At 43.2% G+C, this 60,948-nt stretch overlaps 2 protein-coding genes across 2 annotated transcripts; one reads left to right on the top strand and one right to left on the bottom strand.

Moving 5' to 3' along the window:
* The first annotated feature begins 575 nt into the window (after positions 1-575).
* Ly96 (lymphocyte antigen 96) lies at positions 576-29,408 on the top strand. The gene is given in 7 exon segments (XM_040741408.1): positions 576-677; positions 6,087-6,244; positions 8,801-8,890; positions 14,393-14,403; positions 14,405-14,522; positions 26,867-26,919; positions 29,272-29,408. Coding segments are annotated over 6 exon segments (483 nt in total). The 5' UTR covers positions 576-677; positions 6,087-6,132; the 3' UTR covers positions 29,371-29,408.
* Positions 29,409-32,366: 2,958 nt separating this feature from the next.
* Positions 32,367-33,049, bottom strand: LOC101835653 (28S ribosomal protein S27, mitochondrial-like). The gene is given in 2 exon segments (XM_040741999.1): positions 32,367-32,668; positions 32,671-33,049. Coding segments are annotated over 2 exon segments (681 nt in total).
* Between the last annotated feature and the right edge of the window lie 27,899 nt (positions 33,050-60,948).

Below are 60,948 nucleotides of genomic sequence, written 5' to 3'. Positions count from 1 at the left end.
CCACAGAGAACCCCTGTCTCGAAAAACCACCAAAAACAAACAAACAACAACAACAACAACAAAAAAACCAGACAAGATACTAAACTGAACTGGAGAGCTGCTGGAGGTAGCAGTTCCAGCCCAGTAAAGTCCAGCCGAGATGCAGAACTTCAGGGGAGGGCCACATAGATATGTGGCAGATGGACAGATGGATGCAAATTTGGGCCATGTCAAGTAGGGGACTGAGGTGGTCTGAGTAAGGCACTGGGGACAATTGGCTGTTCTCTTACTGTAGGCCTTTGAGGCCCACACCAGGCGGTCAGATGACAGGTTGGTGTGGGTGTCACCATCGATGTGTTAGGTGTCTTCATTATGGTGTCCAGGTCAGGACACTGCTGTGGTAGAATATTATTTTAAGGTGTGTGACTTTTGTTTATGCTTCATTTCTTTAACTCCATGAAGCTGTGATTCTTTGCGTGTCTAAAACACCTGAGGGTCTAATAAAGAGCTGAATGGCCAATAGTGAGGCAGGAGCAAGAATAGGCGGGGCTGACAGGCAGAGAGTAAATAGAAGGAGGAAGGAGGAAGAAGATCAGGAGAACAGGAAGAGGAGGACATCAGGGGCCAGCCAGGCAGCCATGGAATAAGAGTGAAGGAAAGATAGACAAGAGAAGAGGAAAAAGCCCTCTGGACAAAAGGTAATCAGGTTCATTTAAGATAAGAAAAGCTGGTTAGAAACTAGCCAAGCTAAGACCTGCATTCGTGATTAAGAATAAGCCTCCGTGTGTGAATTATTTGGGAGCTGGGTGGTAGCCACCCCAAAAGCCAAAAGAACAAAGCCAACACACAGCGAACAGCTTTTGTCAGTCTTATATGTTCTCTGACTTAGTTTTTAAATTTTTTTAACATTTTTTATTTTTATTTTTGTTTTTTCAAGACAGGGTTTCTCTGTATTGTTTTGGAGGCTGTCCTGGAACTCCCTCTGTAGACCAGGCTGGCCTCGAACTCACAGAGATCCGCCTCCCTCTGCCTCCTGCGTGCTGGGATTAAAGGTGTGTGCCACCAGCGCTCGGCGATTTTTTTACATTTATTTTTTTTTACATTCCAATCCCAGTTCCCCTCCTCTCCTCCTGCTCCCCCCCCCCAATTCCTCTCCACCCCACATCCCATCTGCTCCTCTGAGACGGTAAGGCCTCCCCTAGGAAGTCTACTAAGTCTATCTCATTATAAGGTTGAGGCAGGACCAAGGCATCTCCCCACCCCTCACCCTCAAACCCCTGTTTCTAGACTGGACAAAGTATCCATATAGAATGGGCTCTACTAAGTCAGTTTGTTCATTAGAGTTAAATCTTGAATCCATTGCCAGTGGCCTCATACATTGTCCCAGCCGCACCACTGTCACCTATATTAAGGGAGTCTAGTTTGGTCTTATGAAGATTCCCCATTTGTCAGACCTGAGTCAGTGATCTCTCACTAGCTCGGGTCAGCTGATTCTGTGAGTTTTCCCATCATGGTCTTGACTCCTTTGTTCATATTATCACTTCTCCCTGACTTTGATTGTACTCCACAAGCTTGTGGATTTCTGCATCTGCTTCCATCTGTTTCTGGAAGAGGGTTCAAGCTTCTCTGGGGTTGTGGATTGGAGGCTGGGTATCTTTTGTTTCATGTCTGGTATCCACTTATGAGTGAGTACATGCTATATTTGTCTTTCTGGGTCTGGGTTACCTTACTCAGGATGTTTTTTTTTCTAGTTCTCTCCATTTGTCGGCAAATTTTAGGATGTAATAGTTTCTTACTGATGAGTAGTATTCTATTATGTAAGTGTACCACATTTTCTTTATCATTTCTTTGGTTGAGGGGCATCTAGGTTGTCTACAAGTTCTGAATATTATGAATAACATTGCTATGAACCTAGTTGAGCAAATGTCCTTGTGGTGTGAATGTGCCTCCTTTGGGTATGTGCCCAAAAGTGGTATTGTGGGTTCTTGAGGTAGGCTGATTCCTAATTTTCTGAGAAATCACTATGCTGGTTTCCACAGCAGCTGTCCAAGTTTGGCCACATCCTCTCCAGCATAAGCTGTCATCTGTGTTTTTTATTTTAGCCATTCTGATCAGTGTAAGATGGTATCTCAGTGTTGTTTTGGTTTGCATTTCCCTCGTTATTAAGGATTTTGAGCAATTCCTTAAGTGTATTTCGGCCATTTGAGATTCTTCTTTGAGAATTCTGTTTATATCTGTATCCCATTTTTTAAAATTGGATTATTGGGTAGTTGGATTTCTAGTTTTTTGAGTTTTTTGTATATTTTGGAAATCAGCCCTCTGTCAGATGTGGGATTAGTGGATATTTTTTTCCCATTCTGTAGGGAGCCGTTTTGTCTTGTTGACCATGGTCTTTGCTTTATAGAAACTTCTCAGTTTCATGAGGTCTCATTTATTAACTGTTGCTCTCAGTATCTGTGCTACTGGTGTTCTATGGTCTCCTGTGCCTATGCGTTCAAATGTATTTCCCACTTTCTCTTCTATGAGGTTCAGTGCAGATGAGTTTATATTGAGGTTTTTGATATTTTGACTTGAATTTTGTGCAAGGCAATAGATATGGATCGATTTGCATTCTTCTACTTGTTGACAGCCAGTTATACCAGCACCATTTGGTGAATATACTTTCTTTCTCTTTTCCATTTATATTTTTAGCTTCTTTGTCAAAAATTAGGTGTTCATAGGTGTGTGGGTTGATATCAGGGTCTTTGATTTTATTCCATTGGTCCACCTGTCTGTTTTTATGCTAATACCAAACAGTTTAATTACTATAGCTTTATAGGAGAGTTTCAAGTCAGGGATGGTGATGGCCCAGATGATCCTTTCGATTGTACAGGTTGTTTTAACTATCCTGTGTTTTTGTTTTTCCATATGAAGTTGAGTATTGTTCTTTTGAGGTCTGTGAAGAATTATGCTGGGAAGTTCTTGTCATAAAAGTCTTTCACTTGTTTGGTTAGAGTTACCCCAAAATATTTTATGTTATTTGTGGCTATTGTAAAGGGTGATATTTCTCTGATTTCTTTCTTGGCCCATTTGTCATCTGTATATAGGAGTGCTACTGATTTTTTTGAGTTAATTTTGTATCCTGCTACATTATTGAATGTGTTTATCAGTTGTAGGAGTTTACTGGTAGAATTTTTGGGGTCACTTATGTATGCTATCATATAGTCAGCAAATAGCAAGAGTTTGACACTTCTTGTCCAATTTGTATCCCCTTGATCTCCTTTTGTTGTCTTATTGCTCTAGCTAGAACTTTGAGTACTATGTTGAATGGATATGGGGAGAGTGGACAACCTTGTCTTGTTCCTGATTTCAGTGGGATTGCTTTTGAGTTTCTCTCCATTAATTTTGATGTTGGCTGTTGGGTTACTGTATATTGCCTTTATTATGTTGAGGTATGTTCCTTGTATCTCTATTCTCTCCAAAAGACCTTTATAATGAAGGGGTGTTGAATTTTGTTGAAGGCGTCTAGTGAGATGATCATGTGGTTTTTTTCTTTCAGTTTGTTTATATGGATTATGTTGGCCGGGTTTTATATGTTGAGCCATGCCTACATTTCAGTGAAACTGACTTCATTATTTGATCTCTGGGACCACAGGGAAATGCATCTACATTGTTTCCAGCTCTTTAAATTTTTAAAAAATATTTACTTTGTGTATTAATGTTTTGCTTGCATGTATGTATATGTACCGTATGAGTGTCTGGTGCCCTCAGAGTTCAGAAGAGGGAGTCAGATCCACTAGAACTGAGTTAGAGTTTTTTAAAAAAAGATTTATCTATTATGTGTACAGTATTCTGCCTGCATTCATATCTGCATGCCAGAAGAGGGTGCCATATCTCACTACAGATGGTTGTGAGCCACCATGTGGTTGCTGGGAATTGAACTCAGGTCCTCTGGAAGAGCAGTCAGTGCGCTTAACGTCTGAGCCATCTCACCAGCCCTAGAGATGGTTTTAAGCTACCCTGTCGACGATGAGATCCAAACCTGAGACCTCTGTAAGAGCAACAAATGCTCTTAACCACTGAGCCACCTTTCCAGCCCTTTATAGTTCTTTACAGCTGCACCAGGGAACTGATGGACCTATCTTTGGTTCTGGAAACCCTGTGCAAGTTGGCACTGCTCCTGGGTGATTTTGTACATGTTCCAAGAATGTCTGCTTCCTTGTTAATGGTATTTTGAGACCTTGAAGGGACATTCAGGTTGTTTGCCTGTCTACCTTTCTTTCTTTTGCTCTCTCGCTTGTCTTTTGCTTGTTTGGTTTGCTTATTTATTTATTTAGTCGCTTATGTCTTAGTTAAGGTTTCTATTTCTGTGAAAAGACACCATGACTTGGCAACTCTTTTTTTTTTCTCTTCCTTTTTTTTTTTTTAAATTTAAGTTAGAAACAAGCTTGTTTCTTGGCAACTCTTATAAAGGAAACATTTAATTGGGGCTTGCTTATAGTTTCAGAGGTTTAGTCCATTATATTATCATCATGGCATGAAGTATGATGGTGTACAGGCAGACAAGGTGTTGGAGAGGTACCTTAGAGTTCTACCAGAAGGCAGCAGGAAGAGACTGAGCCACTTGGCCTGGCTTGAGTTTTGAAATCTTAAAGCACACCCCCAGTGACACACTTCCTCCAACAAGGCCACACCTCCGATAATTCCACTCCCTATGAGTCTGTGGAGCCATTTGCATTCAGACCACCACAAATTTATTTATTTATTTATAGTAGGGTTTGATCCTAGGGTCTTGTTGAGCTCTATCTTCCGCACTTTAAGAAAGCTTTGTAATATATTTTAAAATGTGTGTTTATTTTATGTGTATGGGTATTTTGTGTGCATGTATGACTGTATGCCTGGTGTGTATCTGCTACCCATGGAGGCCAGCAGAAGACATTCGATACCCTGCCCTGGAAGTGACATTACAGATGGTTGTGAGCCTCTATGTCGTTGCTGGAAATTGAGCCCAGGCCTTCAGCAAGAGGCAATATTCTTTATAGCTGAGACATGTCTCCAGCACCCATTATCTATCTATCTATCTATCTATCTATCTATCTATCTATCTATCTATCTATCTATCTATCTATCTTCAGGACAGATTCTCTGTGTAGCCTTTGCTGTCCTGGAACTCACTCTGTAGACCAGAATGACCTTAATTTCACAGAGATCTGCCTACCTCTGCCTCTCAAGTGTGAGATTAAATGTGTGCACCACCACTGCCCAGACAATTTCCTAAAAAGTATGTGTATATGTGTGTCTGTGTGTGTGGGCAACTGCACACATGAGTGCAATTCCCACAGTGATCAGAGGAGGACATTGGATTCTCTTAGAGCACTTATTAGCATACACAGCACCAATTCCAAAACCAACCCACCCCAACTCAACACTACGGCCTCAAGCTCATCTTTCTTCTGAGTGTCTTCTCAAGACTGGTGTGGTTCCAGCTGGGAATTGCAGCTGACATCCTTGTGGTGGGGGTATCATCCCTTTTTATTTTGAGGTTGAACCTGTTTGTTTTTGGGTAGAAATAGTTTTCAAGAGACCAATCAGCTCACATAGCTAGATGCATCTTTCCAGGCCAGGAGAAACCATTGTATGAACTTGCAGGAGAGAAGGTTTGTACATAGAGAAGTAATGAGACCCATTGTTATTTCTTTCCCGAGACAGGGTCTCACTATGTAGCCCTGGCTGTCCTGGAACTCACTCTGTAGACCAGGCTGGCCCCGAACTCACAAGATCCACCTGCCTCTGCCTCCCAAGTTCTGGGTTTAAAGGTGTGTGCTAATATGCCCCGCTGAGTTTTCTTTAAGAAAGGAATCCTGTAGGGCATTTGGTCTCACTGAAAACTTCCTGTGTTTTAAAGTGTAGTGATTAAATAAATAAATAGATAGATAAATAGATAAACAAAGTGCCAATTACTTTAATTTACATTAAATGTTCAGAAACAGCATATTCTAGGTCATTCTTGCCTTGCAGCAGAAGGTGCTCATATAAACTAATACACTGTCACACGTGCAAATAAAAAGAGGAAACTTTGTAATCACATGACTGGTGACTAAGTTTGTTCTTTCTTCCTCACTGTCGAGTCCGATGATCTTCCTTGAGTGTGAAAAGTGTTGGAGATATTAAATTATGCTGCCATTTATTCTTTTTTCTACACTGCTTCCTCACATATTTACTGAATCTGAGCAGCAACTGTGGCTCTGCAACTCCTCCGATGCAACTGTTTCCTACAGTTACTGTGGTAAGTGACACCGCAGCAAATAACTGCGGCGCCAACTACTTTCAGAGAAAGTTTTCATAGAACCCGAAGCTGAGGGCAGGCGAAAGTGTCTCTTCGGTTCCCGCTGTGGGGTCTGCTGAGGTCTGGGGTGGGGGTGGGGATGGGATGGGACGGAGATGGGGTAGGGGCGGAGCAATGCGGACCACTTCCGGGTACGGGTCTTTCTTTCACTCCCGTCTTACAGATCTCCAAACTTTTTGTTTACCTCCGGGTGTTTCTGTTGCTTCCGTGGTCAGCTCCCTCCACTCCGAGCACAGTTTCAAGCTCTGAATTCCAGCAGAACTGTTTACTTTTGAGTTCCAGCCCCGACACAAACTGGTTCCTCCTGAGAAGGCAGAACGGTAGCTGCTTCCTGGTGGGGGTTTCCGCTCCAGCCTGTGGTCCTCCGGGGCACATTTGAATTCCCCATGGCTTGCTGAAGAGGTGCTATGGCTTTTGAATGCGTATGTTCTGCCAAACTCACGTCAAATCTATTTGTCATGACAGCATTAGGAAATGGAACATTATGTTGTTTGTTGTTTTTGAAGCAGGGTTTCACTGCCACCCAAGATGACCTAGAACTCACTCTGTAGTGTGGGCTAGCCTAGACTAGCCTTAAAATTCATGGAGATTCTTCCAGCTCGGGCTCTGGAGTGCTAAGATTAAAGTACATGTCACCGCATCTGGCTTATATGGCAACCTTTTAAGGCCTACAAAAAATTCTACTTGGACTGGGCATAGTGTTGTATGCTTCTAATTCTAGCATTCGTGAGGTCAAGGAAGATTGTTGCAATTTTGAGGCCAGCCTGATCTACCAAGTGAGTTCTAAGCTAGCCTGCGATAGAGAGTAAGATCCTGTCACAAATGACAATGAATAAATAAATAAATGAATAGATTGTCCCCAAGAGTCTGGCTGACTCATTTGAATGTATTTATTTTTCATGGATTTATTTGTTTAATGTGTTGGGGCCTGAACTGTGCATGGCTTGGCATGCATTTTCACATTGAGTTACATCCCTTACCCGACTTGAATGTATTTTGGACAGGCATCCACTAATTCTAGCAACATCTACCCTAGTTAGATAGATTACATCGTTACACCCAGTCCGCCGTGTGCCACAAGGAGAGAGACAGCACTTATGGTCCCAAAGATTTTAATAACTCACCACATAAGTGGGTCACTGATTGATCAGGGCTGCAGGACAAGGACTCAGGAGCCTTGCTTCTGGCTACTCTGAGCAGGGGCAGAAAAGGGGTTTTTAAGCACAAAAATCACAAGCATTTGTTGCCAAGTTACAGTTATAATTTTCACCAATCAGAAGTCAGAATTAGGGACTTTCCTTGTGTGTTCCATCTTTGTCAACCCACACAAAATGGGAACTCTTCAGTTCGTCCAATCAGGTCCATTTGTTCTCTCTGTTGTTGGGAGCAGGCACAGTAAGAGCTAAGGGGCATAACAGACTGTTTCTATGGTTTAGAAAGGAGGTTGGTCAGTCAATGGAAAGTTCTCAGCTCCCCTAGGGCTTGGGAACTTGAACTGTGTTTCATGCTACAGGTGAATGGAGTCTGAAGTCAAAATGGTAGTACTTAGGCCAAGGAGCTTTTTTTTTTTTTTTTTTTTTTTTTGGCCTGTTCCTTTCAGTGTCACCCACACTCATCAGAATTCCAGGACTAGTGAGATGGGTATTAATTATTTTTGGATCTCTGGAGAACTGGAGGTGCTAGAGGGCTGTATCAATTCTTACAACGGAAAAACTGAGAGCTTGGAGTTTCTGTCTTCGCACGCGCTGAGCAGAGGGAGGAACCAGGGAGTAGCATCCGTCAGCTCAGACACCTGCTTCCCTACTTTGCTGAGTAGCTAGACCGTGCCAGACTATCAGAGCTCCAAGATGCACAGCCTGGAAGTCAGTCCTTGAGAGCTAGACTGGAAGAATTAGGGTACTGAACATACCGGTAAAGCTGGTGGTTTGGAGCTGCTTCCTAATCCAATGGTGCTGAGGTCTGGGACTCTGAAGAGAGGATGTCCTGAATCTTTGTAGTGACACCAGTGAGTGCAGTTTGTGTTTTTGCAGGTACTGGAGACTTTCCATTAGTTTCTGGCTTTTTACACATGGAGCTTGCACTTGAGGAAAAACCTAGGTCCTCTTATTCAACGATGCTACAACTGTCAGTCATACACACACACACACACACACACACACACACACACACACACATATATATATATATATATATATATTTGGTTTTTTTGAGACAGGGTTTCTCTGTATTGTTTTGGAGGCTGTCCTGGAACTTGATCTGTAGATCAGGCTGGCCTCGAACTCATAGAGATCCGCGACTGCTTCTGCCTCCCAAGTGCTGGGACTAAAGGCATGTGCCACCAATGCCCGGCTGAGAGAGATATTTTTAATGACCTTCATTTGTTCTCATTATATAATTTTAACACAAAAAACATTTTTGGGGGGTGGATATTCAGAATGTTATATTTATTGGAAGTTATTTATATTAATGTGCTAACATTTTTCTTATTCCTTTTAGATAACATGAAATACCCTTTTTCAGTTACTGCTGAACCCTGTATAGCATTGAAGGGAACCAATGGATTTTTACGTATTAAGTTCATCCCCAGTAAGTACAAATACAAAGTTTCATTTTTAAAAAAAGATTTATCTTTTAGTATATAGTATTCTTCCTGCATGTCTGCCTGCAGGCCAGAAGAGGGCACCAGATCTTACTAGAGATAATTGTGAGCCTCCATGTGGGTACTGGGAATGTGAACTCAGGGCCTCTGGGAGAGCAGCCAGTGCTCTTAACCTCTGAGCCATGTCTCCAGCCCACAAACTTTCATTTTTGTAATCAACTAAAAGGCTTTAGAGGGGTTGGAGAGGAGGCTTAGAGACTAAAAACACTGGCAGCTCTTCCAGAGGTCCTGAGTTCAAATTCCAGGAACTACATGGTGGCTCACAGCCATATATACAGAACACTGTATACATAATAAATAAGTAAAATAAAAAAAAAGCTCTAGAAATTCAACCAGTAAAATTTGGTTCCACAAATATTTGTGTTTGTATCTACTGCTATACTATGTCACCATACTCTTAGTCTATTGGCTTAACACAAGCACATATTGTCTTTATGGGATAGTAGTTTGGGCATGGTTTACACATGTTATTTAGGGTCCCCCATAAACCTATAATCAAGATGTTGAGCAGGTTTGGGGTCGACTATGGAATGAACTACTTCTAAGGTCACATGGTTGTTGGCAGTATTCAGTCTCTGGATTCTGGCTACATGGACCTTATTACCATACCTACTTGCTTCATCAAACTTGGCAAAGGATAACAAGATGAAAGAGTATTATATGGCTTGGTCAAGGCAGTGATGCTCTGTCATTTTTGCTGTATTCTAGACCAACTCACAGTCATAATGGAGCGTTTTACAAGGAGATAGTGTAGAAATGAGAAGGATTTCAGCCTTTGTCAACCACTAGTTATTCAGCTGGTGAGAAATACTGAGTTTCAATGTAAGCAAACCAGGATTTCCCCCCCACTCCTGAGACAGGTTTGTCTGTATAGCACGCCTTTAATCCCAGCACTCGGGAGGCAGAGGCAGGCAGATCTCTGTGAGTTCGAGACCAGCCTGGACTACCAAGCAAGTTCCAGGACAGCCTCCAAAGCCACAGAGAAACCCTGTTTCGAAAAACAAAAACAAACAAACAAAAAAACATGTTGTATTTCCAGTCCCAAATAATAAAAAAAGATGCATTTCAGCACTTCGAGAGAGGATTAGAAAAGACATGCAGGGTTTGAGCCTGGAGTGCAGACCTAAGACCTTTGTATAGCAAAAGAGGCCAGCATGGTGCTAAGTCCTTGCCATCGTACAGGCTGAAGCAGGAGGATTGCTTGAGTTCATGAGTTTGGTGAGACCATGTTTCAGACTTAAAAAAGAATCATAAAAACCCACCCACCCACTTAACCTATTAACCAACCAACCAAAAAGCAAAGGAAAATGGAAGAGCGTTAGGATGACCATCAATCCAAAATGCACCTTTTGAGATACTCTCAGGGTGTTATTGAGGATTCCCCAAGGCACAGACCGGACATACGGTGTGTAGCAATTAAGAGCACTTGCTGCTCTTCTAGAGATCAGAGTTCAGTTCCCAATACCTTTTGGAACACCTCACAACCACTTGTAACTCCAGCTCCAGGGGATCTGATTTCCTCTGGCTTCTGTGAGCAATTGTACACACGTACACATATCCTCACACAGGCACACATATACAGGGTTAAAAATAAGTCAACAAGGACCGGAGAGATGATCTGGTGGTTAAGAGCATTAGCTGCTCTTGCAGTGGACCTGGGTTTGAGTCCCAGCACCCACATGGTGACTCACAGCTGTCTGTAACTCCAGTTCCAGGAGACCCAATGCCTTCTTCTGGCCTCTGAGGCACCAGGCAGGCAAATGGTTCACAAACACAGACATATAGAAAAATACAATAAAATAATATTTTAATTAAAAAAAAACAGGAGCTTGGTGGGTGTGGTTATATACCTTTAATCCCAGTACTTGGGAAGCACAGGGAGGAGGATGTCTGTGAGTTTGGGGCCAGCCTGGTCTACACAGTAAGACCCTGTCTCAAAAATCAATCAGCCAGTCATTTCATGACTTCACAGCTTGTCTCAAGGGCACTTGTGTTTAATCATTGCAGGGTGAGCTTGTCCAAACGTAAGGTCTATAGTTGAGTGCTAAATAGATCTAAGGTTCTGCAGCTATAGGCTGTCTGCTCACTACCATCCTTATAACAGTTTCTTTAGCAGGAAATTTGAGTAGAATACCTTCATTGCTGCAACAAATATGTTATTTACTCGATATCACCTAATTCACTTTACTAATTCACTAACAAAATAATCATTTAGTCATTTTTTATAGTGCTTCACAATTACTATCCCTAGAATTTATTATAATCTCGATAAAGTGCAGAACCCATTCAAAAGACCAGGTTTGTTTTTATGGTTTCATTTTTACCTGAATTTAATAAGATCTGTAATTATAAGCTTGAGTCAAAGATTGAGTGGGACTAGAAATGGTGTCTTTTGGCACTTGTCAATCTTACTAGTAAGTCTTTGTGTAATAGAAACCAAGCGACAAACAAGCCTGTGTAATACATCCCTTCAGGGTTATTTTTAGCAAATCCTGGAGTTGTCCTAGGCAAACTCGAAAAATACTTCCTTTTGTTCCCTCATGATGACCACCGTGTTTCTCATCTCCCACCCTAACACTCACATTGATGTCTTTGACCAGCTGGGCCTCAGAAGTCGCATGTCACTACAAGCATTGCTCGAAACTATGACCTTGGTCATGTCCAAGACCAAAGGCTTCTCAATATATAAACCACTGAGATGTCAAAGCAGGACTTCCTGTCCTGGAGTCACTGGAGACTGGAATCATGCTGGGCCTCGAGGAGTCAAGAAAGAGGCTCTTTATTTTACGTTGTCATCAGGATAGCAGTGCTGTCTGCCTGTGTGTGGCACAGAGCCTTAACTCTGTGTCTCAGGATTCATCTCTTCAACTCATACACGTATACACTCTGATGTTTAGAGAGTCCATAGGGCTGACATTTTTTTGTTTGTTTTTTAAAGATTTTTTTAACTGGCCCCATAATAATCTTTTCTACACCTAACCCAGGAAGTATCAGTGTTGAGCAAATGTAGGTCGTTTTGTGGTCTTCAGGCTTGGAGTACTATGTGCCTCTGCTGACACTGTAGTAGTAGGGATAGAAAGGGGAATGGTAAGGTTTAGTAGGACTGGGGCTCTACTGTCAGTGAAGTAGAATAAAATAGAAAAGATCAATTATTAGATACCACTTTGTTGATTTATTTAGTGTTTTACTAAAAGCACTGCTTGTACTTCCTATTTGCCCAGCAGACCTCCAGTTGCTAGCTGACATAGGATGACCTGGAGAAATAGCTGAAACATTTGATTGCCACCCTTAATAACCTCCCGACTGCCACATTTGCTTCTTGCTTGCTTGTCCACCCACTTGGTGGTTTTGAGGAATAAAATGAGGATGCAGCTGGAACCAGGATCAAAGCCTTTTCAGGAGCTGTCCTGGCTTCAATCTATCAGTGACATCTCTCTTCCACTATCTGTGGTACCAGAGGGCTTGTTCCAGAAAGATTCCTATAACAACGGTTTAATGCTAATGATGGGGAAATCACCTTTGAGTTTGTTGTGTGCGGGAACTGTGATGGGGAATGTTCTTTTGTATATATGTTTCTCTTATTGGTTAATGAATAAAACACTGATGGCCAGACAGGAAGTGACGTAGTTGGGCAGAAACTTGCCACTAGCTAACCATAGAGGTCTGGAGGTCTGTACAGACAGACAGGAAATGACATAGCTGGTTAGAATGAGGATATAAGCAGGGACAAACAGGAAATCACTCTCTTCGGAGACACTTAACAGATGCCATGTGAGACTGCAAAGGGGTAAGAGGTCTGGACCCTTCTTCACTAAGATAAGACCATGTGGAAATACTTAGATTAATAGAAATGGGTTAATAATTAAGACAGAGCTAGCCAATAAGAAACCCAACAGCCAACAGTTTCATAATTAATATAAGTCTCCGTGTGTTCACTTGGGGGCTCAAAGGCCAAGGGACCAGCTGGGACAAAGAACCTCATGTCACAGAACTGAGAAACATTTGACTAAAGATGCAAAATCATGTGGCATCTAAAGTCAGGGAGAATGTTCAGGGTTAACACAGAACTGAAGAGGAACAGTAAGAAAGAACACTCAATGACACCAAGTGAAGAGGAGTCAGAGACGGCAGGGGACAATGGAAAGGTGACAGAACCAGTCTCAAAGAGGGGCCAGGAGAAGTATCTGGCAGTTCTGTCAAGCATAGCCAAGTTCAGTCTGAAGATGGAAAAGCTGCTTTTGATTGATCTATAGTGATTATGATGAATTTTTTTTTTGGTTTTTCGAGACAGGGTTTCTATGTATTGTTTTGGAGGCTGTGCCTGGAACTCACTCTGTAGACCAGGCTGGCCTCGAACTCACAGAGATCCGCCTGCCTTTGCCTCCCGAGTGCTGGTATTAAAGGCGTGTGCCACTAACGCCTGGCGATTATGATGAATTTATCACACCTTTAATCCCAACATTCAGAGGCAGAGGAAGATGGATCTCTGTGAATGTGAGGCTAGCCTGATTTACCTAGTGGTTTCCAGTCAGACAAAGGTACACAATGAGACCCTGTCTTTAAAGAAATTATATATACATCTTTTCCTTTTGGAACAAATGAGCAACTCTGGAGAGTCAGAAAAATGTATGTTTTACTGGAGATTCTCTATCATCTAGCTATGTATTATCTATCCATCTATCTACCTATCCTATCTATCCCATTACCGGGGATTGAAATCCTACTTGCTATGGCAAGCATTGTACTTCTGGCCTATGTAGTAATCCCAGTTCTTTTTACTTTTTATTTTGTGACAAGGTCTAAATTACCAAGGGTTTGCCTTGAACTCACCCTGTAGCCCAGGCAGTTTCGAACTTGCAAGCCTCCTGCTTCAATCTTCTTCTTCTTCTTTATTATTATTATTATTATTATTATTTTAGTTTATTTGAGCCAGGGCATCTTTATGTTGACCAGGCTGGCCTTTAACTCAGAGAGATGGCATTTCCTCTGCCTCTCAAGTGCTGGAATTAAGGGCATGTACTGCCACACCTGGTCTTTAATTATGTTCTTTTGATAATGTTCATCCAAACTCCAAAAGTTAATGAACTGATTATTCCCAGTCCCTTCCTTTCCTTTGAATTTTCTGGGTGAGTTTTACCAAAATTAAAAGTCTTACATCTTTGGTAGCTGTCGTGATCTGAGTATTCCTGCTTTTTTTGGGGGGGGGCATATTTTACATAACTGTCTCTGTGGAACATTCAATTCTTCTGCAAAGTTGTCTTCTTAGAACTTCATCTTTATCATTGGAATAAGGATACTAACACCTCACAGACGGCTATGATGCAACAGTGTAGAAAGAACGCACGAGGCACACACTAAGGGCACAACAATCACTCTGTGTAGGACACCTTACTGGAGCAACTAATGAGATCTTTTTTTTTCTTTCTAAGGGAGAGACTTAAAAAAAATTATATTTCAACCTCTCCATCAATGTCAACTCCATAGAGGTGCCAACACGCAAAGAAATTATTTGCCACGGATATGATGACAATTACTCTTTTTGCAGAGCTCTGAAAGGAGGTAAGCATTTGACTTATGCTACTTATACAGTAGACCACAGTTCTTTGGGAGGCTGTTAGGACAAGGGAACACTGGAAATGAAGCTCTTTAATGATAATAATGCTTGGGTTCCTGTAGGTGGAGATTTCCTGTCCTGACCACCAGTTCATAAATAACTGACAGAGTCTTAACATTAATTACAAATGCTTGACCAATAGCTCAGGCTTATTACTAACTAGCTCTTACATTTTAAGTTAACCCATATTCCTTGTTTACACTCTACCACGTGGCAGTACCTTTATTAGCATGTCAAGTTCATCTCCTGCTTCCTCTGTGTCTGGCTGGCAACTCCTCTGACTTTGCCCTCCTTCTTCACAGTCCTTAGCTTGGTGTTCCCACCTATATTTCCTGCCTGGCTATTGGTCAGCCAGCTGAGAGTTCTCCATATTGCAGGCAACAGGTAGTGGTTTGAGACACTGGGCAGTATATGAGACCCCCAAAGCCCACCTCCACAGTGACATGCTTCCTCCAACAAGACTACACCTGCTCCAACATGGCCCCATCTCCTAATAGTGCTGTGCTCCCTTTGGGGGTCATTTTCTTTTAAACCACTACAAGGTCTCACAAGCTTTATCTCTTCCTGTGTTATCATGACTATTTGTGTTGTTTTTCTGGTCATGTTTAGGTAGTCATGTTGGTAAGGCTTAATGGGTATAACTTCTCTGACATTTCTAGAATGTATTCTCACAGCAAACTTTCTGTACCTCTGACTCTTGCAATCTTTCTGTCCACTCTTCCACTATGATCCCTGAGCCTTAGGTTCAGGAATTGTGTGGTAAATGCATTGACAGACAAGGCTATGTACCACATGGACACTTGTTCCCTGCATTTTGATCTGTTGAGGTTTTCCTTTCGTTTCTTTTCCTGCCCCGCCCCTCCCCACTCTGCCCTGCCCTTCCCCACCCTTTCCCTTTCCCTGCACCTCCCCTTCTTCTCTCTTCTCTCAAGAGTTTCTGTGTAGCGCTGGCTGTCCTGGAACTCACTCTGTAGACCAGGCTGGCCTTTAACTTGGAGATCTTTCTTTCTCTGCCTCCCAAGTGCTGGGATTAAAGGTGTATACCACCGCAGGTTGGATTTTTGTGGTTTTTGGTAATTGTCTCCATCTGTTGCAAGGAGACTTTTCTTCAATTAGGTGTGAGTTCTTGTGTTTTTAAATAAATGAATATTGTTCATGCAGTTGTAAGCATATTGTGCTGCAAGTTTTTGTTTTCTTTCTAAGAAATTAAGTTTACTCCTTGAATAGATACTTTACTTGTTTAACAAATCAGGGCATAAATATTAGAGAGGTGCCTCACATAGTGGGTGTTCTGGTTTGTTTTTGTTAACTGAATACAAGCAAGAGTCACCGTGGAAGAGTGGACCTCAACTGAAGAATATCCTCCATTAGATTGGCCTGTGTGCTTGTCTTGATTAATGGTTGATATGGGAAGACACAGCCCGCTGTGGCTGGTGTCACCTTTGGGCAGTCAGTTTTGGGTTATAGAAGAAAAGTTGGGATCAAACTAATAAGTAGCATTCCTCAGTGGTCTCTGTCTCCAAATCCCTATCTTGAGTTCCTGTCTTGGCCTCTGTAGTAATTTGTAAGCCAAATAAGCCCTTTGTTTTCTAAGATAGTTTTGGTCATGTGCCAGGGTCCAGCCTCAGCTTGGGTTTAGATCCTGAAGTGGAGAAGGGACATCAGCACAAGGAAAGCTTCTGACCACCAGGTGGATTGCACTCGGTAGCCCCAAATAGCTCAAGCTATCTTTATTTATACTTTAACAGAGTTTTTCTCCTAGGTTTATATGAACAGCTTTATTATTAGCTCTTGCAGGGAGAGATCTTATGTACCAATAGTACTGACCACACCTGTTTGGGCATGGTCACAGGTATGTGTAGAATGTACGGGGGGGAGGGGGAATAAAAGCTGGGAGGAAGGAGACGCTCGCTCTTTGGGTTCCAGTTGCATCCCGGATAGCAGTGTGTGGACCTTTGGTTCTCGACTTTATTGGCTTCTCATGTAAGTGACTTCTCCCTCAATAAAATATCATAGGACATTCCTACTTTGGGTAGTTTAATATTTCCGAGATAGGGTCTTAATTTTGACTTTTAAGAAATATATCATAATCATTATAAAAGCTTCCATTATTCCCTTTATGCTTCCCCAAATACACCTTCCTACACCCTACATAACCTTTTTCTAGACATAGAGTTCAGCATTTTTGCACCCTTGACTAAATATCAAGCCAGACACATCCTGCTCTTGCCACACACATGTCAGCTGACAGCTACTTGAGGTTACAAAGTTAAAAAGTAATAGACATGGGCACAGTGCTTAAGGACAACAATATTTGAACCCAAATGATTCTTTCATATTTGAAGATATGCTTTTATTCAGTTCCCTTTTCTACAAGAGGGTCCCATGTCTCATTTTCCCTGTAAAAGGCAGACTTTGGTAAGGTTCTCTGTTCCCATCCTACTATACCATACATCTTCCTGTGTAGAAGCTCCTATATGGTATAATGTAGAAGCTCCTGTGTATGGTAAAGATGGATCTGTCCATCCCACATTTTACATTGTATTTTTTCCTTTTGGAGCATACCAGATCCTACCATTGATTGTATATGCTTGGTGCTCAGGGAACTTACTGTCAACAGTTGGTACTGTGTGTATCCCTGAGGCCTTTTCCCTATTCTATGTACACATGTCTTACTCTCCTTTCCAGAACTGTAACATATGGTTAATAGTCCAAGTGTTGTTTTCTCGAATGTATCTGTCTCTATGATTCAGAAAAGTTCCCAGGATTGGGAGTTTTAGTTAGTAATTCCAGATAAGAGCTTTGAGAAGTGTTAGCCCCTGTAGAATCTTAGGGGAAAATATTTGAGAAAGAACAGAATTTTCAGGGAAAATTACATCTGTTGCATGGGTGACTGACAAAATAAGACTAAAAACCACCCAAAGAGAGAGAAAAGAGCCTGCAAGATGCATGAATTCAGCAAAGACCTGTGCTGCCCTTCAGTCCACCGGTCCTTTCTAAGTGAGAGACCATTTTCCATTGACATTGCCTTGTGGAGACCCATTGGACAGGCATTCATATGTTGATCCAAGAGTAGGCTGCATGGCTCCCGACAGTCATGGTGTTTATCACTAAGATAGTGGATATGTGCTGTGTGATATTTTGATGGTGTTCTGACAAATAAAGCTTTCTTGGAGTCAGAGGCCAGAGCTAGTCACTAGCTGACCTAAAATTTCTTTTAAAGATTTATTTATTATATATACAGTGTTCTGTCTGCATGTCTGTCTGCAGGCCAGAAGAGGGCACCAGATCTCATTACAGATGGTTGTGAGCCACCATGTGGTTGCTGGGAATTGAACTCAGGGCCTCTGGAAGAGCAGACAGTGCTCTTAACCTCTGAGCCATCTCTCCAGCCCCAGCTGACCTAAATTAACTATAAAGATTTGGAGGACTGTAGATAGAATACAGGAAGTAGTAAGGCAGGGCAGAGAAAGGATCTCAGCCTTTTTGGATAGAGGAAACTTGGAGGTACGAAGTGAATGGCAGCTGCTCCGGGCTTCTCTGATCATTCAGGTTCCTACCTTGGTATTTGACTCCTGATTTTTTTATTGGTAAGATTAATTAGATTAGCGCATCAGATATGCTCTCTTTTTACTTAATATTTAATTTCCTTTTACTGTTTCCCCTGTTATGAAGAGTTAAATGAGCTACTTTTCTCATTATTTAAACAAAATACTGACAAAAAGCAATGTTCAAATATTAGGGCTGCAGATGGCTCAGTGGTTGAGAGCACCTGCTGCTCTTCTAGAGGACCCAGGGCTGATTCTCAGAATCCACATGGGAGCTCACAACTGTCTGCAATTCCTGTCCCAGGGGATTTCATACCCTCTGAAGACCTCCTTGTACAGCATTCCAGCATGTGGCACATGTATGGACATGCAGGCAAAACATTCATATACATAAAGTGAATTATTATAAAAAGGGAGAAAGCTGGACGTTGGTGGCACACACCTTTAATCCCAGCACTCAGGAGGTAGAGGCAGCTGGATCTCTGTGAGTTCGAGGCTAGCCTAGCCTAAAAAGCAAGTTTGAGGACAGGCAGGGTTGTTGCACAGAGAAACTCTATCTCAAAAACCCGAGAGAGAGAGAAAGAAACAGAGACAGAGACACAGAGGAGAGAGAGGAGTTTTATTTTGTCTCATGATCTGAGGGCATGTTCTTCATGCTGTGGAGTAATGGCAGCAGGAGTTGTTATCATTTCCAACATTTCCGGGGTCCCAGGGCCATGCAATGGCCATCAGCACTCAGGCAAAATGCTCAGTCACATCAGGTGTTAGCATTTCCAGGGTTGACTGCGCATGTGCCATCAGCATTTAGGCAAAATGTCTAGTCACCCCAGGGGTATGTAACCTGTGTGCACGCATGGCGTGGCTACGTAAGCTCCTCTACTCATGCACTGAGTAACCTTTAAAAGCAGACACTCCTGCCCACTCCTTCTCTCCACCTGTTTCTTCCAGATAGGCCTGTGCACAACCCCCTTCCCCCTTCTCCACTCTACTAATAAACTCTTATTCTCACTCAAGGTAAATAGCAGGAGTGCCGACAAGTGCCTGTTCACATGCAGGCAGATCAGGAAGCAGCAATCAGACAGGAAGTGCGGTACGGATGTAACACTTGAGGCCTATACCCAAGAGATCTGCCTGCTAGGCCCCAGTGCTCACCACTTCCCAAAACACCATCAGCAACTGGGAACCAAGTGTTTAAACACATGAGCCTGTGTGGGGACATTTGATATTCAAACCCTAACAATAATGTAACGAATATATTTCTATGTATAGTTTTTCTTACGTTTTAGACTTGAATACCCCTATATACCGGGGAGAAGGAGTTATGGATAACTTTCAGAGATTTCTGGGTTAAATCATTCTAACATATTTACAGTTTTTGTTCGTATAACCCAAGCTGCTTTTCAAACCACTTTGTATCTCGTGCTGTCTTAAGTCAGTATTACACCCATGTGTTTAATCTGTCTGTGTTAGTATCCAGCATTATGATTTTAAAATAAAGCTGAAGACTTGTTCTGTTTTGAGACAGGGTCTCTCTATGTATCCTTAGCTGTCCTAGAACTTTCTATGTTAAGGAAGCTGGCTGTGGACTCTTACAGATCTGCTTGCTTCTGCCTTCTGAATGACTGGATTAAAGGAGTATACCACTATGCCCAGTAGGAAGACTTTTTAAAATGAGGTTAAAAACTTATACTTAATTTTTCTTAACTTTAAAAACTTACTCTTCGATTTTTTTCGTATAATTATTTGTCATTATTCTGAGACCTGTCTTATTTAAAAGAGGATGCAAGATAGTTTACAGGCATGCATCAAATACAGTAGCATAACATAAATTAGGAACAGATAGGACAAAAATGAATAACAAGGAAGAAACAATTCATGAAATGAGAGAAGTATGAAATTTCCTAACAGAAAGGCCTATACTTTGCTCTCTGACAATGATTCTCAACCTTCCTGATGCTGTGACCCTTTAATACAGTTCCTCATGTTGTGATGACCCCCATCCATAAAATTTTTTCATTACTACTTCATAACTTTAATTTTTCTATTGTTATGAATAATAATGTAAGTATTTGATAGCAGGCTATCTGCTAGTTTATAAGAAGAGCAGGGGCTTGCCATGTAATTGAAGCTTACAGCTTGCTAGCCTATCCTTGAACCCCATTCCTGAGCTGCCTGCCGCTTTAGGCCACGTGTGGAGTATAAGGTAGGCATCATGTGTCTGGCTCAGGGCCACAGGGACCTGGGTGAGTACCTCAGCTTTTCCACCCCTCCTGATCTCAGAGAGGTGATTGCTGTCTTAGCCTCCTTTCCCTCCGTGATAAAATGGGGACAGTGAGACTCACATGTCCACAAAAGCCCACCTTTGTGCTCAGTGTAGAAATCATCTCGTGTTCCTGATTTTACAGTCCTGCCATTTTGCAATTAAGGGAAACGACATCTATGGTTAAGCCATGAGTCAGTGGCCATTTGGGGAAGTAGCAGTAGAATGGCTTTCAGTATAGAATCCTCTCACTGTGCCGTCATTTTCCTTTAAAGAAAACGTCTTCCTTTCCATTACTGTTGTTACCTTTTTTAAAAATAAAATTGTCTGATAGGTAGTTTTGGTACCCCGATAGTGGGTTTCTCCAACAATGCAATAAGCCCAATAGAGCCTAATTAAAATGTAAAGAACCAGGAACCAGGCTTGATCTGAGCAAAGCACTCTCGGTGACCCTCAGCAAAGAGAGCAAGAGAGAAAACACACAGCCATTTTAAAGCGGTGGTTTAAATATCCTGTACTGGCACGGGGTGATGACGTGCCCCAAGGTGGGCTCATGTTATCGTAGGGTTTTGGGCAGGGTCTTGGGCCACCGTAGTACAGGCCTTTCCAAGTTTTCTCTGAGAGGAGAGGCAGGAATGGGGTTTTCTCAGCTGTGGCGAGATGATCCAGGTGAACCTTCCTTCCTTCCTTCCTTCCTTCCTTCCTTCCTTCCTTCCTTCCTTTCTCCTCCTCCTCCTCTTCCTCTTCCTCTTCCTCCTCCTCCTTCTTCCTTTTTCCTTTATTCCTCCTCCTCCCTCCACCCTCTCTCTCTAGCCCCTGGATTGTGCTAATATTCCACCAGAATTTTCAGTTTCATTTTCTTGATATCTTCACCCTTTCTAAATATACACATTGAGCACCATCTGAGCAGACCATGATTTGGTTCTGGGGTGTGAAGTTGGACGGTCTGGGATCCTTCCTTCAAAAGTCACTCTGTCCTAGAAAGGAAAAAATTGAACAGAGGAAGGCCAAAATGTGAATAGAATTGTATGCTATCAGTTTTAATCTATGGAGTTGTCTAATAGTTGTGACAGGAAAACATAAATCTTCAGTGTATTTGTTAGTGTGTTCAGTCTGAGAGCATTAGAGGGTGAGGTGAGGAGGAACGACATTGTGTGAGAGGAAGAGTGTCTGCAAGCCCACCTAACTACATTTGGAGAGTGGTTCTGTTCTCTTTGTGGTTTGTTTGTTTGGTTTTTTTTTTTTGAGTGAAATGAGCTCATGAGGAATTGCTCCAGACGAGCTGACTAAAGGGGGTGGGGGTGAGGATTAAGTTATGCCTGGAATGTTGGCCTGCATCCCATGGAAGCAGGAAGCGATGACCCCTTGAGATTGCCATTTTTGTCAAGAAATAGTGCCCTTATGGAAAGATGCATCTGAGGCAGGCAGCTTGCAACTTGCACTAAAGGAAGAACAGCCACTAAAGATGAAAAAAATGACATCACTGGGAGACAAAAGACAGGGCTTCTTGTTGTTGTTGTTTTTTTTCTTTAAATTAGAAACAAGCTTCTTTTACATGTCAATTCCAGTTCCCTCTCCCGTCCCTCCTCCCCTGCTCCCCCCCAATGATCCCTTATCCCATCCCCTTTCTGCTCCCTAGGGAGGGTGAGGCCTTTCATGGGGGATCTTTAAAGTCTGTTATATCATTTGGAGCGGGGCCTAGAACCTCCCCCATGTGTCTAGGCTGAGAGAGTATCCTTCTATGTGGAGTGAGCTCCCAAAGTCCATTTGTATGCTAGGGATAAATACTAATCTACTACCAGAGGCCCCATAGATTATTGAGGCTTCCAACCTGACATCCTTGTTCAGAGGCTCTGAGAAAGTCCTATGCTGGTTTCTCAGCTATCTGGGGTCCATGAGCAACCCCTTGTTCAGGTCCATGAGCAACCCCTGTTTCTATGGGTTTCTCCACCCTGGTCTTGACTTCTTTGCTCATCACTCCTCCCTCCCTGCAACTGGATTCCACAGTTCATCTCAGTGTTTAGTTGTGGGTGTCTGCTTCTTCTTCAATCAGGTACTGGATGAAGACTCTAGGATGGCATATAAGGTAGTCATCAATCTCATTATCGGAGAGGGCTTTTAAGGTAGCCTCTCAGACTATTGTTTAGATTGTTAGTTGTGGTCTACCATGTAGATCTCTGGACATTTCCCTAGTGCCGGATTTCTCTATAAACCTATAATGGCTCCCTCAATTATGTTATCTCTTATTGTGCTCTCCTCTATTCTTCCCCTGACTTGATCTTCCTGCTCTCTCCTGTCCTCCTCTCCCCTCCTCTTCTCCCCTTCTCTTTCTTGTAACTCACTCCCCCCCCCCCTCATGCTCCCAATTAGCTCAGGAGATCTTGTCCCTTTCTCCTACTCCAGGGGACCATGTATGTCTCTCTTAGGGTCCTCCTTGTTTCCTAGCTTCTCTGGCGGTGTGGATTATAGGCTGCTACTCCTTTGCCCTAGGTCTAAAATCCATATATGAATGAGTACATACCATTTTTGTCTTTTTGTGATTGAGTTACCTCACCCAGGATGGTTTTTTCTAGTTCTATCCATTTGCCTGTGAATTTCAAGATTCTATTTTTTTTTCCCACTGAGTAGTACTCTATTGTGTAAATGTACCATGTTTTCTCCATCCATTCTTCAACTAAGGGGCATCTAATTTGTTTCCAGGTTCTGGCTATTATGAATAATGCTGCTATGAACATGGTTGAACAGATATCCTTGTTGTATGAATGTGCATCTTTTGGGTATAAAAGCAGGACATTCTAAGGCCTTTGCTGTAGCAGTCAAAGATTAAGTAAAACCAAGACCCACTTGAGGGCAGGTGGCTGGATATCTCAAAGTGTATTATCTGAGGTGATGTGTATCAGTGAAGGGACAAGATGGGAGTGGTGGCTCACACTTTTGATTCCAGCACTCAGGAGGTAGAGGCAGGCAGATCTCTGTGAGTTCAAGACCAGCCTGGTCTACAGAGTGACCAAGACAGCCGGGTCTACACAGAGCAAACCCTGTCTCAAACAAACAAACAAACAAACAAACAAACAAACAAACACAAAAATTAAAGAAGGGACAGATTTTAAAAGAGAAAGGCAACCAGCTCTGGTTTGGGCATGTTGAGCTCAAGGTAATTTTGAAACATTGGAATAAACTGGTCCATCTGGCATCTGAGCATGTGGGCCCAGAACTTAGGACATTCTAGTTTAAGAAGCACTGATGTATTAGGAGACCCCGGAAGTCAGAGAATCAAATTTCTAAATACCATGTATCTGTTTTTAAAAGCAACTTTCCTTTTTGTTGTTGCAAGACATCCTTAGGACGTGACATTTAGATAATATGGCAAGTAAAAATAAAATATAAATTATTCACAATCTTGTCACTTTTATACTTTCTCTTGTGGTGATATCTTGCTTGTACAAACAAAACCTGTCTGAACATCAGAGACTGGAGCTTGCCCCTAGCTAACTATAGAGGTCTGGAGGTCTGTACAGATAGACAGGAAGTCAGATGGCTGGTGGAGAGAGGATATAAGTGGGAAGAAATAGGACCTTCCTCTCTTGTTTGCTGCGAAGCTAAGCAGGTAAGTTGTGGCTGTGGTTTGATCCTTCTCTCTGATCTCTCAACATTTTCCTCTTATCTGACTCCTGGTTTTTTATTATTTAGGTCAGTTAAGAACTCCTTTTTACATTCTGCTCCCTCTTTTTTAAACACATTAACACATAAACAAATGTCTCTTTCAAGGCATCCTAAACTCAATAAGTCTAGCCTTGCTACTGTAATCATGTGCAAGGACGCTAACTGCCATTAATTGGTGGCTTAGAATGATAGAGACTTAGAGGACAGAAGTCTGCTGTCAGGAGCCAGCAGAGTTATGGTCCCTCTGAAGATTCCAGGGTGAGCGCACTCTTAGGTTTCTAGTGACCTCAGGCGCTGTCTCATGGGTAGCCATTTTCTTCCTGTCTCCTCACATCGTCTCCCCTTTGTCTGTTTCAGCATCCACACCTCTGCCTCCACCCCCCCTTTTTTTTGTGGTTTTTTGAGACAGGCTTTCTTTGTATTGTTTTGGAGGCTGTCCTGGAACTCGCTCTGTAGACTAGGCTGGCCTTGAACTCATAGAGATCCACCTGCCTCTGCCTCCCGAGTGCTGGGATTAAAGGCATTCGCCACCAATGCCCTGCAAAGCTCATGTTCTTTTGGACTGAAATGACCACACATCTTTTGGGGAGATGTTCATCAGTTTATAATGCCATCTGAGAGATGGATCTTACAACTTGCAGTGTTGCCCAGAAAGCTGGTCTGGAACCATGGCCATCTGTGTGGACACCTTTTGGAAGATCAGAGAGTGACCAGAGAGGGGCTTCTGTCTTTCTTTTTCTCTGGCACTTTTCTGACTTTTTTTTTAATGCGCTCAGAGGCTTCCAGATACGGTCCCATCAAAACAGAGAGGGACAACTGACCAAGACATGTGCTTTCCAAGACAGACAGGCCCTTGACTATGAGGCCTGCCCAGCAGGAGACGATGGAGTTCTAGCCTGACCTGCTAAGTGTGTAGCTCCCAGAACAGAAACCCAGCTGTTCCTTCTGATTCTCTCGTCAAAGTCTTAGCTGTTTCCGTCTCCTTTCCTCTACAAACGTGCAGCAGTTGGCTTCCCGATGAGGACCTGTGCTCAGAAGTACTTTATGGTAGGGGCTAACTGGCTTGAAGTTTCTAATCATTTTACAGAGTGAGATGACGGTGTGCGTGCCCAGCTTCTCTGCTGAATGGGTTATTTGTTTGCCCCGTCTCCTCCTCTGTTGGCACCTGGAGACCTGCACAACACTCCTCACCTCATCCCTATGTATTGCCACCTGTCACCTGTCTCTGGTGGTCTCTGGATGCAGGGAGAGTCAGAATCAGGAATGGATGCTCTATAGTGTTAGGAGTGGGGTAGTGCTCAGTAAGTAACCATGTGGGAGTGAACCTCCTCCCGACAAAGGAGAGGGCATGGAGGGTCCAGCATGACAGGAAGAGGGGCATGGAGGGTCCAGCATGACAGGAAGAGGGGCATGGAGGGTCCAGCACGGCAACCCGGGACAGGAATACGGTGGGAGGGTGGGAAGCCGGGTCTGTCCCTCTGACCACAACTTTGCACACCTTTCTCACTGTATCTTTCTCATTGCTTTTGTTTTCCTGTTTGAGACAGGGTCTTGCTATGTAGCCCTGGCTAGCCTAGAGCTTAATAAGTAGACCGTGCTGGCCTCAAACGTACAGAGACCCACCTGCCTCTGCTCCTGGTACTGAGTGTAAAGGTGTCAGCCACCACACCCAGCTCCCACTGCACAGTGTCGGTTTCTTTACATATTTTTGTTCTGAATAAATTAACCTGGTTTCAGGAAGAGACAGTTATGTGCTAACCACTATTGTCTCATTATTCCCTGGTACAAAATGGGCTTTCGGTTAATATCCTTTGATTTGTTATTGCAATTTTAAATGAAAGGATTGGAGATGAGAGATGGCTAGGAGTACTGAGGACCCAGGTTCTGTTCCCAGCACCTGCCCATCTGATCCAGGGAATCAGACATTGTCTTGTGAGCAACCTTGGTACCAGGGACAAGTACACACTTTTATAGTTAAGCAGTTAAGTTGGTGAGATGGTTCAGTAGGCGAAGACTCTAGTCACCACACAGAGCCTGATGGCTTGGGTTCCACTTCTGGAACCAACCCACCCACATGGTAGAGGGGGAGAGGTGATTGCTACAAGTTGTCTTATGACCCCTAGTGCGCTCGTGCACGCGCGCTATTTCTTTTGTTTGATATTGAAAATATTTCTGCCTCTCTAACTTTACCTCTACCTGAAGTTTACCATATTATTGTCTCTCTTTCCCTGCTTGTCTGCCTCTGTGCCCTGTGGCTTGTGTAGGGCCAGTCTCATGCTGCTTTTTAAAACTGAGGGTGAATTCTTAGGCTTCTGGTGGTGTGATTGGAAGGGGTGTAAGGATTCTGACTGTGTTTGGACCGTCTCATGGGAGATATTGCTCAGATGATATAATGTCCGTCATGCATGAGGCCCCAGGGTCAATCCTCAGTTTTGCCAAAAGAAACATCTCTCCTGCCTTTAGGAAGATTCTCATCTGTTCTATCCAGCTAAAGGTGCAGCAATATCTCTAAAAGTTAACTTTGTACATTATAACCTAGTTTGATGCATATATTCATCAGTTCACTGAGACTGATAGGTCTTAAGAATTCGAATGCCCTAGGAGATGAAAATGGACTGGAACAGGGAGAGGCTCTGGTGTACCTGAGTGTCAGGATAGGACACCGTGGATGTTGTAGGAGGTTAGTAGGTAGAGTATAGGAGTCAATTATCTACATTTCCATTAGAAATGCTTCTGATATTCATCACAGTGCTCTATAGAACTTTATATTTTTAAAAATCACCTAAGATGACTAATACTGTCTGTGTTTTGTTTTCAGAGACTGTGAACACAATAGTACCATTTTCCTTCAGGGGAATACTATTTCCAAAGGTATTGTTCAAGAAACATGTTGTGCTTTCTTAACCGTTTGCGATAATGTATTGTCTTAGCCAGGGTTGCTGTGACAAGACACCATGACCGGGGAAACCCTTGTAAAGGAAAATATTGAATTGGGGCTGGCTTACAGTTCAGAGTTTTTGTCTGTTACTGTCATGGTAGGAAGCATGGCGGCTGGAGAAAGAGCCAAGAATTTTACATCTGGATTGGCAGGAAGCAGGGAGAGAGAGAGAGAGAGAGAGAGAGAGAGAGAGAGAGAGAGAGAGAGAGAGAGAGAGAGAGAGAGCAGACAGACAGACAGACAGACAGATAGACAGACAGGCAGACAGACATGGACCTGGCTTGAGCATCTGAAATGTCAAATCCCACACCCAGTGACACAATTTCTCCAACAAGGCCACACCTCCTAATAGTGCCACTCCCTGGTGCCCAACATTTAAATCTACATTACAGGGTCCATTCTTTTTTTTTCCCATATATTTTTATTTAACTTTTTACGCATGTCACTTTCAGTTCCCTCTCCCTCCCCTCCTCCCCCAGCCCCTAATCCTCCCAACCCCTCACCCCCACTCCATCCCCACTCTGCTCCCCAGGGAGGGCAAGGGCTTCCATGAGGGATTTTCAGAGTCTGTCACATCATCCCGGGAAGGGCCCAGGTTCTTCCCCATGTGTCCAGGCTGAGAGAGCATCCCTCCACGTGGTATGGGTTCCCAGAGTCTACAGGAGCCATTCTTATTCAAACCTCATGTGTTAAGAATTGAAACAAGCCCTGGGCGTTGGTGGTCCACACCTTTAATCTCAGCACTTGGGAGGCAGAGGCAGGCAGATTTATGTGAATTGAGGCCATCTTGGTCTACAGAGTGAGTGCCAGGATAGGCTCCAAAGCTACACAGAGAAATCCTGTCTCGAAAAACCAAAAAAAAAAAAAAAAAAAAAAAAAAGAATTGAAATAAGCAATTCCCCACTTTTAAGAATAGTTATTCAATTGAGATTGGGCATGCTCAGGGTAGTGTGGTCATGGTCAAGAATAGTTTTTTAAATTAAGATGGTGAAGAGTTTTGGTTCTAGATATTTTGTAATTTTTTTATGTCAATTTTTGGGATTTGAACTCTTGTAAGCTATTTTAAAGAATCATAAAACTCCTCGTTTTCTAATTGAGAAACAAATGGAGTCTACTCACTGAATTAAAAGGCATGCAGAGACCAGTAAGATGTCTGGGATAAAGGTGCTTACCTCCAAGATGAATGGAGTTTTTCTGCTGGGACTCACATGGCAGGTGGAGAGACTTGACTCCCATGTATTGTCCCCTGACCACCACATGGACCTTACAGGAATGCATGCACGAATGCACTCACACATGTGCACAGACACACACACACACACACACACACACACACACAATTTTAAAAGGCACTCAGATTTTCATACTACTGGAAAACTAAGAAAATGAAGTTGGGACTGATGGAAGCAGAGGCAAACACACAATTAATCACTGAACTGAACCCAAGGAACCCAGTGACAGAGAGAGAGGAGTGATGAGCAAATTGGCAAAGAATGGGCTGGCAAAACCAGCAGAGACAGCTGATCTGAACAGGGGAGAGCTCTTGGACCCCAGACCGACAGCTGGGAGGCCAGCATGGGACTGATCTGGACCCCCCAAATGTGAGTGTCAGTGAGAAGGCCTGGGCAACCTATGGGGCCCTGAGCAGTGGATCAGTGTTTATCCCTGGAATACAAACAGACATCGTGTGTCCATAACACAAAGAGGGATGCTCTCTCAGCCTGGACTCTTAGGGGAGTGCCTGGACCCTGCCCTGAGTGAAATGACAGACTCTAGATATCCCCTGTATGGAAGGAATTGGCAATAGGGTGGGAGGGTGGGGGAGATGGGGAGTGCGGGAAGAGGGGAGGGAGAGGGAACTGGGATTGACATGTAAAACAAGCTATTTAAAATTAAAATAAAAAAAAAAAGAAAATGAAGTTGGGCTTGGGAATTAGCTCCGTGCTAGAGTATTGACAGGCAGGCATCAAGCTCTGGGTTTGATTCCTTTCACCACAAGAAAATAACCAATTCAATTTCAAAGTTATGTACTGATAAGAAAAAAGTTCTTGCCAGGCTCACGCCTTTAATCTTAACACTCAGGAGGCTGAGGCAGGTAGATCTCTGAGTTCGAGGCCAGCCTGGTCTACGTAGTGAGTTCCAGGACAGCCCGGGCTACAAGGTTAGAGCCGGTCTCAAACAAAACAAACAAAGAGAAAGAAAGGAAAAAAATGTTCTTACAGTGGCCTTTGAAATGGCAATACCTAACATTTTGTATTGCTTGTCTTTATTATTCCTCATTTTAGGGCCAATACAGATGTGTCGCAGAAGCCATTGTAGGGGATAATGAAGAAAAGCTGTTTTGTTTGAATTTTACCATCATTCACCACCCTAACACCAATTAGAATAAATTAAGAATATATATGGTTTTATTTTTGAAAAATGGTGTTCTGTTTTTCTTTTAAAAAACTTTCACCTTTATTATTTATTGTGTGTGTGTGTGTGTGTGTGTGTGTGTGTGTGTGTGTGTGTGTGTGTGTGTGTCCCTGGTTGGCTTGGAACTCACTATGTAAAGCAGGCTCAGATCTGATTGCTTCTGTCTCCCAAGTGACTTAAGGTGTATATCCTGATGCCAACTGCTGCTGTCCCTCCTTCCACTCTTCCTGCTTCTTCTGCTCCTCCTCCCCCTGCTCCCCCTGCTCCTCCCCCTACTCTCCCTCTCCCCCTCCCCCTCCTACTGCTCCTCCTACTCCTAGTTCCCTGTTTTCTTCTTTCTGAGTCAGGTTCTAACTGTGTAGTCCAAGATGACCTTAAATTCCTTACCTTTCTGCCTTAGCCTCTTGGGTGCTAAGATTACAAATTGGAAAGTATTACTTGTATTTTAAAGATGTCAGTGTCTATTTTAAGCACGTATTGGGAAATATAAAGACACAGATCTAACACTGGGGAAGATTTTTATACTTGTGGATGCCTAGAAACAGGTGGCATAATGTATCACTCAGAGACACACCCAGGAGATTCCAGGAGAAGAGAAAAATGTGGGCAAGAACATTTATTTTGTCTTTGGAGAAAAGGAGTGGAAGAAGGCTGGGTAAGCATGCTTTCCACTTACTAGCCTGGATAATTTCAGCAGGCTCTGAGGCTCTCTCTAGCTGTCTAGCCCTTGGCCTGCAGTGATTAGGGGGTAAGTAGTGGTGCAGAGTGTGAGATCCCCGTGGACGAGGTGATGGCTGTGGACTGGCTAGTTTGCATAAGTAAGCAGAGTTCACCAATGAGCCATTCACTGTCCCTAAGGATTAGTGAATCCTGGAAGGGACGTTTCAGGGTCAGCAAGACACCCCTCCCCCACACAGTCACCCCAACTGGCTTTGGATGGGAATATCAATAGTTGGAGGGACAGCTCCCCTAGTCCTCACAGTTCAGGAGCTTACTGGCTGGATTTTTAAACCCAGAGGCTTTGAGAACTAGAGGTTTTTGGCATACACAGGCAAAACATCCATAAGCATAAAATAAAACAGAGAACAACCAGAGGCTTTCAGGGTCAGAGACTTTAGCATAAGTTAGTTGAGTCAGACACTTGATTGCATTTGGCCTGGCATGCTGGGTGCCCAGCAGCCAGCAGGTAGTAGCTCCAGTGCTTTGGGTGTCAGGGCTACTTAAGGCTAGCACACGCTTAGCTTTTGGTAACCTCTCGCCTCCCATAGTCTTGCTCTCCTCTGCATCTCCTCAATGCCTGTGCAAACTCTTTCCTTAGTTCCTCAGTGTCAAGCATCAGAAATAAAAAAGGACATGGTTTCTGGGCACTGGTGCAGACACTTTTAATCCCAGCACTCAGGAGGCAGAGGTAGGTGGATCTCTGTGAGTTTGAGGCCTGATTGGTCTACAGCGAGAATTCCAGGACAGCCAGGGCTACACAGAGAAACCCTGTTTCAAAACAAGCAAGCAAGCAAATGAAATAAAACTAAAAACAAAAACAACCAAAAAGCAAAACAAAGCAAACCAGGACATGATGCTCTTTTTCAATTTTTTTGTATTAGTAGAGGAACCTTTTGAATTTATTAATATTTTCTATTTTCTGCCGTTACTTTGGGGCAGATCTATACTGCTGCCCACTTGTACTTCTCTGGAGACCTCCTGGGTTGAACTCCTTTTTTTTTTTACTTTGGCGTCCTTATTTCTACAGGTTTTGATAGAAGAGTACAGCCTTGACTAAGATGTACCCCTGCACTTAAAGGCAGCATCCCTACACAGCAGGCAAAGCCCCTGATCCTCTCCATCTGACAGACGGCACTGACTTCCATCAGCTCTGCACTTCAACTTCCCCTCCTTCTCCTTTCCTGCTTCAATAGGAAGGCTTGCTCTCAAGTTGTCTGCATGTGCACACGGGTGCACACACCTATGCCAAAGGTTCATTTTACATATGTGACAATGTCTGGGGAAAAGTTACTCCCATATGCCAAAGAAGTCCACATGGACCTCACGCCCAGGGCAAAGTGGGTTCCGACAACCAGAAATCTATTGAGGCTGTGGTCTGGAGACCTGTGCTGGACTTCTCCCAGAGGGAAAGAGGAGGCTAGGTGCAGTGGAAAGAGGCAGTGGGAATGTGTGAGCACCCAGCGCCCAGTCATCTGGATATCCGCACTGGTCAGGGACTGTGGGGCACAAGCTCTCAGGACATGCAGCTTGTGGCCCTAGTGCCCGGGCAGGGGCAGGGGACACCCCTCCCTCCCCCCCTCCCCACTGTGTGCTGTAGACCGATTGATTCCCCTAGCACTTTTTCCATCACCCTCACCAGGTATTGGGAACGTTTTACTCTCTGTGCCCAGGACTCCACTGTGAGCCCTGAAAGCCCGTTAAGAGATTTAGCTGGTGACTCTGGCCCAATCATTCGCCACTTAGTTCCCTGGCCCTTGACACCTGCATGGGCAGTGTCTTGACATGCAGCGCATGGTGGCTTTCAGGCTACTGCATGGCTTGCTGTGGGAAAAGGAGAGGATGGAGAGCAGAGGCCGAGTCCCATCCTGTCCCGGCTGAAAGCTGGGGTGGCTCACACAGTCCCGAGTCCCATCCTGTCCAGGCTGAACACTGCGATGGCCCATACAGTCCTTAAGCAGGGCCAGCCTGGGGCCCTTTAGGCTGCAGTCTTTGCTGAATTCAGTGCCTGGTGTTCTTGCTTAGCTCTCTCCCTCTGCTCCTCTTCCCTCTGGATCAACTGCACCTGCTCCAGGTGCTACTCACGCAACTTCTGGCCTCCTCCCCTGAAGACCTCAAACTATGTAGGGAAGCGTTCAATGTGCTGGACGGAGTCCTGTAGGAGGTGACATCTCCAGCTGACCAGGCCTCAGAGATACAACCCCAGGAAGGTGAAGGCAGCTTGGGCTCGGCAAACCTGGTGGAGCAGCTAGACATACAGTTGGGAATTCAAGCCCACTGTGTTCTTTTGTTTTAGGCCTGGCAGCAACAGAGACACACCAAAGTTTCTTTCCTCTTCCCATGTGAGGTCTGTCTTCTCTGCCAGGCAATGGTATAAAACATAAAGAGAGAGAAACTGGGTGGATGGCATTTCAAAGGCTTCTTGCATCATGATCTCAAAAACCACAGATAAAGCATCTTTGTGATTTTCTTTCTTTACGAAAGAGTCCATCAGTAAGTTGAATGTGAAGTTATCTGGAAAAATTCCATACTGAACCTTATTAACAAGGGGTACAAGGCTTTGTCTGGTGCGCCATATTTCAGACCCTGTCTAATCCAGATGCGGATGGTCCAGTCTCTCAGGTACCAGCAGTTGGAACTGTGCCGAAATTTGTAAAGATAGTACTCTGCAGAATCTATATCTTCTCCGGATGAAATGTTGTCCACAAACCGCGATATTGATAAAGAGCTAACAGGCAACTTCCTCTCACATGCTTTGTCCAATAAGGGTGCGAGGTCAGCCAGGTGGCATTGCTCCTTCGCTCTTGCTTCCCGCTGGTGGCTGTCCATGTACGTTGCGGAAAGTAGGCATCTTTTACCTGCCAGGGAAAGGCGAGGCATAGATATCCTCCGAGCCAGGAGCATCCCACACCGCACCGTGGGGCCCGCCATCTTCCAGGCTGAACTTCTTAGAACTGGGCAGGTACTTCTCAAGCTTTTCTCCACAAAGCTCTGGCTTTGCTGTTGCAGTGCAAATCCAAAAAAGGGAAATATCAAAAAGAAAAGGCCCTCCCCGTGGCTTCCCACTCTTCTTTAGTAAGGGTGTCACCTGCAGGAAGGCCTGCCAGCTCGACCTACCCTTCCCCTTCTCCCTCTCTCCCTCTCTGCTCTAGGCGTGTCGCTCGCTCCTCTCTCCAGGACCTTTGCATCTTGTGCTGGCCAGCTTCCTGTCAACGTGGCACAAGCTGAAGTCATCTGAGAGGAGGGAACCTCAATTGAGAAAATGCCTCCATAAGATCTGGCTGTAGTCAAGCCTGTAGGGCATTTTCTTAATTAGCGATTGATGAGAAAGAAGGCCTAAATAGATGGCCCCTGCAACGTGGGGCTAATACAGACCAGACCACGACAAGTCACCCACATGGTATTGGGTTTAGAAGCATGGAAGGGTTATGGAAAGCAGCTGAGACTTGGCACTTTGAGAGGCCAGGAGAAGCCATTGGTGAAGGTACAGCCTCAATGGCAGTTGAAGGCCCAGGATTGAAGGGGTCGTGCTGAGAGTTTGAGGCTTGACATCATGAAGAGAGCCTATGAGAGGCTATTGGTGAAAGTGAAACCCAGTTGCAGCAGAAGAGCCCAGCATTTTAAAGATGCCAGGACCACAGGACGACTACCAAGAACAGCAGCAGCGTGGAGTGGAGCCAGCCAGAGCCTAGAAGACAAGCTGTGTGTGCTGCAGAGGGCGGAGCCAGAGAAGCGACCCAAGCCTCTTAGAGGAGCCCAGAAGATCATGAGTGATTCCCAGGTAACCGAACATTGAGGTATTTACAGTGTCGGAGTTCGGTTTTGCTTGGTTCAGATTGTGACTGTGATCTGGTTCTTCCCTCTTGAAGAAGGTATTTAACCTAATTTTTATTTTTGCAGGAGTCCACAGTTGAGCCTTTGAACTTTTAAAAGAGATTTTGGATATTTTAACAGAGACTGATTTTTTTTTTTTTTTTTTTTTTTTGGTTTTACGAGACAGGGTTTCTCTGTATTGTTTTGGAGGCTGTCGGTCCAGCCCGGCCTGGAATTCACAGAGATCCTCCTGCCTCTGCCTCCCCAGTGCTGGGATTAAAGGCGTGCGCCACCACCGCCCGGCCAGAGACTGAATTTTTAATGTGTTTGAATTTGTAAAGATGGTGGGACTTCTATAGTTATTTATGTTTTTAATGTGAGCTCCTGGGGATGAATGAGAAAGGAAAGGTTGTGACTTAACAGCGATGTGTTTGTGTGTCAAGTTGAAAGGGGGTCAATGTGCTGGGTAGTTTTATGTCAACTTGACACCAGCTAAAGCCTAACCCTAAGACACATACATAACCGTCTGGCTCAGCTCCATCCTCCCCTTTACCTTCCCTCTCTGTAATGGATGTTGATCCTTCTCAGCCCCGTGCTAGTCAGTAGGTCAGCTAAAACACCTTTGATACTGGGTAGAAGCAATCCCAGGTGAAACTGTGACCCTGCTACCACTCTCCTGTGGCTTCTCTACCTCCAGCGCATTTTCCTCCACAACCTGATATTTCACTCAGGTAGAGCCAAGCTTTTGTGTTGCTATGTCACCACCCTCTATCACTTAAAAGCTTGTCATTATTTGATCATCCATTATTGGACTAAATTCCCTGAGCCTGGCAGGACGGTCAGTCTGTTTGCTCACCTCTATTGACAAGCCATCAGGAGAAACCCAGGCCTGTATTTGCTCTGAGTTGACCTTTATTGGACAGATTACTTTTTTTTATCTTGTAAGTGTTCAAATAATGTGCGCATCATTATTGGACTAAGGCTTAGTGGCTACCTGCTGTATGTCCATCTCTGTTTGAAGCATTGCAGTACAGCAATTAACAACAGAATAACAAAATAACAAAAATAAAACCTGTCTTCATAGAACCTACATGTTTGTGTAGAAAGCCTAAGTGACAGTATTTCACAAGGAAACATACCATATAAGTGCCACACTTGCAGGGATGGGAAACGTGACAGCAAGGAAGGAGCGGCATTTGCAGCTTTATGTGGGGTCACTTAGAAGGCGGAGTGTGCATGGTGTTCTTGAGGAAGGAGAGGGAGGTGCTCCAGTGAAGTGTGTGAGGCCAGATGAGGTCGGAGGTGTGCAGGGGGTGGGTTGGCACGTGCTGGAGTCTGACACGCCATCCTCAGGACTTGAGCTGCGGTTCTAAGAGAGATGGAAAACCGCTAGAGGGTTTTTGTAGGGAACGACATCGCTTACACTCGGAAAAGGCCTGGTCTGGCATCCATCTGCTGACATGGAAAGAAGCTGCCTGAGTTTTGGCAGCAATTCGGGTTGGAAAGGAAGGAGGAAGTTGGGAGACGTGAAATGCTTTAGGTATAAGATGGAGGAGATGTAAGAGTGATTCATGCCGGATTTACTCTGAAGATAGAACCAACTGCAAAATTATTTTTGCTATTGACTGGATGTAAGATATGAAAAAGAGAAGCTAGGCTGATTTCATCGCTTTTGTTTGAGCAAATGAAAAGATGGAATTGTTATTGCTTGAGGTGGGGAAGTTTGGGAGGAACAGGGATTGGAAGGAAAGGATTTGGAAATTTGGAAATGTATATATGAATCATCTAAGTACAGACTTTGAAAAGGCAAAGACTGTTTTGAGGCTGAAGTTTGGGGGTGAGTTCTGGACTGGAGACAAACATTTGGAAGTTGTCAACAAGCAGAGGTAATGAGTTTATATAGAGAAAGTAAGAGGCCCCTGGGACTGAGGTCTAGAGTTCTCTGCTGGCAAAGGGTGCAGGACTTAGAGGGAGGTGCCACAAGACTGAGCTAGAAGTGGGACCTGGTGACTCCAGGCTGAGCAAGGTAGGAGTATCACAAGTTCAAGGCCTGCCTGGGCAACTTGTCAGGGCCCTTTCAAAACAATAGGCAAAGGGTTTGAGAAATGGCTTTTAGTTAAGAAGATAATGCCCTGCTCTTCAGAGGCCCAGCGTTTGGTTCCTAGCACCCACGTCAGGTAGCGTACAATCGCCTGTAACTCTGGCTCCAGGTCCACAGACTCCAGCTCCACACACATACACAATTATTAAATATGAAAGAAAATCTTCAAAATAACAGTTAACAGAGAGGGCTAGGGATATAATGCCACAGTAAAGCACCTGTGTAGTAGGAGGACCTGCATTCAATACCCAGTACCAGGCAGATGGAGGAGAGGGGGAGGGGAGAGCAAGTAGCTCTCAGATGGTTTTGAGCTGCTTTGGGGTGCTGTTGTGTTAACTAGGATGGAAACTGAATGTTGACCTTCATACTTAGCATGTGGAGGTCCTCCTGGGATTTGACAATGTCACCAGTAGGGAGCTACTGAACTCTTTTAGGCACCAATTCTGGTTCTCTATTTCTTGAGTGTGAGGTCACATAGTAAGTAAGGTCTGTGAACAGCCCCATGGTAACCCACTAAGGCTGAAGTTTGGCATTTCCTTATCCACCCCATTTTGTTACTAAAGACTTGGGAGTGGAGAGGGGACTCGTAACACAGCTTTTCTCAGAATATCCTCCCCAAATCTTCTCATTTAAGATTCTCCCTTGTATTAAAAGTTCCCAAGGGCTGGATATGGTAGCACAACTATTCCAGTACTTGGTAGGCACAGGCAGGCAGATATCTGAGTTTGGGGCTAGCCTGGTCTACACAGAGAGTTCCAGGATAGCCAGGGCTACATATTAAGACCCTGTCTTAAAACAACCAATAGAAAAAAGGTGTGTGTGTGTGTGTGTGTGTGTGTGTGTGTGTGTGTGTGTCCCTGACTTACACTTAATGCAGTAAGTTCTCCTGACTATGGAATGGGCTGCCAGATTTCTTGTTTTCTGTTAATGCTGTGATTGTACTGCGTCTCTGCTCTGGGGTTGGCCTGATTCATGAGGACAGATAGCATGAGGCATTCCTCAGGTACTGTGATTGTCTAGGTTGGGCATACAACAGGCACTGGCTTATCAGAAGGGAAGGTCAAAAATTCCTTGTCTGTGTAACCAGGGGGGAAGCAGGAGACTTAATGCCCCTTTCTGCTCACACATATCAGATGAGCACACCAGAACTGGCCTCTGGATGATGTGATGCTGCACATCTGCACATAAGGGAATGGCCAATCCAAAGGACCATGAACACGGCTAACGTCCATGAGTCAGCCCAGCCTGAGTTCCCGCAGGCTCAGGACTAACCACTTAGTGCAGAAGAGCCCTAATGCTTGTACTGACAGCATTCTCGTCTTTTCACAGCTACCTTGCTGCCCCATCCCCCAAGTCGGGCTAATTTCAGCATCTAGCCCTTTCTGCTCTGTTCCCTCCTAGTGCTTTTAACTCTTCTTTCTCTGTCTCTGTGTCTCTGTCTCTCTGTCTCTGTCCCTGTCTCTCTGACTCTCTCCCTGCTGGGTATCAAACTCAGGGACTGTTGTGTGTTAAAGAAGCTCTTTATCACTGAATTATACTCTCATCCCCACTTTAAATGTTCTGTTGCTGATGTTGGCAGGGCCAGTGTATACACCAGCCATAGGTATATACTTTAGGTGCTATAGGGACCTATGCTTTCCTTTACTAATTATTTATTTTTAAAATTAGGTCTTGCTCTAGCTCTGACTGGTGTGGCCCTCTTTTTATATAGTCTAGGCTGCCCTTAATCTCATAGCAGTCATCCAGTTTTAGCCTCCTGAGTGCTGAGATTGCAGGTATATGTTGTCATATCCGATTATGCAAATGTTTAATTTTTAGTTTCTTTTAAAATCACAATTAAAAATAATATGATAACATAGCCTTCTTGGAAGTCTGAGGTGGGAGCATCTTTTTTTAAAATTTTTTTTATTTTTCAGTTTAAATTTAGATAAGAAACAAGGTTGCTTCACAAGTCAGTTCCAGGTCCCTCTCCCTTTCTCTCCCCTCCTCCCATGCCCTCCCCCAACTCCCCCATTATCCCCTCATTTCCCCATAGTCTGTCATTTCATATAGGGCAGGGCCTAGACCCTTCCCCAAGAGTTCAGAGTGAGAGTGCACCTCACATTGTTGTATGGGAGTCCAAAGTCCGTGTGTATACTCGGGATGGGACTGATCTGCTGCCCAAGGCCCAATAGATTACCTAGGCCTCTTCACTGACACTCACATTCAGGGGGTCTTGATCAGTCCCATGCTGGATTCCCAGGCTGATGCCTGGGATTCAAGGGAACATCTCTTTAGCTCAGGAGTTATCTGGGCAACATGGTGAGAGCCTAGCTGAAAAATAGGAAAATAAAAAATAAAATAAAGTGGGATATTCACACACAAAGTAAAGGCAATAAATATATAGTAACAAATTTACTTGTCACTGTACCAAGGCAGTTATAAAATACAATTAATTTTATTTTTGTTTTTAGTGAAAGGAGGGAGTTCATACAGGTCAAAGGGTTTTGAGCCCTATGAAGTCAACATGTGACCACAGGATCTGTGATCATATTGTCCACTGTGAGTAATTTTGCCACTGTCAAAGGCTGCTAGGTAAACAGGCTTCAATATATAGAATATATTTCAATATATACATATACTGTATATGTATATGCAAATATATATTATATGTATATTGCATACTATTTTTTAGGAACTACATTAAGACTTGATGATACAGGGTGACAAGACAAGCAAGATCATTCTCTTTCTTCACAGAATTTGAATCCAGCTGAAAAAGCAAACCACAAAAGTAGTTGTACAATATGATGAATGTCATTATTAGACAGGAAGTATAAAGTGATGGTAAAATAGTAAAGGAGACACTCATGGGGACAAAGGACACAGACTGTTGTGCCCATAGTTCATAGATGTTATACACCCAGTTTCTTTCCTTCCTTTTAAACAAGGTATGGATTGGATCATACTTGTCCCTGTAGCCCCTTGTCACAAGAGCTTACCAAGAACTCACCTGAAGGATGTCTCTAGGGACAAACTGTCCGTTGCACAATTTCTTACATGGGAAATCCCCGTAGGTCACAAGGAAGAGGTTATAAAAAGAGAAGCCAACCTTCTTGAGTAACACCTTCAGACCCTTCTGCAAACCCGGTACAAAGTCTGCTCTTGTCCCATCAGTGGCCAGCCTGAGTGTCCCTGAAACTAGTTCCACTATCTTTTCTTCAACCCTCTTTCTTTCCCTGATAGCTTATGTTCAGTCTGAATTTGCATTTCTGTAATTTCTGGGACATGTGCCTTCATGTCTGGCATCAGTGAGAGAAGAGACAAGAGGAGACAGGATCTAGAATGGTCATTGAGGAGGGTATGTTGGCCAGGGATGAAATGGATGGCTGTACTAGATACTGATTTTTTAAAAAAGATTTATTTATTGTATATACAGTGTTCTGTCTGCGTGTATGCCTACATGCCAGAAGAAGGGACCAGATCTTATTATAGATGGTTGTGAGCCACTATGTGGTTGCTGGGAATTGAGCTCAGGACCTCTGGAAGAGCAGCCAGTGCTCTTAACTGCTGAGCCATCTCTCCAGCCCTAGATACTTTCCTTGTGACAAAAGCAACTTACAGTCTGAGAGTAGACAGTATATTACAGAAAGGAAGTTATGGCCCTCCTGGTGGCAGGAATGTATAGCTGCGACTCCTTAATCCACCCCCTCCACTATCCCCTTTTTGGAAGAACACTAAACAGAGTGGACAGAAAGTGCACCTGGGCTATAACACCTCAAGATCTGTCCCAAGCAATGTATTTCCCCCAGCAATACTACCCCTTTCCAAGTAACTCAGTGTCAAGTGAAGCATCCCTATGAGGGACAGTTCATATTCAAATAACAGCCGTCAGAAAACACTTGCCCAATAAGCCTAGCACCAAGAGTGAGAGGGAGAAAGAGAGAAAAAAGTCATCAGGAGGCAGAGACATTGAAGCTGAGGACTGAAGGATGTGATTCAAATTAATTTAGTGAAGTATAGTTCAGACCAGGAAGAGCTGATGTCAGCATCTCGACCTGGGACTCAGAGTATTAAAGATAATGACAACTGATGACAGCACTAGAAGCTGTCACTGAGCCTATGGCCGATGGTAGACTCTTTTCTAGGCATTTTGCATTTAATCCTCACAACAATGAAGAGATAGGTATTAACATTCCAATATTATAGATGCGGTGATTAAGCATAGAAATTAAAGCAGTAAGTCACACTTTTTAGTAGAATACCCGAATGAGATCAGGACCCTGCAGTTTGACTCCAGGTTGTTGTCTCATCTTGCTTTCTAGTAACAGCCAGGCAAGGTCAGACACATCACAATTCAGTTGTTGTTAGGAATATTCTAATAGCTATACGCAGCTTTACTAAGCCAAACAGCTCTCAGTCGGTGTCAACCATGAACTATCATGTCCCCTTTAACTAGGTTTTGGGTATGCAATCTTGTCCTTTAGTGTTATCAGTACATTCTTAGTTCAGATATTTGCAGTCATCCTTCTCCGGACACTTTTCCCATCTGTTTACATCACATATTCCCCTTTCCCAGGATGGTACGTTACATCATCCGTCTCCAGGTAGTGTTATGAGGTCATACACAAGGGTGGTGCCAGGTAGTTTATTTTTCTCAAATCTAGGAGGGATATGATGCTTGGGGGACTCAGGCAACTTCTCTCTGGATCTGGCCTGCATGGTCCTTATCAAACCCGTGACCCAGATGCACCTTCCATTTATAATTGGACTCCAAGAACAATTATGAATCAACCAACGTTGTTTTGCATTTTACTTATTATTGTAGTCTTGTTACTGATAGTTAACAACTTGTAAACCTGCTTATGTGTTGGCTGTGGTCTTTCTCTGTCATCTTTTGCTTTTCCTCACTCTCTTTCTTAGTGTTCTCACTGGGTTAGTTGATTTCTGGTTTCAATTCACTCCATAAGTTGAACTAAAGGAAGAAGTTTCTGGAACTCAAGTTTGTTATGTATCTAAACAATCTTATGTTTCTCTTACCCCCCTTGCTTCCTTTCCTTTTCAAATAATTGGTTTCACCTTTCAGTGAGATCAGTTTGTAAGAATTTCTGGGGATTTCCATGTTGTCCAAGGAAGAACTTTCTTCCTTGAGGTTGTGGAGAAACTTGCGCCTAACTTTCCTATGCTGGTTTTCTGAACTATTTATAGTCATATATGTTACCTTTTCAGTTCTCACCTCTCATGCATAAGTAGGATTGCCTTTAGGAACTTCTTTAGCCCAAAAGTAATATTTTAAAGTTGATTTCTGGTGTCATCTCAAGCAGTTATAAAAAGTCCCATGGTTTGTAGCAATGGCCCTTTCCTCCACTGCTGATTTCCTGTAGGAATTAGAAAAAGACTAAATCATGATCATAGCGGTTTACTTGTGTGCCCCTGGTAGCCCAGGCTGACAAATTGACATGGATTACTATTCTGTGTAGAGAAAGCTCAGTGGTTAATTTCCCCTTTCTTCTTCTTGTTGTTATTTCTTGTGTTGTGTATGTGTTTGTTTGCTTCTTTGTGTGTGTGTTCATGTGGGGATATGCAAGCATGAGCACCTGAATGTGTGGAGGCCAGAGGTGGATGTCCATGCTGGGCTTCTTCCTCTATCACTCTCTGTGCTGGATAGTTTTGAGTCAACTTGGTACAAGCAAAGTCATCTGAGATAAGGGAACCTCAATTAAGAAAATGCCTCTCCTGGGCTCTAAGGGGGTGGGGGGATGCATGGGTCTCCCTGGGAATGGGAAATAGAATAGATTTTGTGGGTGTATTCAGGGTAGGTGGGTATTGGAATGGGGGGATCATGTGGAGGGATGGGATGGAGGGAGGGAGTATGGGAAGAGACAGCTGGAATTGGAGGGCATTTGGAGGAAATGTGGAAAGCAAGTGCAGTAGAAATGTCTATGAGGGTGACCCTAGCAAGGACTCCTAGTAATGAGGATAGGGAGCCTGAACTGGCCATTTTTTTGTAACCAAGAAACTTCAAATGGTGGGATTGGCATACCCACCCAACCACAAAGCCTTCAACCTACATTCCATCTACCTGCAAGTTTGCCAGGTGCAGAACTTGTGAGAGTGGCCAACCAATGATTGATCTAATTTGAGGTTCATACCACTAGAGGTTCATACCATGCCTGACACTGTCTGGATGGCCAGGAACTAAAAGTTGGATATTCCAGAGACCAAGGATAGAAAAAAAATCAATAAAATGATTCCTAATGATATTCTACTATACTCCCAGATTGGTACCTAGCCTGATCGTCATCAGAGAGGCTTCATCCAGCAGCTGATGGGAGCAGACGCAGAAACCCACAGCCAAACATTAGGCGAACAGAGAACCAAACTTGGAGATCTCCATCCGGTCCCTCCACTCAGAGCTCGGGGAACCCCTCAGAAGATACCAGGAGGATACCAGGAGAACATAATCTACAGAATCAACTAGGCAGGTCTCATAGAGGCTGATAGAGACCGAAGCGGCAATCACAGAACCTGCATGGGTGTGTGCTAGGTCCTCTCAATATACCTTATGGTTGTTAGCCTGGTGTTTTTGTGGGGCTCCTAACACAGGGAGTGGGAGTGTCTCTGACTCTTTCATTTGCTCTTGGGAAACTTTTCGTCCCATTGGGTTGCCTCACCCAGTCCTGATATGAGGGTATATGCCAAGTCTTATTGCATCTTGTTATGCTGTGTTTGGTTGGTATCCCTGGGAGGCCTACCCTCTGAAGGGAAATGGAGGAGGAATGGATTTGCAGAAGAGTAGGGGGACTGGGAGGAGTGGATGGAGGGGAAACTGTGGGCAGGATATATTGTATGAGACAATGAACAAACAGACAAACAAACAAATAGATGAATGCCTCCATAAGTACAGCTCGTAGGCAGGCCTGTAATTGAAATTGCGATTGATGGGGGAGGGCTCAATCCATTGCGGGTGGTGCCGTCATGGGGCTGGTGGCTCTGGATTCTATAAGAAAGCAGGCTGTGCAAGCCGTGGGGGGGGGCAAGCTGGTAAGCCGCACCCCTCCATGGGCTCTGCATCAGCTCTTGTCTCCAGGTTCCTGTGCTGCTTGAGTTCCTGTCCTGACTCCTTCAATGATGAACATCAATGTGGAAGTGTAAGCTGAATAAACCCTTTCCTTCCCAACTTGCTTTGTGGTCAAGGTGCTTCATTGCAACAATAGGAACCCTAACTAAGACTCTCCATCCTATTTTTGAATGAGTCCTAGGAGTTGGCCTGTTTAAATCCCCATACATACACAAAAGATCCTGTGGAGTTGTAGTAATGTTTTTTTTTTAAAGATTTATTTATTTATTATGTATACACATGCCAGAAGAGGGCGCCAGATCTCATTATAAAAGGTTATGAGTCACCATGTGGGTGCTGGGAATTGAACTCAGGACCTCTGGAAGAATAGTCAGTGCTCTTAACCTTTGAGTCATCTCTCCAGCACCCAAGTTGTAGTAATTGTAGTCACTTTCCATTGCTGTGACCAAGTGCCAGACAAAAGCAGTTTAAGGTGGATGAGTTTACATTGACACAGATCGAGGGTAGGGATTTTGGTGGGAGAAGCCTTTGGTTGTAGCTGTAGCGGTGTGAGGTCATCCGCGCACACCTGCAAGGTTCAGGAAGTAGAGAGCAGAGGAAAATGAGGTTGAGCTATAAGCCCTCAAGCCTCATCCCTGCATTAGTTACTTGTCTTGTTGTGCAAAATGACAAAAACAACTGACAGAAGATTCATTTTTGTAATTTTCTTGTCCCTTGCTTTTGCTTTTCTATGTATTTTGACCAGACCTCACTATGTAGCTTACTGTGGTCTTTTTCCTTTTTAAAGATTTATTTATTATGTATACACTATTCTGCCTGCATGTATGATTACATGCAGGAAGAGTGCATGGTTGTGAGCCATCATGTGGTTGCTAGGGATTGAACTCAGGACCTCTGGAAAAGCAACCAGTGCTCTTAACCTCTGAGCCATCTCCCCAGCCCCCGTTTAGTGTGGTTGAAGATGTATATATGTTTATTTTCTATGTGTGAGTGTTTTGCCTGCATGTATATATGTATACTACATGTGTGCCCGGTGGCTGCAGAGGCTGAAAGAGGTGACTGGGTCCCTGGAACGGAGTTACAGGCAGTTGTAAGACATCATGTAGGAGATGAGAACTGAACCTGGATCCTCTGCAACAGCAGCAGGTGCTCTTAACTGCTGAGCCCATCTCTCTAGCCCCATAGTCTCAAAGTTTGATCCTTCTGCTCTGTCTCCCGACTGCTGGCATTACAGTTGTACCACATATATACCTCAATTCCTCTCCTTAAGAACTTCTAAGATTAGCATTTTTCCTTCTGAGCCTATTATCTTATTTAAAAATTCACGAATTAACTACTTTAACTTACTCCCAATGCAAAGAAAAATGGCTCAGTCTCATGTCTTGGCTGCCTTGTCAGTTGGTTGTCAAGTAGGATTCCTTTTACATTCCTCCTAACTCCTTATCTCTATGAATAAAAATTTCCTTCAAATTGGAAAGTGGGAGACTGGGTTCATTTCTAATTTTTGTCTAACATTATCCAATCTCTGTCACTAGACTGTGGAACCTCTCACCTTCCTGGCAGTCACTGTTACTAAGCTGGGGGGATCTCACCTTCCTGGCAGTCACTGTTACTAAGCTGGGGGGATCTCACCTTCCTGGCAGTCACTGTTACTAAGCTGGGGGGATCTCACTTTCCTGGCAGTCACTGTTAGGCTTCAGAGAACTGAGGGAGAATTCATTCCTTTGTCTGAACTAACTCCATTTTTCTCTCTCTCTGATTCATTCTTTTCAGTTACCATTTTCCTCAGTTTATCTTAGATTCCAGGATCACAGATCTGAGAGAGTCATTTCTTGACAGAAACTGAACCTGCACCCTAGCAGCAGAGACTTTTCTGGCTCCAATAAGACTGTGTGGCCAGTCCTAGGATAGTAAGCCAGACTGTCACCTGATTCTGCTTGATCCTTGCCATTTTTTCTTTGCCATTATCACCCCAATGCTATTGCTGATACCCCAAAGTCAGAACTCTGGTATTATCCTAGTCCAGTTATACTACAAATAAATTCCTTTAATGTTTTATTGCTGTGAGTCTCCTGTTTGATTGTCTGGGGCAAGTAACTGAGACTGTGCCATTGGGTCTCCCAGAATTAAGCATCTGGCCTAGGACTCTGATAACAAAACAGCTGGCCTATGCCCAGATGAGCAGAGCACTGTGTGATGACTCTGTTCTCTAATTGCTAGCATTTATAATGGCCATTCTCTAGGCACTCAACATGTGTGTCCTGAGTTCTAGTCCATGTCAAGCACTGTGCTTAATGCAGAGCATAAAGAGAGCTTATGTATATCATCCTACTTAAAATATACCAATGTAGAGCCAGGCGTAATGGTGCATACCTTTAATTCCAGCACTCAGCAGGCAGAGGCAGGTGAATCTCTATAAGTTCATAGCCAGCTTGTTCTACATAGAGAGTTCCAAGATAGCCAGGGCTACATAGAGAAACCCTGTCTCAAAAAAGGAGGTAGGGGACTGGGGACTGGAGAGATAGCTCAGAATTTAAGAGCACCAACTGCTCTTTCAGAGGACCCAGGTTTGAATCCTGGCACCCACATGGTGGTTTACAAGCATCTTTAACTCCAGGTCCAGGAGATCTGATGCCCTCTTCTGGTCTCCTTAAGTACTAGACACACATGTGGAGCACAGACATACAAACAAGAGTTTTACAAGGGTTTAAATCATTGGCTCCAGCTGACCACAACTGACCCAGATAACAGTTTTACAAAGGTCATCATTTATCAGCCAATATCCATGAATATATATGTTCAACCTTTATGGTGCATTTTAGAAGATGGCTTTCAACCCCTGGGTCAGGAACATGGAAGAATGAGTAATTTAAGATTATAGCCATGCATTAATTTAGGTTGTAGAAGCTGATGGGAAATCCAAGACAAGTAAGGATGATGGTTACATTGTTCTTTCAAAAGGAAGGTTAGCAAATGAACTGAATGCACAGTAGAATAGCAGGCATAAGTGCTAAGTGACCTCAAGATGTATTGGTAACCCTTGCTGGGCCAGCAGAAGCTCTAGTCTCTTTGGATCCAAGAGATATTTTATGTTCATCCTGCAATTCTTTTTTAAAATAAAATTGTATTTAAATTAAAAGCAACCTTATTTTAAATACCAATCCCAGTTCCCTCTCCCTCCCATCCTTACATGCCCCCCAGCAGCTCCCCATCCCACCCCCAGCCACTCCTCAGGGAGGGTGAGGCCTCTCATGGGGATCATCAAAGTCTGTCACATCATGTGGGGCAGAAGGCCCTCCTCATGAGAGAATATCCTTCCATAGGGAATGGACTCCCAAAATTCATGCACTAGGGGTAAATACTGGTTCCACTGCCAGAGGCCACATAGACTTCCCAGGCCCCCCAATGACACCCACGTTCAGGGGGCCTGGTTTGGTCTTATGCTGTCAGTCTGGGGTCCGTGAGCTCCCACTCGCTCAGGTCAGCTGTTTCTGTGGGTTTCCCCAGCATGGTCTTGACCCCTTTGCTCATGATTCCTCCTTCTCTACAACTGGATTCCAGGAGTTGGGCTCAGTGCTTGGCTGTGAATCTCTGCTGTAAGAGATATTTTTATAATATTGCATCACCACAGTCCTGACGGTCACAAGGACTGCAACACCAGATGAAAGCACTGTCCTTTCCCTCTTGACTTCTGCAACACAATCTGGCCCAGCCCTACTTAATCCCAGCTAGGAAAATTTACCTGAAACATAAATCTGATGAGCTCGCTACTGGGCTTAAAATACTTGCATGGCTTCCCAATGGCTCATCCAATGTCCGTCTCCTTAGGAAAGGACTTGTCCCTTCCATGTCTTTCCTTTGCAAACCTCTCTTCTATTTGTTTTAAGACAGTGTCGTATGCATGCCAGAGTGGCCTTAAACTCACTGTGTACCTGAGGATGGATGCTCTGATCATTCTTCCCCAGTCTCTTAAAGTGTCAGGATTATAGGCATGTGCCACCGTGAGGTACTGGGGATCAACACCAGGGTGCTGTGTACACTGGACAAGCACTCTATGGATAGAGCAACATCCCTAGTGCCCAGAACTCCATTCTTTGTAGGTAAGAAGTGGGTCTGCTGATGAAACAGAAACTCATAGTGACTTTAATAAGATGGATGTTTCTTTATGGCTTTCAATGGCACAGAGCTAAGCAGCCCAGGGCTTGTCGGAAGGCTGCGTTATTAGGAACTATTTACTTTTGGATACAATCCCCTATGGACCTCACAAGTATGTTCAGGGAAAAACTCCACATTGCACCTACTTTCTACTGGCTGGGAGGGGCAGAGGACACACCTACTCCTTGTGAGAGTATGGCCTGAGCAAGCTTGCACTAACACTTTCACTCACTTTTTACTTATCAAAAGTTGGTGAAATGTCTATATTTAGCCATAAAGGAGGATGGAAAATGTTCTTAACACGGGCCCAGATATGAACTTGGAGGCCTGAATGGATAATGGGGACACCTAGTGGTCTCTTTCAGAATGACTGATTAGATTAGTTAGTGTGATTGATTAATTAATATCTAAATGTCTCATTAGACTACAATTTCTACAAGAGCATGGGCTTTGTCTGTTTTTGATAATCACCGTGTCCTTTCCATCGATCCCATTTCCTGGTACATAGTAGGACCTTAATAAATATTTGATGAAAATGTGAATGCATGATCTGGTTTCTTACTACATCTTGCATTTCTCCATCTTAGACTTGAAACCCCATCTGGACCAAATCTCTGTGGTTACCTTGAAATTTATTCATTATCAATCAATGAGAAATGCTTTTCTAATCAGGCAAGGAAAAACACTTGCCTTGGGCTGAGCGTGTAGCTCAGTGCTAGGATGAACACTTTGTATAGAGTGAGGTGATGCCCTCAATCTCCAGTGCATGCTTGTGTGTCTGTGTGTTGTGCATGCTTGGGCATGAGTGTGTACATGAACAAGTGCGCCATTTTGCTGTTGCTTACCCCCCTCTCTCTCTCTCTCTCTCTCCCCCTCTCTCTCCTTTCCTGAAACAGGGTGTCATGCATCTCAGGATGGCCTACAATTCTCTATGGTAGCCAATGCTGGTCTTGAACCCATACTCTTCCTGCCTCAGCCTCCTCAGTGCTGTGATCTCAGGCATGCACCACCATACCTGCTTCACTAATCCTCTTCTGCAAATCTCTACGACCTATAAGATGCTATTGGTAATAGAGAAAAGGAGGGGGGGGCTGTTATAAATATAGGCACAGATGTGGCTAGTGTGAGGAAACACGTTTTCCTGTATAAGACTCAATTATGGTTCTGAAAGCCAAGAAAGGAAGCAATAATTTAGGGCGGAGGAAGTGAGAGGCTTCTGTTTCCTTCATGCCCAGGAGCAGGCGAGCTGGTGTGAGGAGAGCTTTGTGCTTTCAGGCAGGAGGGGAACACCGGGCTTCTGCAGAGAAACATGGTCAGTAATTAGGAAGCCAGGGCTGGAACCTGGTGGCAGGAGCTTCAGCAAAGACAGCGGAGGAATTCTGCTTCCAGGCGTCTGCTTGATGACGCGCTCAGCGTGGAACTCTGCTTCCAGGCGTCTGCTTGATGACGCGCTCAGCGTGGAACTCTGCTTCCAGGCGTCTGCTTGATGATGCGCTCAGCGTGCTTGCTTCTGCCACCCAGCACCACCGGCCCACGGTGGCCCTGCCCACCCTGAGCTGGATACTCTCACATCAACCATTAATCAAGAAAGTGCCACCCAGACTTGCCTGCAGGCCAGTCTGATGGAGATATTTTTTCAATTAAGGTTCCATCTTCCCACACGAGCCTAGCTTGTGTCAAGTTGACAGAGAACTAACCAACACAGCGACCATGCCATACTCTTTTTTTTGGTTGTTGTTGTTGTTGTTTTTTTTTGCAGTAGTCTGAAATATTTATTTTAAAACTAAACATGGTGTAACTAGTGGACTTTTAAGTAGTATCCAAATCCATTTACCTTGATTTCCATTAAATAGATAAAGCTAGAGAGTTCACCAGGCAATATTTTGTATACATCGGTCAGTTTCTTTGTGGAACCAATATGTAAATCAATGTATATAGTTCTTATTTAATCTTCTAAAAACCTAACAAGAACAAAAGATCTAAAAAGTTGTATCTCACCAGACTGCTTAATTTAGGAGGCTGATCTTCTGAGTTGGCTCCATGCACACTCTTGATCTGCCAGAAATGTGTTTGGCCACAGGCTCTTCAGGGCATATACTATTTTTGATTACCATCTTATTCAGTAAGCCTCTCTCTCATAGGGCTAAAATCTTTAGAAGATACACTCTCAGAATGTTTCTGTATCCCCACCCCAAAGCATATGTGGAACCCGGAATCTCCAGTGAGATGGTATTAGGAGCTGGGGCCTTTAGGGGGTGAGCAGTCAAGAGATATCATTGAGTTTCCATCCTTTTTGTTTTTTGCTATGTGAAGATAAACAAGATAAATAACTGTTTAAAAATTTAAAAAAGTGTACTAATTTTTTTTGACATAGGACCTTGCTATGTTGCCCAGGCCTCAAACCCTGGCCTGCAGTGACTCTCCATTTTCAGCCTCCCAAGTAGCTGGGAACACAGGCATGCCACTGTGCCTGGCCTGCTGTCTTTATAGTGTCCCAAATGGACTAAGGCAGCAAGGTTCACCTGTACCCGTGTCAATATTTCAGCTCAAGGTGAGCTTGCAAATTCAGCTACTTTATACATCAAGCTCCTTCCTTTAGATTTTTGGTGTCACTGAGTGTGCAAAAAATTAAAAAGGGAAAAGAAAAGTCAAAGCTGGGAGGGAAGAAGCTTCTTTGGGGTGTGTGTGGTTTGCGTTGATGGGAAACTGGCCTGTGGGATAGTGATTGCTTGGAGAGCATGTGCCGTGTGTTCAAGGGTGAGTGTGCAGGAAGCTAGTGGGGACTGGTGGAGCTGGAAGATAGCAGGGACTAAGAAAAGAGAGAGAGAAGCATGACAGGGACTAAGAAAAGAGAGAGAAGCGTGACCTAGCAGCCTGCATGCTAGTTTGCTGGTGCTCTGTGGCAGCTTTGTGTAAGTGAGGGCATCTGTCTGAAAGGCTCTATCTAGGCTGACATTTCTTTTCCTTGTTTGACCCAGGGCTACTGTATAAAGAAGAGGGGAGGTTGGGTAGTGGTGGCACCTACCTTTAATAGAGGGTCGAAAAAGGCCCAGAAGGAGGAAGATACTGAATGGGAGCTCAGAGGTTATGGGCTGAGAGCTGCAGGTCTAATATTCCCTTTGGAGCAGGGTTGTAGCAACCAACCTCACAGCAGGAGAAAGGAACTGTGACAAAGTGGTGAGTCTGGTGACTGGGCTAGCAGCAGTGACTTCAGATGTCCCTGGAAATATGCCTGGAGAGTTACACCTGGCAGTGATGGGAACTTGATTCAAGGCTGATCCTCTGAGGACATCAGTTGCACGACTCTGGGTGTGTGTGTGTGTGTGTGTGTGTGTGTGTATTACAGATTCAAATAGAAGGGAACCATATTAGAACAGGATGGGTGTGGGTTAATAGAGAGGAGTATGATTATGATGAGCAAAGGGCATATGCATGATTTGAATTTACCATTTACGGTGGGAGACATAGCTCAGTCTGTAACGTACTTGTCAGGTAAGCCTAAGGATCCAAGTTCAGCCCTTCAGAACTCCTGTAATAGAGCTGGGTGTGGGAGCTGGGGATATAGCTCAGTGTATAAGAACACTTACTGCTCAAGCACGAGGACCTAAGTGTGGATTCTTAGCATGCAAAAATTGGCATGACCACATGGGACCATAACCCTAGAGCTGGTGGGGATGGAGACAGGATTGCTAGGGCTCACTGGCCAGTCAGTCTAGCTGGAAACCAGGCAGTTCCAGATTCAGTAGGAGACCCTGTCTCAAGAGTATGACCAAGAGGAATAGGAAGACACCTGCTTCCCTCCTCAGGTCTCCAGTTGTGAGCACCCACATACACGCGTGTATACACATGCACGACTGTCTGTCTGTCTGTCTGTCTGTCTGTCTCTCTCTCACCTGAACACATGTACCCTTCTCCTACAAACACACACATATAAATACATTTACCACAAAGAATAGTGGTCCAATAAGGTCAGATATTATGATTAAAAAAAAAAAGAAACAGATTAGACTTTTATGTAGAATACAGTCACCCAACTCTGGCAATCAATGTGAAAAGTTAGAGAGCACTCTCTGTATCAGCTCTCTCTAACAACCACCTGCCTCTCACCTCAAAGTCAGTGGTGCCTAGTCAAGGAGGTGAGCAGTTTTTTTTTTCTGCCAGGTGCGGTCATGACATGGCATGCTATGACTTTTGGTTTTAGCTCTAGAGTACCAGAACTCAATTCCCAACTCAGCTCCCCAAATCTGCCCTGCCAAAAAGTACTAGAAATTCCATTAATTAGCTCTAATTTAAATATCCCACTAGCTCACCTCTCTGTCCATTCCCTTTCTGAGATACACTGACAGATGCACAATCCGTTGGCACAGGCAGGGTACACCAGCTACTCCTCAATACACACGTCCCCTTCTGCTCCCTCGAGTAAATTAGTTGGATGCTTACTCCAAATCATTGTTTGTTCTCAAACCTGTGCATGCCTTGTGATCAGAATGGGGACTGTGCTAGGCAGAAAAATTCCACCCCCAGATGTCCACATCCAAATCTTCAAAGTTTGTAGATGTGTCATCTTATATGGTAGCAGGGACCTAGAAAGTATGGCCTAGGTAAAGGGCCTTGAGATGAAGACCATAGCCCGGATTAACCAGCACAATTTACCTCTGTAAATATGGATGTAGTTGGAAACATGGGCTAGGAGGAGGCAAGAAAGGGCTGGCGTTGAGGCTGAGGCAGGGAGATGTGAGTGAAGGAGTGTGACATCTCTAGATGGGTTGAGAAAGGAAAGGAAACGGTCTTCCTAAAGCAAAGCAGTTCTTCAGACAGTGGTCAGCATGGTGAGACCCGTGCCAGGCTCCTGACCTATAAGCTGCCCCATCACAGGTTTGTGTTATTTTAAGCCACTAAAAAAACCGGTTTAAAAGCACTGTGTGGGACATTAGTGTACCTGCCAAACAACCCTTGCACATCCCACAGCCCCTGACACTCAATATGTCAAAACTGGAACTCCATCTGTGTTCCCCGTGTCAACAAATGGTCCCACAAACTGCCAGGAACCTAAGCTAGAAAGGTGGGCAGAGCCCCAACTCCTCCCTCTCCTTCACTTCCCACACCCAACAGGTTAACAAAACCACATGGATTTGGCCTCTAGGAATCTTTGTCGCTTGGATTTATTTCCTACACATCTCTACTCTCCACACCTTTCAGGATTTTGCAATCCTCCTGAGTTAAGTGGTTTCTCGGTCTTCATTTTTACCCACTTCAAACCCACCAGTGATGCGTGTAGTAGAAGTTGAAGCATGTTATTGACATGACTCCACATCCCATCTTGCTGCACTGCTAGGCTACATCCTGTGTGTCTTGCTTGATGCGTGTTTGGCATGCTGTTACGGCTCTCAAGTACATCTTCAGCCCCATTCCCTGAGTGGCCTTCTCTTGTTCTGAGCTCCAGGTGCCAAGCTGGGGGTTAGGCTGTTTCCTTCCTCCGCCTCTTTGCTCTTCAGCTCCTTCTTCCTAGGGTGAATCTGCCCTTGCTGTGTTAGGATGTGCTCTGCTGGAGTAGCATAACCCCCAACTCAAAGTGGCATAAGAAGTAAAGGAGATTATTGGCTATGTAAACAGTGGGACAAGCTCAAAGGTTGGTCTGATTTAGTGGCTTCATGTCACCATGGATCCAAATTCTTCCTTGTCTGTCTTCTCATCTGTCAGCTTCATCCTGAGGCTTCTTCCTTCTCACTTCCCCTTGTGTGACAAGGTAGTTGTCAACAGCCCCTGGGCTACTTGCCTCTTTTCTTGATGGGGTGTGTGTGTGTGTCTTCCAGAAAGACTCTCAGGAGATCAAGAAATCTTTTCTCACATCTGTCAGTAAGCATGTTCCTCAACCTCTCTAGATGAAATTGGTTTATTTAGAGTAGGCAACCTGAGTTGCCTGCCTCAGAGTGGAGGTAGAACTGGGCCCACTGGCCTGGCTTGCAGCTTTCACTGGGTGCTTCTGAAATCTGGGTGTTTTCCAATAGATGGCACTAAGTGTTGGGTGGGCAGTTGCAATGTTCCTAGTACTTCATTTTAGCAAATATATACTGGTAACCTTATATGTGCCAGACATCTTTGCAAGGTATTCGATGCTATCAAAGGACAAAATCGCAAGTTTTAATGATTGTGTGTGTGTTGATTACAAAGCCTTTTGCATTCTAAGAACTCTACCACTGAGCTATCACCTCAGCTCAAGTTTAACAGTCATAATTGACTTATTTTCCTTCTAGAATTGGATTAATGTTTTGTTCCATAAAACAGAGTAAGTCATCTCATGGACTGAGAAAAGCAGGTTGATTTTTTATGATCATTAACACAGGTTACTTAAATAACTGAGATTCTGTGTGATATTCCTTGTTGGAATATGCTATTTTGCCTGCCTACCTTTCTCATATCTTGGTCATTGGGAATGGTGCCACAACAAACACAGCCACGTAAACATGTCTTTTTCTATACACTGACTCCACTTCCTTTGAATATATGACTAGGAGTAGTGTGTCTGGGTCATATGGTAGTTCTGTCTTTAGCTTTTTCAAGGAAAGATTGGTTTTTTAACTTAGAAAGTGGGTCCTGGGGGGAAAACGGGTTATTTCAAAGTTACTTATTTAGGTGGGGATCAATGGCATGTGACTGTAGTACTAACTACCATGGAAGGTAGGGAGACAAACTGTTGGAAAAACAATTGTTTGTCTGGCATAGTATTATATACCTGTAAATAGAGGCCATGGGAAGCAGAGGCAGGAATATTGACACAAGTTATAGTTTTCATTGTTTACTAGACTCAGAAAAGAAACTCACTAAAGTTATGTAAAGTGTAAGAGGTTGAGAGATATTAAAAGATAATTTCATAATCCAGATTAGAATAGAAAGTAAATTAGGTACAAGGCTTTGGACTCACCAAGATAGGGTAGATAATGAAGTATTTTTCTCTGAATTTGTTAAATGCAAATGGACTAGACATTGTTGATGAACTTGCAGCATGTATATATTGTATACACTTATTGTATATAGTTTTTCTTATGCCTGTTGTAGCCTTCTTTTTGTATTGTACAAAAGGGGAAGTTGTGGTAATATATTATTTATGATTTATTAAAGCTTGCTTGAGGATTCAGAACCAAAACCAGCCTCAGGCTATAAAGATTAGGCAGTGGTGATACACACCTATAATTCTAGGACTCATAATTAAGAGGTAGATGGATCTCTGTTAGTTCAAGGCCACACTGAGCTACACAAAACTGATCCAGTCCTAAAGGGAAACAGCTCCCACAAAGATGATCTCAGCACTTGGGATCACATGCCTTTAATCCCAGGACTCATGAAAGGTATTTAAGACAGGAACAGGGTCTCTGAGTTGGCATTAATTCTCCAGACACATTGAGGATAGGAAGGCATTCAGTATCAGGATTCTCCAGTCACGTTGAGGAGAGCATAGCAGTCTGAGAGAATCTAAGGAGCAGTGAAGTTGGAAAAAGTTTGAGGATCGCTCCTTTGGTCTGAGCTGAGGTAAAGGTAAGAGTTAGCGACTGGCTACTTTGCTTTTCTGATCTTCAGCTTGAAGCTTGAACCCCAATATCAGTCTCCAGGTCTTTTATTTTTCATGTTACAGAAATAGGTTGATCTGTGGGTATCATGGTAAGCCATTGGGCATCAGTTTAATACTGTGTACAATTAGCAGCATAAGAGTAGGGAGTTCTTTCTTAGGGCCTATGACCTGTCTAGTCATAGATTCTTATCCTGATAATGATACCATGTATGGGTTTCATCTTGTGGAGTGGGATTTAAATCCAACTAGAAAGTAGTTGGCATTTCTCAAGACATTCACGCCACTATTGCACTGGTGGGCATACATATCTTTCCATGCAAAATGTTCTTGTAGCTTACAGGATTTATATCTGGGAAGGATTGATGATTGCTTTTCTTATGTGGTACCTTACATAGCGCCTTCCAGCACTACAGAAGCTAACCAGTAGGGATAAAGCTTCCAGGTCAGGACCAGCTAGGTTTCATCAGGTTCTATGATGAATGCATGTGATATCTTCACCAATAGTCTCTTGCGGTTAAGTTCTGGAGGAAGACCAAGAGCAATGGTAGGCATGGTGCTTGAGCAGTAGCTGAGCAGCTGAGCACTTATATCTGACACACCTCCTCCACCAGGCCACGCCTCCTAATCCTTCTTAAACAGTCCACCAACTGGGAATCAAATGTTCAAATACATGAGCCCATGGGGACATTCTCATTTAAACCACCATACCTTCTAATTTCATATTCATTTTTTTGACACAAGGTCTTACTATGTGGTCTGGCTGACCAGGAACTTGCTATGTAGATCAGGCTGGCCTGATACTCACAGAGATCTATCTGCTTCTGCCCACCAAATTCCCAGTTGCTGGGGTTAAAGGTATGCATCACCACACCTGACAATTTCATCATTCCTAAAAGCTGAATAACACTTAGTTCTGTAAATGTATCATATTTTTGTTATGCATTCATCAGTTAATGGACATCTAGACAGTTTCCATTTCTTGGCTATTGTGAACAGAACAGCAATGAATATGGATGGGTGGATATAATATACATATATATGTATATTATGTAGTATATAGACATATAGTATCTCTATTGTAGGATATAGATTCATTTTTCTATTTTTCTGTGTCCCTGTCTTTGCCTTATAAAGAGACTAAGTTTGACATGAACCATCTGCTTTCTGTGCTTTGTCTGTTTTTATGAGCCTTCACAAGAAAACTAATTCCTTCTGCTCATTCATCAGGACACTTATTCTCTTTTATGGAATGAAATATACAAATATAGAACAGCAAATAAGACAGTTTAGATCATTAAGCTAGGCTGTAGTGCTTCCTTTAACACATATCTGTATTATAATAAACACATTAATATTTACATTATTCATATATACATGTATATTCACACACACAATCTTTGTAGTTCTTGGTATCCTGGAACTTGCTATGTGGACCATGTTGGCCTCAAACTTACAGAGATCCTCCTGTGTTTGCCTCATGAGTGCTGGGATTAAAGGAGTGCACCAATACATTCAGCCTCATATATTTTTTTATTGGCGCTGGGGACTGAATCCAGGCCCTTGCATGTGGTAAGCAATGGCTTTGTCTCTGAGCTACACTCAGGTATATTAATTTTAATTGTTTATGTGTTTCTGTATACACCTGATACTGATGTAGTCTAATAAGGTATACATATGTATATAAATATACAACACATGCATATATAACAAAATTACCTTTCAAGTTTATCTCTGTAATTTTCCTACATGTAAAATCTATCCCAGCCAAATTGGATTGTTCATCTTTCTTCTAATGCCCTATCACTTTCTGCTTTGTCCTTATTTGTGTTATCTCTATATTAAGTTTTTATAAGTTAACTGTTAAGTTAAATATACCAAAAGAGCCTGCATTCTCCTTTCATGTCTTGAGTGTTACTTACCGAGTTTAACAACAGAATTGCTTGCATGAGTGTGGATGGGAAGTCATTTACTAGAGCTTGGGCAACTTTTCAGTGATCACAATACAAAGAAAATGACACTCCTTCCCCTGGCCACCATTGGTTGCCATTAGTCCGTCAGGGCAGGATGGGCTTTATGAATCTCTTCCCAGTACACAGTGAGATGTTGATGGGGCCAACATCGTGTTTGTCTTGTGCAGGTAACCACAGTTGTTGCATGTGCGTGAGGTCAAGGACCACACCATGTCCTCAAGACATAGACGTTGATGGTGCCAACACTGTTTTTCTTGTGCAGGTAACCACAGCTGGGCACATGCATAAGAGCAAGGACCACGCCATGTCCACAAGCCACTCCCATTCTTCCTGTGCTCTGGTTCTCACATTCTTTTCTATTTTCTTGTCATAATGTTCCTTGAGCCTTGGAGGGGTAACATAGATGTCCCTTTTAGCTCTGTTATTTTATTACTCAGGTAAAAACTTAGTTGTGCATTTCCTACCTTGTTATTATTGTCAAATTTTTCTCAAAATGATTGTAACAACTTGTTCAAAGTGTGAGAATGCACGTGTTCCGTGTCTTCACTAACACTTGATATGGGCAGAGGATTTTACAGGAAAAGGACTGACGGATGGGGGTAGAATTGACTTTTTTGTGTTTGGATTGATAAGTAACAGATAAAAATGCTCAAGTCAGACATGGTACATCTTGGTAAATTATTACACAATAACCATTGAAGTACCACTCAAGCTAAGAAGTTAAACTTTGAGTTAATTTTCTGGGAAACAAATTGTGTCTCATTGTGGTTTTAATTTGTTTCTGTAGCTTCTGATGATGTTGAACATCTAATTTTACTTTCATATTTACTGTGACTTGATAACAGTAGCTGAACTTCTTGAGCATTTCCCGTGTGTCGGGGATTCTCAAGTGTTCTAGACCTAGCAATTCAACCCACAGTGACTGTGTATGGTATGTTACTGTTATTTCCATCTTACAGATGAATAAATTGAGGCAGTCACGTGACTGGCCATTGTCCTTAGTCACAGGGTTAGTCAGCGGTGAAGTTACAACTTGAGTATTGCTAATCCACTTCAGAATTTTTGTTCTTAGTTACTATAAGTCAATGTCCAATTTCCTATATTAGTTGTCTATTGCTATATAACCCATTATCCCCAAATTTAGCTTAAAAATAACAAAAATCTGTTTTTTCTTCAGAGAACATCTTTTACCTTGCTTTTTTTTTAAAAATTAGTTTCTTAGCACCCAAAGAAATGAGTTTCATGACTTTTAGGCATATATGTTACTATGCTTTGTTCTTTTTCACCCCTACCACCTATCTCCCCATTTTCCTTCTCCTCTGCCAAATAGTTGTGTTCTGCTTGTACGACATAAATATTTCATTTATAGTCTATTGCCTTCTCTTTTTTACCCAGCTCCCTGTTTAGATATTTTCCTTCCCCGTTATAGTCCCCTTTCTATGCTCATGTCCTAAACACACACACACACACACACACACATACACACATACACACACACACAGACACACATTCACACACAGAGAGAGATAGGTATCTTTTGCATATGAGATTTGCATTCCTTTTGGGTATGAATCATTTTGCTGAATGTGTGATGTCTAGACATATCCATTTTCTTGCAAACGCCGTAATGTCACTTAGCTAGATAAAATTGTGTTGTGTACATGTACATAGGCTGATTCCATTCCTGCTCTACTGTGAATTTATAGCAATAAACATAGATTACAAGTATCTCTGTGGTGGCATAGCTGGGTCATAGGCTAATTCTATTAATTTAAAAAACATTTTAAATTAATTCATATATTCTTATTTTATGTGTTTTGGTGTCTTGCCTGCATGTATGTCTGTATGAAGGTGTCAGATCCTCTGGAATGTAGTTATAGATAGTTTGTGGGTGCTGGGAACTGAACCCAGGTCTTCTAGAAGAGCAAGCAGCCAGTGTTCTTACCCTCAGAACCATCTCTCCAGCCCCTCTAGTTCCAGTTTTTGTGAGGAACTTCCACATGGATTTCCATAGCAGTTGCACACCTTTACATCCTCAGTAACAGTGGGTATGGATTCATTCCCTACATCCCCACCAGGACTCGATGTTTTTTGTTTTTGTTTTTTGAGACAGGTTTCTCTGTGTGATTTTCTTGATAATAACCATTCTGGGTGGGATGAGGTAGAAGCTGAAAGCTTTTATAATTTGCATCTTCCTAATGGTTAAGAATGCTAAACATATTTCCAGATATTTATTCATCATTTTTATTGCTTTGTGAAAAGTCTGTTTAATTAACTTGCTCATTTATTGATTACATAGTTTTATTGTAATTAATTTTTGGAGTTTTAAAAAAAGATGCTAGTTATTAATACCCTATCAGATATGTAATTGGCAAAGAATTTTCCTCACTCTTGATGGTGTCTTTTCAGTCTGCTAATGGCCTTCTTTGTTGTGCAGAGGACTTTAATTTCATGCCATTAACTTCTCAGTTCTTGTGACTATTTCTTGTGTACTGTGCCCTTTCCAGGAAATCCTTGCCTATGCCTAGATCTTGTAGTGCTCTGCCTAGGTTTTCTTCTAGAAGTTTCAAATAGCTGACTTGTGTATTAATTTTTGTGTAGGGTGAAATATTCTTCTACACATGGCCAGCACCATTTGTTAAGAGCCTGCTACAACGTATGGTTTTGACACCTTTTCAAAGATGAGGGGGCTGTTGCTATGTGGCTTTATTTTTAGGTTATCTATTACATTATGTTTGTTTATCTGTTTTGTGCCATATTTTTATTGCTATGGTTCTGTAGTATATATAGTTTTAGACCATGCATTGGGATGATTCCACAATTGCTATTTCTGCTTAGGGTTGCTTGGCTACTTACGGTTATTTTTTGTGTGTGCTTTCATATGAATTTTAGGATTTCTTTAGTTATTTCAAGAATGTCATTATAATTTTGATCAGATTGCACAGAATTCATAGGATTGTAGAGTTTATAGATGATTTTGGTTAATAAAATCACTTGAATAACATTAATTCTCCCAATTCATAAGCATGGGAAGTCTTCCTACATCCCAGTGTCTTCTTTAATTTATTTCTTTAGTGTCTTAAGTTTCATTGTGGAAATCGTTTACTTCTTTTCTCTTTGCTTAGTTAGACTTATGCCTAGGTAGATCCCCCACCCCGGACTGCTTTATCTGGAATCTTTTAAGGTTCCAAATGAATGGATATTAGGAAGGTTTGTTATTTTAACTGGGCATTTGATTATACTGTGGGATATTACTTTAACTATGTGAGGGTGTGTTACATTTGTTTCTGCTTATAAAATTGAGAATGCAGTAATCTCTATTTATTATAAAATTTTATTAATTTATTCATAAAAGTACTACATACACCTTTTATAACGTTTATTAGGAACTATTATTTTTGCTTGATTTTTTTTTTGGATCCAGGGTCTCATTATATAGCCTTAGCTGTCCTGGAGCTCTGTATGCAGACCAGGCTGGTCTTCAACTCATAGAGATCAGCCTACCTCTTCCTCTTAAGTGGTGGGATTAAAGCTGTGTGCTGCTAAACCAGCCCTCTATTTATTCTTTTTTTTTTTTTTTTAAGACAGGGTTACTCTGTGGCTTTTGGAGGTTGTCCTGGAACTCCCTTTATAGATCAGGCTGGCCTCGAACTCACAGAGATCCGCCTGCCTCTGCCTCCCGGGTGCTGGGATTAAAGGCGTGTGCCACCGACACCCAGCTTCCTCTATTTATTTATTTATTTTCTTGGTTTTTACGAGATAGGGTTTCTCTGTATTGTTTTGGAGGCTGTCGGTCCAGCCCGGCCTCGAACTCACAGAGATCCGCCTGCCTCTGCCTCCCGAGTGCTGGGATTAAAGGTGTGCGCCACCACCGCCCGGCCCTCTATTTATTCTTAAAATTTATAATTTCTAACACTTTCACTATGAATAATATAACTGGTTTTTAAAAGGTTTTACTTATTTATTATGTGTGCATGTGTTTGCTTGTGTGCATGCTTGTGCTACAGCTAGTGTGTGGTGGTCAGAGGACAGCTCTTAGTGTGTGGTGGTCAGAGGACAGCTCTTAGTGTGTGGTGGTCAGAGGACAGCTCTTAGTGTGTGGTGGTCAGAGGACAGCTCTTAGTGTGTGGTGGTCAGAGGACAGCTCTTAGGGCTTGATTCTCT

The sequence above is a fragment of the Mesocricetus auratus genome, unplaced genomic scaffold (genome assembly GCF_017639785.1).
Source record: "Mesocricetus auratus isolate SY011 unplaced genomic scaffold, BCM_Maur_2.0 Super-Scaffold_6730, whole genome shotgun sequence".
Classification (NCBI taxonomy): Eukaryota; Metazoa; Chordata; class Mammalia; order Rodentia; family Cricetidae; genus Mesocricetus; species Mesocricetus auratus.
Note: the sequence above shows the minus strand (reverse complement) of the source record. Positions and strands in the feature narration are given on the sequence as shown.